The 72,089-nt window shown below is 40.2% G+C and overlaps 2 protein-coding genes and 1 long non-coding RNA gene across 15 annotated transcripts; 2 read left to right on the top strand and 1 right to left on the bottom strand.

The window, feature by feature from the left end:
• Positions 1 to 25,310: 25,310 nt before the first annotated feature.
• LOC126092409 (uncharacterized) lies at positions 25,311 to 28,901 on the top strand. Its single transcript, XR_007521331.1, has 2 exons — positions 25,311 to 25,601; positions 28,698 to 28,901. It is a non-coding gene; the product is annotated as an uncharacterized LOC126092409 (long non-coding RNA).
• Positions 28,902 to 40,417: 11,516 nt separating this feature from the next.
• Positions 40,418 to 42,403, bottom strand: LOC126092679 (antifreeze protein Maxi-like). The gene is made up of 2 exons (XM_049908401.1): positions 42,237 to 42,403; positions 40,418 to 41,069 (listed from the first exon to the last, which is right to left on the bottom strand). Exons 1-2 carry the CDS (start codon positions 42,401 to 42,403, stop codon positions 40,418 to 40,420), a joined length of 819 nt encoding a protein of 272 aa, XP_049764358.1.
• Positions 42,404 to 42,469: 66 nt separating this feature from the next.
• LOC126092408 (uncharacterized) lies at positions 42,470 to 51,008 on the top strand. 13 transcript variants are annotated; one of them, XM_049907994.1, is made up of 3 exons: positions 42,470 to 47,099; positions 47,168 to 47,391; positions 47,460 to 51,008. In XM_049907994.1, the coding sequence occupies exons 1-3, from the start codon at positions 46,528 to 46,530 to the stop codon at positions 47,582 to 47,584; spliced, it is 921 nt and encodes a 306-aa protein (XP_049763951.1). In that variant the 5' UTR covers positions 42,470 to 46,527; the 3' UTR covers positions 47,585 to 51,008. The 13 variants fall into 13 exon arrangements, with proteins under 13 accessions (XP_049763951.1, XP_049763950.1, XP_049763947.1 ...); XM_049907993.1 differs by having other exon boundaries at positions 42,480 to 47,099; positions 47,168 to 47,323; positions 47,392 to 51,008; XM_049907990.1 differs by having other exon boundaries at positions 42,480 to 47,133; positions 47,168 to 47,357; positions 47,392 to 51,008.
• Positions 51,009 to 72,089: the final 21,081 nt, after the last annotated feature.

Raw genomic sequence — 72,089 nt, 5'->3', positions numbered from 1 at the left:
CCACGAACTTGCATACCCATATCACTAAGGTCGATATGCAGCAGGATTTTTGAACATATATTGTGTTCGAACATTATGAATTACCTCGAAGAGAGTCAACACGGCTTTAGAAAACATCGTTCTCGTGGAACACAACTAGCTCTTTACACACACGAAGTATTGAGTGCTAATGACAAAGGAGTTGAAATTGATTCCGTATTTCTAGATTTCCAGAAGGCTTTCGACACTGTACCACACAAGCAGCTTGCAATGCAATTGTATGCTTATGGTGTATCGTTTCTGTTACGTGACTGGATTCGTGATTTCCTATCAGAAAGGCCACAGTTCGAAGTGACTGACGGAAAGTCATGGAGTAAAACAAAGTGATTTCTGACGTTCCCCGAGGAAGTGTTATAGACCCTCTGCTGTTCCTTATCTATATAGATGATTTAGGAGACAATCTGAGCAGCCGTCATAGGCTGTTTGCAGATGATGCTGTCGTTTGTCGTCTAGTAAAGCCATCAGAAGATCAAAACGAATTGCAAAACGATTTAGAAAGGATATTGTGCGGTGCGATGATTGGCAATTGACCCTAAATAATGAAAAGTGAGGTCATCCACATGAGTGCTAAATGGAATCCGTTTGGTTGCACGATAAATCAGACAAATCTAAAGGTCATAAATTCAACTAAAAACCTAGGAATTACGAGCAGCTTAAACTGGGAGAAACACATAGAAAATGTTGTGGGGAAGGCAAACCAAAGACTGCGTTATATTGGAAGAACACTTAGAAAACGCAACATATCTACTAAAGACTGCCTACACTACGTTTGTCCGTCCTCGTTTTGAGTACTGCTGCGCGGTGTGGTTCCTTACCAGATGGGATTAACGGAGTACGTCGAGAAAGTTCAAAGAAGAGCAGCATGTTTTGTATCATCGCGAAATAGGGGAAAGAATGTCACTGACATGATACAGGATTTGGGGCGGACATCATTAAAACAAAGACGCTTTCGTTGCGGCGGTATCTTCTCACGAAATTTCAGTCATTAACTTTCCCCTATGAATGCGAAAATAATTTCTGACGCTTACTTACATGGAAAGAAACGATCATCATAATAAAATAAGGGAAATCAGAGCTCGCACGGAAAGATCCAGGGTTCGTTTCCTCCGCGCACTGTTTGAGATTGAATTACTGTGAAGGTGGTTCGATGAAGCCTCTGCCAGACACTTAAGTGAGATTTGCGGAGTATCCATGTAGATGTAGATGTAGATGACTGTGCTGTATCTCTCCCTGCCATTCTAGTGCAGCCAGCCAGTACCCTCCAAGAGAAGCCCCATACTAGGTCTTTGTCCGACACAATCTCTTCAGGGATTAGTGATTCAAACATTTTGTGTCTTTTAGCCTCTAGTGGTTCGCTTTGGAATATTAAATAAGGTCCAGTTTCGTCACTCTCACCACATAGTCTACACGTAGGAGCTTCTTTCTTAATGTGCATTGTGTATAGATGTTTCCTAAAGTCCCCTTGGCCAGTAATTAATCATACCATAAGATTAATCTGTCTCCTGTTATGGCCAGGACTGTAGAACTGCTCTTTAAACATGGCTTCGGCATCTTTAGCTTGCCATATTTCTGTTTTTGGGTTTTAGTCCAAAGTCTACATACTATCTTCAAATCAAATCAAACGATTACTTAAAAATCAAAAAAGAAAAAGATGTAGACACCAAATCTACATCTTTAAATTTTTAACGCTTTTTATCTGTTAAGATGCTGTTTTTTCAGCATACGAATCAGGCCCTGCCTTTTCGCTCACATCCCTACTTTTGGAGAACCTACCTGGGAGATAATTTTCCAATAAGTAATGCGATGTACCAAGTTTGTTTCTGTGAAAGGGAATTTCCAGGAGGAATACACATCATAGTCATTATATCCTTAGGAGTGTTTTTTTTTAGAGGAAACAAAAAATATGTAAGAAGAACCCGTCATACAGTTTTTGTATGAAGAAATTAAACGGAAAATGTCTCTCCTGTTCCTACTAATTTTGTAGATATGCACATAGATGGGCGCGTACGGTGCCAGTATAGACACGATGTTGCAGCAGACTGTTGCGAACAAGTGTGTAGTTTACATGCCACTATGTCCGTGTGAAGCGAAATCATAGTATGGCATTTTTGGCCGGTAGATTCCATCTGCGGTTGTTCGGCCGCTTAGTGCAAGCCATTTTTTTTTATTTGACGCCACTTCGGCTTGGGTGTCAATGATTATGATGAAATGATGGTGAGGACAACACAATACCCAGTCCCCGAACGCGTAAAACCTCCTACCCGGCCCTGTGTTGAACCCGGCCCCCTTGCATGGCAGGCAGCCGATCTCACTATTCAGCGGACAAGAATTCGGGTTTGCGAGGTCAACAGTGTCGCAGAATCAATGTGTCCTCAAGCGTAAACAGCCGCGCAGGACGACCACGAAAGTGTTTAAGGAACGGACGTCACACCCACTCCGCAGCGCCAAATAGGGCGATCGACGATCTCTTGTGAGTCAGACCACCGCCTACTTGAGTGTGAGGCGTTTGGGACCCACATTTACCAGGACTGTAATGGAGACGAATGCATCGCGTAGGCTTGAGCAGTGGGCGCTCGACGTCACACCTAGTTCCCTTTCATGATTTTGGCCACTCAGTGTAAATCAACACAGCCGTAATTTCCTTTTACACAGTCGACTTACTTGTCTCAAATGACTGCTCGAGCCAAGTGAGTCTACTGCAGCGCCCCTGGTGCTTTATTTCTGTTCTGAGTCTAGTCTGTTTCGAGTGGTCATTTTCATTTACGCCTCAATGCTAAAACTGAGCGTGTTGTGGGAGCTGTATTTTGTGCAGTTTGCCGCCTGAATGCTGTTAGTGAGGTTAAGAGCCGGCCGGGGTGGACGAGCTGTTCTAGGCGCTACAGTCTGGAACCGCAGGACCGCTACAGTCGCAGGTTCGAATCCTGCCTCGGGCATGGATGTGTGTGGTGTCCTCAGGTTAGTTAGGTTTAAGTAGTTCTAAGTTCTAGGGGACTGATGACCTCAGAAGTTAAGTTGGTTCAAATGGCTCTGAGCACTATGCGACTTAACTTCTGAGGTCATCAGTCGCCTAGAACTTAGAACTAATTAAACCTAACTAACCTAAGGACATCACACACATCCATGCCCGAGGCAAGAAGTTAACTCCCATAGTGCTCAGGGCCATTTGAGGTTAAGATCGACAATACGTTTTTACGAAAATATCGAAAAGTAGTTTCAAAATGTAGGAAAAAGCAATGATAGTACACTTTGTTAATGAGCAGAGCAAAATTCGTAGTGGATGTTCCTGTCAGAGGCCGTGTGATAAATTCTTTAAATATCTATGAACCGGAAGAAGAGGGAAAGTGTCATCCAACCATTTCAGGATACAAACATTTATTTCATCGAGAAAATACATGCTTGCAAACACGTATAACAATGCGTATAACGCAGTAAATAGTGCATTTTTCTTTATTCTATCTTGTTTTCTTTGCTAAGTGCATCTAAAATTATTTTTGTCGTCAAATAGTTCTGACTTTTTCACTGTTAAAATAATTTACATTAAAACATGTTTATCTGTTTACGTTCTTATTTATGCATAGTATAGGTTTGCTCTCTGTAAAATGTAAATAATTTTTGGTTTCAGGTATTTCGTCTCTGTTGTAGGATAACATTAGCCAGAAAAAATACCAGGACCTTATGTAACTTTTCAGTGTTTCACAAACGACGGTATAAAAATTAAGAAGACACGAGAGCACAAATTTCGTTTTCATAATAGGACTGAGCTCGACCAGAATGGGTTAATTGCCGATGTTAGCAGACGCCGCCATAGTCTCTTGTTTCTGCACATGCGTAGTAGCCAGCATATTCGAGAATTTAGAACTCTGCGCTTGGCATAATCAGTAAGCCATTGACGTACCAGACACATTTGCGTCGTATTGGTTGCTAATTTGCAAATAGCCACGAAAGGCCCACGGATTTCCAGTAGCTAATTTTCACCAGAAATACTATGGCGTAAAAGGGTCTTAAAGCTGACAGGAAACTTGATCATTCCGAAAAAGTCTCTGTGTGTCCATCTTTTCAGAGATGAGTGTTGGACTCGGCCGTACAGTACAGAATGTCAAATCAAACACCTTTCAGCCGTCTAATTTCGTAACTCTTATTTTATTTCGCTACTAGTTTCGGCGATTTACTACGCCATCTTCAGTCCTCGATGGTTATGGTTGAAGTGATCGCTGTATCAAGCAGAAATCTACAGATACCAGTCTTTGAATGCTGGCCCCCATTTTGACCGGAACCGAAGTTGGAATCTTCCTAAACGTCGGTCAGGAGACCTGAAGATGACGTAGTAAATCGCCGAAAGTGGCAGCCAAATAAAATAACCGTATTGAAATCAGACAGCTAAAAGGTATTTGATCTGACATTGTCCCGGATATGGTTCCAGCGTCTCAGTCACTGCGCTATCTCGCTCACTTGAAATCACCATCAGTAAGAAGCCACTCAGACCATCAGAGTCTAAGTGGTGGGTTATCTGCATCTACGGCTGTTCCCTGTAATGATTGTACGGTGTGTGGTGGAGTGATACAGAAAGTACCGGAGTCATTCGCCCCCCCCCCCCCTCATCTTCATTTTCTGATAGTGGACGAGCCGGCCGCTGTGGTCGAGCGTTTTAGGTGCTTCAGTCCGGAACCACGCGGCTGCAACGGTCGCAGGTTCTAATCCTGGATGTGTGTGATGTCCTTAGGTTAATCAGAATTCCGTAGTTCTAAGTCTAGGGGACTGATGACCTCAGATGTTAAGTCCCATAGTGCTTAGAGCCATTTGACAGTGGACGAGGAATAAGATTTTGGGGTCCATTTGCAAAAGATCGACTTTCTCTACTTTACCATTGTAGCAGTTACACAAATATAAGTTTAGTCGTCTAAAAACGGTGAGAGTGTGGGGGGGGGGGGGGAGGGGGGGGGGGCACGCGGGGGTAGTTGCCCTCTTCTGGAATGCAGGATACAGACTTCTTATTCTTTATAGAATTCTTGCGCATTTTTAGAAATGGTTGTTGGTGTTGCTACTACACTTTAATGTACGAGGACGTGCTGAAAAGCAATGCATCCGATTTTTTTTGTGAGGACTCTATTACTTTTTAATAAAGAAAAGGTTATTTCTCAACATAGTCACCCCGGCGACGAATACATTTCTCCCTAAGAGAGAACAGTTTGTTGATAGAGTCACTGTAGAATGTTTGACTTGTTGATGGAGCGACAACCTCACATCTGCTTGCACCGCTTCGTCACAATCAAACAGAAGTCCTCTAAAGTGTTCTTTAAAGTTTGTGAACAGAGGAAAATCGTATGGGGCCAAGTCAGAACTGTTTGGAGGATGGTCTTTTACACGGCACACACTGAATAACATGGCCAAGATACACTGCTGACCTGTTCATCTATAGCCGGCCGAAGTGGCCGTGCGGTTAAAGGTGCTGCAGTCTGGAACCGCAAGGCCGCTACGGTCGCAGGTTCGAATCCTGCCTCGGGCATGGATGTTTGTGATGTCCTTAGGTTAGTTAGGTTTAACTAGTTGTAAGTTCTAGGGGACTAATGACCTCAGCAGTTGAGTCCCATAGTACTCAGAGCCATTTGTTCATCTATACTTCATCTATGGACCCATATGTGTGAGCCCCAAAGAAGGAACACCATTTTCTGCTCTAGAAGAGAGAGGAAAAGTGTATAATTTCAAGGTTGGTAATTTGTCATTTCTAAAACGAAGGACTTTTTCGCACTGTATGGGGTGCAACACACCGCAACATCCAGTCACAGAGTCACGCACTTAAAAATAGGCATGGTTGTACTGCAGCGTTTCAAACGGAGACTGTGAGGACCACCTTCGTCCTAGGTTTTAAGGAAGGTTCCTTATCTTCGTCTCGTCAAAGAGTAGCTCTGGGTTACACTTTACCCAAAGGACCACCCCCTCTGCTCCCCCCAAAGAAGGTGGCTCTCAAATTACATTTTGTTCAACTTTTATTATACCAGTCAAATTTAAAAAAAAACATAAAGTATAAGAAATGCATTAAATCTATTAATAATCCACTTTTATAAGCAAGAAAGTGTTATAGAAGGCGTGAAAATGAAATAACATTACTTTATAGTTCATTTCAAGTGTTTCCACTTTGAGGAGTATTAATCAATTGAAATTATCGCTAGTTATTTTTATTGACATCAAATAGAATTTCTTCATTGGATCTGATTCTTTTTTTTTTACTATTTCACATTTTTAATATTCTGTTTCAAACTAACATTATTGGACTATGAATAAAAATATCTTTTGTGAATATGTTTCCTAACTAGTTGCGTACGCTAGATTTTACTATACGAGGACGAAGTTTCAGATAGTTGAATAAAATGATGGCGTCTTTATTCATACTGATAACCCCCAAAAAAATATTTGCATATACTAATGGAATACCCTAAAATCATAACTATCAAACGTTTGAGGTACAATTCGTTCTAATGCCATATGTTCTGAAGCTCATCGAATCAGTTACATAAAAAATATCGGCTACAGAATCTTGCCCCTCTTGGATCAGTTATTGCGGACGTCCTTGAGAAGTAGGTCTTGTATGTTTCTGAACTTTAGCACTCGCAGAAATGATTTTGGCTAAGCACAAGATTTCTCCTTGTAACATCTGCCACTGTTGTTTGTTAAGCATTTACATTTCCCCCTCGACGAGGTAATCCATGACGAACAGCGCAGTTATTCTTTGAATTTTTAGATCTTTTCCATTAACCCATGATATGACCGACGAATAATGTTCAAAGACTGTTCGAACAACGGTTTTATAAGCAATCTCTTTCCTGAGTGAATTACATTGACATAGAATTCTTCCAATAAATGTAACATCTGCCTTCCTAACAGCTAGATTTAGGTAGGTTAATCGTTCCACTTTATAGCACCTGATATATGTTCCCCGATTCCTGACGTTGTAACTGAGTCCAATAACTGATCGGCGACACGAAAGGCGGACGGTACCAAGTCGTCTCCTCTATTTTCGTAAGTTTCAGTTCCTGTATGTTGAGGGTCCGCTGACAGCCTGTAGTCTAATCGTTCATCGTTTCCAAATATTTCTTCATTTAGCAACAACTCTGTAGCAACATGACCTCCCTGCAATCAAACTGCATTGTCTGTGAACAACGTAAGGAAACTATAAACGCTGTTTGCCAGGAAGGTTTCCGTTACTAATGAAGTTCTGCTGTGCCATGTGTATAACATGTTGCTTTCTAATTTATAAATTCATATACCGTACTGAAACTTCCTGGCAGATTAAAACTGTGTGCCCGACCGAGACTCGAACTCGGGACCTTTGCCTTTCGCGGGCAAGTGCTCTACCAACTGAGCTACCGAAGCACGACTCACGCCCGGTACTCACAGCTTCACTTCTGCCAGTACCTCGTCTCCTACCTTCCAAACTTTACAGAAGCTCTCCTGCGAACCTTGCAGAACTAGCACTCCTGAAAGAAAGGATATTGCGGAGACATGGCTTAGCCACAGCCTGAGGGATGTTTCCAGAATGAGATTTTCACTCTGCAGCGGAGTGTGCGCTGATATGAAACTTCCTGACAGATTAAAACTGTGTGCACTTGCCCGCGAAAGGCAAAGGTCCCGAGTTCGAGTCTCGGTCGGGCACACAGTTTTAATCTGCCAGGAAGTTTCATATCAGCGCACACTCCGCTGCAGAATGAAAATCTCATTCTGCATATACCGTACTACTTGCGTTCTTATCACCGAGGACAGATGGAATGCTTTCTTAGAAGTATAACATTTAAGATCTTGCGCCGTAACTGAACGCTGCTATTTTCACTATAAGAATAATCTGCACTGACTCTTATAGTGAAACACGTAGGCTTGCTTACTTTACTTACTTTTACTCTGTTGTCTCGTATGTCTTAAAGTTTTAGGGCGGTGAGACTGATCTGTGTCAGTTCGTCAACTTCGAGTAGAGCGTTGTTCAGATGGCTCGGAATTTCAACTGTTTCATAAGTATACTCCATTACGGCATTTGTAGCTGACAATATTGACACGTTCAGAAGGAACTGCAACATTCATTCAGTGAACACTAGACAGAAAAACAGTATGTGTTTTCGTAAACTTTCTTAACCATTGAAAAGGAAGTTCTGTTATTCATCAAGTTTCATTTCCAATAGACTTCCAGCAGAGCTGGAAAAAAAAAAGAGTGATGAACCCCAATATTCAAATCTGAGTTGAAAGGTTTAATTGAATCACACTGCTTCTGTTCTGTACAGGAGTTGAGTACTTTTCTCTGTAGTGAATTATTTCTTCTTTTTCTCTCATGGTCCCACGGAACTTCATAAATAAATAAAATACAGTATAAAAAGATACTACATGTCGGTCAGTGCGGCCTTCCACAATCCATCTGTTTGAAAACAGAATGACGTTTCCTGAAATATTTGAAGTGATGTCTTAGCTGGATCACACAGTATATATGTACATGTTGCTGATGCATGTTTGCTAATGTCAGCTTCCCATTTCCATTATGTCGTTGCCAAGATATTTTCTTATCTCCTGCATTGAGTCAGTCTAGCTGCACGTTCTACCGACTCCATTTCATTTTCATTATTGTCTCTTCACTCTAAAACCACATCTATACTATGCACCACACTGTGAAGTGCATGGCAAATGGTACCTCCCATTGTACCAGTTATTAGGGTTTCTCCGGTTCCATTAACGTATGGAATGCGGAAAGAATGATTAAACGCCAGTGTGCGTGCTGCAATTGACCTAATCTTGTCCTCACGATCCTTACGGAAGGTATACGTAGGAGATTCTGGGACATTTCTAGACTCATAATTTAAAGTCGGTTCTTGAACTCTGTGAGCAACCTTTTGTCGGAATCGCTTACGTCCGAACAAACCTGTAAACATTTGTGTTGGTCTTCTCTGTATACGTTCAATATTCCTTGTTAGTCGTGTTTGGCCCGGGTCCCACACACTTGAGCAAATTCTAGCATGGGTCGCGCGATTGACTGGTACCGAATGTGTAGACTGATTGCCTTCCTCAGTATTCTACTGATAAACCAAAGGCTACCACCTGCTTTACCCACGACTGAACCTATGTGATAAATCCATTTCATGTTTGGCATGTCTCTACAAAGCGTTGCACACAAGTATTTGTATGAGTTGGCCGATTACAACTGTGACTCATTGATGTTGTAATAATAGATTACTAAGTTTTTTTCATTTTGTGTAGTGCACAACTTTACGTTTCTGAACATTTAAAGCAAATTGCCAGTCTTTGCACCACTTTGAAATCTTATCAACTTCTGACTGCTTATTTATGCAGCTTCTTTCAGACAGTACTTCATTACAGGTAACTGTATCATCTGTGAAAAGTCCAAAATTACTATTCCTTTCGTCCGCAAGGCTATTAATATTCAATATCAACAGCAAGAGTCCCCACACATTTCTCTGAGGCACACCCGAAGTTGCTTCTACATGTATTGATGACTCCCCATCCAAAATAACTTTATTCTGTTCGCCTGATTCATTTGTTTATTATTCTGTCTTTCTTTGTAATTTCTGTCTTGACTTATCCTGTCATGTCTTGTTTTATGTTTATCGTATATATGAGTGTAAATATTATCCGTCTTTTTCAACTGAAAGTTACATCTCGTAACAGAATATTTATACTTAAAAAATTATTTTTTTATTAGGCTACCGATGACGTCTAATGCTTATCAGATTGGCAGTACTATTTTTTACCACTAGTCAAACATATATAAATGTAATTTTGTTAAATGAATGCATGGTTGGAGACTGTGGCTGTTATGCAAAATAGATTGTTGATGGTGTTCAGTATCCAGACAAAAATTGGTTTTAAGTTACTTTATTCAAAAAATGTCGTTTACTTTATTCAAAAAGTATCGTTACCGGTTTCAAATTTATACGATTCGTTATCAGACAACTTTTACGCTTTCGTCAAAGTATACGATGCATTGGTTTATTAGTGATTTGCCCTAGGACAAATAATTATTCACAGTTACAAGCGTATAATAAAGATAGCTGCACTACTAACTTGTGTTAGAATGCAACTTTCATGAAATGTCGCCTGGAACATTGTTGCCACAGTGTTCCTTCCCCGAATTATAATCGTAACGCTGGTCATAATAATGCAGACCGACGTGTGTGATTGTGCAAAAACAACCATCATTACGAATACGATTCGTTGGAGGTAAACTGTGACAGTAAATGTTCCAGACGGATATTTCGTGTGAGTTGCATTCTGACACACGTAGGTTGTGCAACTACCTTTACATGCTTGTAACTGTGAATAATTATTTGTCGTGATGCAAGCCACCAATAAACCTATGCATCATATCTTTTGACGAAAGCACGAAAGTTGCTTGATGATGAACTGTATAAATTCGAAACCGGTAACGGTACTTTTTGAACGAAGTAACCTAAAACCAGTTTGTGACTGGTTGCTGTCCACCATCAATAAAAAAATACATAAATATGCTGGAAGTGACTAGCGCCTCCCATAGCGATGTGAGTCTTAAAACACAGAAGTCTCCTGCATGTTTTCTTAGCTGTGGACGTGCTTCGCGAATTTCGTCGTGGCTATTCACGGCTGTTCCGCAACCCGTATTGACTCAGCGCCCGGCGAGTACTGCGCAGTTGCCGCCACGCGCACGACGCACTGCATTTTTCTGGTTTCTTCAAGAGCAGTACTTTGATCGTGCATCCGGAAAAGCGATAGAATATGCCCACGGCCTGTCACACCTGTAGATTATTCCCACAATATTCACAAACTTCTGTTTCGTCTGTGTCTTAGCGAGGTCGTGAATTCTCTGGAAAACGAGGGTGTGGAGAATTCTTTCTTGGTAGGCGCATTAGGCTGACCTTCGAGCAACCAAAGATTTCTTGTTGTTATTATGTTAGAGGATCTTACGAAGTGCACTATAAAGCTCTGCAACGTGAAGCTCCAAGTGCGTAAATCAAAAAAAGTTTTCGCTGGCTATGTTGAAATATGTTTGCGTTATTCTTTTAATTTTGATTTATCAGTACCCCCTAAAGGAACCGGCAGAGTTAGCTACGACAGGTGAGACAAATACTGAACAGATTCCCGCATGGAGCACATGGTAATAAGCACCCGTGGCGCAGAAAAACAACTGAAAGAGGTGAAAACAAGTAAGTTACCAGGTCCGGATGAAATCCCAATTCGCTTTTTCAAAGAGTATTCTACAGCGTTGGCCCCTTACCTAGCTCTCATTTATCGCGAATCTCTCGCCTAACGCAAAGGCCCTAACGACTGGAAAAAGGCGCAGGTGACTCCGGTTTAATAACAAGGGTAAACGAACGGACCCGCAAAATTACAGACCAATATCCCTAACTTCGGTTTGCTGCGGAATCCTTGAACACATTCCCAGCTCGAATAAAATAAGTTTTCTTGAGATCGACAATCTTATATCCACGAATCAGCATGTTTTTAGAAATAATCGCTCATCTCAAACTCGGCTTGCCTTTTTTCCACTCGATATACTGCGAACTGTGGATGAAGGGCAACAGGCAAATTCCATATTTCTAGATTTTCGGAAAGCGTTTGTCACTGTGTCCCACTGCAGGCCGTTGAGGAAGGTACGAGCATATGTTGTCCTCGACGGCGAGTGTTCATCAGAGACAAAGGTATCGTCACGAGTGCACCAGAGAAGTGTGATAGGACCGCTGTTATTCTCTGAATACGTAAATGATTTGACGGACACGATGGGCAGCAATATGCGGTTGTCTGCTAATGGTACTGTGGTGTGCGGTAAGGTGTCGAAGGTGAGTGACTTTAGGAGGATATAACATGACTTACACAAAATTGAAACTTCTTGGCAGGTTAAAACTGTGTGCAGGACCGAGACTCGAACTTGGGACCTTTGCCTTCCTCGGGCAAGTGCTCTACCAACTCAGCTACCCAAGCACGACTCACGCCCCCTCCTCACAGCTTTACTTCTGCCAGTATCTCGTCTCCTACCTTCCAAACTTTACAGAAGCTCTCCTGCGAACCTTGCAGAGCTAGCACTCCTGAAAGAAAGGATATTGCGGAGACATGGCTTAGCCACAGCCCCGAGTTCGAGTCTCGGTCCGGATCACAGTTTTAATCTGCAAGGGAGTTTCATATCAGCGCACACTCCGCTGCAGAGTGAAAATCTCATTCTGTTAAACAAAATTTCTAGATGGTGTGATGAATGGCAGCTAGCTCTAAATGTATAAAAACGTAAGTTTATTCGGATGAGTAGGAAAAACGAACCCGTAATGTTCAGATGCAACATTAATAGTGTCGTACTTGACACAGACATGTTGTTTAAATATCTGGGCGTAAAGTTGCAAAGCGATATGAAATGGAACGAACATGTGAGGTTTGTGGTGAGGAAGGCGAATGGTCGACTTCGGTTTATTGGTGAGTTTTGGAAAAGTGTGGTTCATCTGTAAAGGAGACTGCAAATAGGACTCTAGTGCGATCTATGTTTCATTATTGCTCCAGTGTTTGGGATCCGTACCAGGTTGGATTAAAGGAACACATCGAAGCAATTCAGACCTGGGCTTTTAGTTTTGTTACTAGAATCTCTTCACGATTTTATTACCGATATGGTTTTATTCCGTTCTTCTGACCGCCTCTTGACAGTTTTCTTTTTAATCTTCTCTCGTTACTAAAGTTCCAAAGGATAGACGATTTGTTATGAGTTCTGCCGTTATGTTCATGCCTTGCAAATTTTCCATAGTTTCTCCTAACCATCTAATTTTGGCCTTCTTTGAACCAATAATGTTGAGGTGCCTATTGGTGAGTCTGTTTTTGCCAATTCTTTGAATATGGCGATGAATTTCAAGCGTTTCTAGCGCAAGGTGTTACAAATGTTATCTATTTGCGTGTAGAAGGCAGATTCCTCATCTTCATCCAAATTTCATTTCCTTATGCGAAGCCACATATTTTTCTAACAATTTCTCGCTTCTGTCTGCTGCAAGAGAGTACTTTTCTTTTGCTAGAAAGCATTCGTTGTTAATTTATTAACTCCTCATCCAATCTTCGCAAGTGGTCGTGAATAAAGCACTTAGTAAAGCAAAGATTAAGAGAAAAAAAATCACAAGCTGTACCAATACACCTTGAACGCGCTATTAACCACTTTTTATCCAGTGGCTCTACAGTTGTGTGTAGACTAGTTGGCGTCAGAACATTCTCACAAAGAATTCTTGACGTGGCAGAAAGCTGACGTTCTCTACCATTTTGTTTACTTGATGTGAATTCATTTGAAATACATATGCTATATGGAATGTTTTGGCATGTCACCAAGCTACTCAAAGTCCGTTATGGAAGAACCTTACATAATTTTTTTTAAATTAAACGTTTAGAAATTAATGGAGGATTCTGGTGCGCACTTAGTGCCATTAGGAAACGCCAACTAAAATTTGTTCCACCAGCAACATTTCAGCCAGTAATTTCTGCTTCCTGTGCGATAGTCTTATCAGTGTTTCCAGTATTACAGAGAATTCGATTGATATGGATACCGTCCACCACATAAACATCGCAGTCTGCTTTGCAGAAATTGTGAATGAAATCATTGTTGCCGTCGCCGTGGTCTTCAGCTGGTGTGAAGCAGTTCTGGTTGATCCCGTCTATTTATTGCATCCCACATCCACTTGAACCTGCTTGCTGGAATCAAGTCTTGGTCTCCATCTACATTTTTCCCCGCTCTTCCCGCCTTTGCCACATTAACTGTTCTTTGATACTTCCGGATGACTCCATCTTTTAATAAAGCTGTGCCATAAATTTCGTTTCTTGTTATTTCGATGCAGAACTTCTATATTCGTTACCCGAGTTAAATCCTGACAGATCTGTAGAGTGACTGATTCAGTAGTCTGTCGTTTGTAATCACGTGCAACTACTGAAGAATTGTATTAGAATTCAACGTTTTACCACAGAGCTTTTTTGCTGAGTCAGACACTGGTGGCATAATAAATTCGTTTGCTTGTTGCAGCTCTCTTAAATGGAAATAGATATTGGGCTACGATTATTTCGAAATTGCTAAACGTAATTCATGCATTGGACCCAGCTGTTTCAAACGGTGTACACAATTAATTTACAGTAGCACCAGACTAGCACTCCCAGGAACAGTAAGCCATATGCCGCTGTGTGCATAATCCGCCGGTTCAAACAGGTATGATATTCATACGTAACCTTCAAGTAGACATTCCAATGAAGTCACGAGTGTCGTCGTTTAAGAAGTTCCTCAAGGCTGCACGGTGATCACATCTCTCTTTTATTTGCGCTCCGTCGTTGTGTAGTAGTCCTACGTACCCAAAACACCAAAAGTAGATTTGACATCCGCCCTAAGGACTGTAAAAAAATATCAAAATTAAACTTTCTTTGGACTCTTAAGAAATGTGCTGTGCTGCTTCCGGTAGAAATACTGTAAAAACATGCTTGAAATACATAAATCAATTTTACAATAAATTATATTCTTGTTCGACAGCTATTCGTAAGGACATCAATTCAAGTGAAGCTTTGTCAGAAGATTGTGTGTATAGCGGAACCTTATCGTACGTATATTTGATGGGCGGTGTAAACTACAAAACACAAAGGATGGGTTTCATGTATGTAGTTGAATACCTGCGTGAAATATATAAGGGGCGTTCGAAAGAAATGTGCCGGAGGCATAATTATAGAAACCAGTACCTGTATGTTAAAAGTAATGACGCTGGCTGTTGAGACACTTGTCCCACTGTGACACAAGGCGGCGAATGGCTGTCTCATAAAATTCCCGGGACTACGATGTTAACCAGTTCCGCACGTACAGCTGGACGTCGTCGTCCGAAGTGAATCGTTTGCCCCTCAGAGCCTTTTTAAGGGGACCAAAAATGGCGTAATCACAAAGAGAGAGGTCTGGGCTGTATGGAAGGTGGCCGAGAACCTCCAATTTGAATTTCTGAAGGAGTGCCGCGACTGTGTTGGGCGTAGGAGGCTTTGCATTGTCGTGGAGCAGAATGAACCGACGGGTGAGACTGCCTGGTCGTTTTGATTTGATCGCTTGGCGAAGGGTGGTCGAGGTTTGCGAATAACACTGGGCATTCACTGGTGTCCCGTGCTGCAGGAAATGAATCAGAAGGGGCCATCCTGGTCCTCTTAAAAAGGTTCTGAGGGGCAAACGATTCACCTCGGACGACAACGTCCAGCTGTACGTGCGGAACTGGTTAACATTGCAGCACTGGGAGTTTTATGAGACAGCCATTCACCGCCTTGTGTCACAGAGGGACAAGTGTTCTCAACAGCCAGGATCAATACATTTAACATACAGAAACTGATTTCCGTAATTATGCCTCCAGCTCGTTTCTTTTAGAACGCCCCTTATGACTACTGCGTGTTTTGTCCTCAACCGCGTTATGGTCAAAACACCCAGACTGATAAATAGTAGAACTGTAGCTTACTGTGTAACTATGTTTATTACATCGTGTCAACTTTAGCTTGCTGTGTAGCTATGTTCATTAAATCGTGTCTCAAGCGCCTAATATACTTTTACATACAACGAAGGTAACTTACGCCTACGTCTAGGCAAAATGCTCCAGTACTTCTGATTCACTCCTTGCTTCTTCGCCAAGCGATCAAATCAAAACGACTTTGGACTATTGTAAGAGATGGTATTTGAAGGTTTTAAAATGCATGACACGTACATCCTATATCGAACTGAGAACAGCAATATAATGTTGACAGCTAAATTGCAGCTTACTGCAGCGACAATGCAATGAAACACAGAACATAACTGTAATTAAGATTATCTCCCGTACCCACCTGTGCAGCTGTCGTCGTTTGAACAAAAGGTATATTGTTATTACGTTTCCGCAAAAGCCGTGTTTACGCAACTTACTGATATTTCTACAAACAAGTTTGCTGCTAGCAGTTTTTTTTTTTTTTTTTTTTCAAGTTGCTGTTGTTAAGAAAAATATAACATTTACGCTCCGATGTTCAGTGCTTCTGGTGTGATGTTCACACGGAATATGTGTTTTGATACTTACTGTCAGAGTCAGTGTTACAATAAGTTCTGTCTATGTGTTTAATACACGCTGGGCTGTATACCAGCGCTTAGTTAAGGCCAGGTCTCGCCGGAAAGACGTTCCGGCACCTCCCAGAGAATTAATTGGTTCTGAACTCACTGGAACAAGTCGGCACTGGAGATTTAAAATAGTACACGTGTATTAAATTGCAACCTTAACCGTAATTTGCCTTTGGGCCAACATCAGTGAACCTATGTGTGATCAACGTCATGCTTGATTAATACTGGACACACGTTCATCGAGCAGCTACTATGCAACTGTTTGGACATTGCGGCTGGCAGCAGTTAAAAACATGACGTCATAGTCACGAAGACTACCGACTTGTGCGATATGTATCAAGCAGAACTAGGGAGCAAAGTGTCACTGCTACGGGATAGGCAGTAGCACCTGTTGTCTGCATTAAAACTTGTGGTTTTACTGTGTTGATTGCGACAAATTATCTTTTAAAAACATAAATTACAGAACAGCAATTTATAAAAAAAATGATTTCGCATCGTAAGTTCTATCACAAGTTTTCAAATATTAAAATTTGTGATGTTTATGGTCGGGATGAGGGAGGGGGATTGTACGGTTGGAGGTGTGCGTTTCGGTACCTAAAATTTTAGAAATTGAACGCTGTTGTAAGCGCTGGGATAACTTCCTTCTTCCCACAACTGATTTTCATTAATTTTTACTGAACTGTTAGACAAGTCACACAACTATTGCTCAGATGGACGATTAAAACTGGAAAACTTTGAACTTACTTTCTTATCTTTCATGGTTCCATTCACTTTTTTCGTGACAATTTGAATTACGGATTTCATTTGAAGATTAAACAGATGAATATGTAACCGAAACTGTAAATTGTCTGCATTAGCAATTTAAAATGTATAATTTTGCGTCTGTACGCACCTTGCGATGTATTAAAAAAAAGGGGGGGGAGGATGTTATTTGCCATCCTACAAGGGAGTACCGCAACTTAATTTATCTATAAAACTCTGCATTTGTACACAATAGATGTTTGAAATTTAACAAATCTGCAGACTATATGGCAAGTTGCTGAAGAAACAGTACCGTATAGCGGACGTGGAGCCATACCCATACTCTCGGGGGCTGGCGATGACTTCAGTAGTGATTAGATTAAAGAAAATTAATAATTTTAGGCTAAAAATTAATTTAGAAACTTCGGTAAATGATAAATGGGAAAAATTGCATAAAATTTTATGTGTGATGCGAGTGTGCCAGAGAGATGATAAAATAACAAGTGGTGACAGGTATAGAGCTATTTTTCCCCGATTTTTGCACCTTGACACCTAATTGTTTTAACCCTCCGTTATTCACGCGAAAATTCGTGATAAGGTCACTCGCGCGGATGACAGGTGTCATCCACAAAGCAAGCGGTCTATATGTATACTTTCAACGGTCTTTATGACTGATTTTATGATTTTTTATTAAATATAATACAATACATTTAGTATTTCTACACAGTATAACATATTCTAACGTTTGAAACAGTTCGACCATTCGAAGAACAATATCTTCAGCTGAATTGCTGGCATTACATGGTCCCTCTGGTTGCTTACCGACGTAAGGTTCTAAATTCAAAGTGTAAGTTGTTTTTACATCAACCAAAGTAAACACTTTTAACCCATACTTTGCTGGTTTGCTAGGGATGTATTGCCTGTGTGGAATGGGCAGTTTCCTCTAAATGCCAAAAGCTGTTCGTCAACAGTAAGATATTCACTAGGTGAAAAATATTTTTGGCAATTGATCGTGAATAGTTCAAGTACCTCTATGATAGGAGCCAACTTGTCAGTCTTTCTGCGAACACCTCCATCACGGATGTTATCAAACCTAAGACATCTGAACAGAAACCTGAATTGGTTTTCGCTTATGCATAAATAACATGATTCAAGCCCGTTTCCCTTTGAGTTATCCCACAATTTCGATATACTCTTCCTAATACATCACAAAGATCCACACAGATATAAAAAAAACAATGAAAGCTCTGATATCTGTCGCATCTGTTTCTTTAGCATCCTAGAGAAGTTACCACGAACTTCACTGATCGATATATTAGTGCATGTTGCGATAATGATTATGTTTTCATCCAAGAACAAATTCAGAATTTCTATTTCCGTCTTTTTTATACGAGCTTTGGTCCATACAAATGTGTAATAATATTACATGATCTGCTTCTAACAATGGTAGGATATTTATTTTTCCTCCGTTTAGTTATTCCATCTTTCCCTAAAAGAAATGCATCCTCTTGAGTTACTTCTTCCTGTGACTCATGTTCATCAACCTCTGTCACTTCTTGTTCTGTTCCTGAATCATGACCGCTTTCATGAACACAGTCCCCAGGCTCTGAGTCAGCGCTATCACTGTGAGCATCTTCATCACTCAGCTCATTGAACCATTCCAACTATACATTAGGATCTCTACTAAACTCTGCCCGAGGTTTTTTTGCTTTTGACATTTCTTCCATAATCTAAAAATAAAGAGAATACTAGGTAACACGGAAGGTAACTGCAGTCAGTTTCTATAAGTCCAAATTTACGCACATGAAAGATCGATTGAATCTAGGAAAGCAATAAAGTAATACATACTTTCTTTGTTTCAGATTGTGGCAACAGAGCTCGCGCGGATGACTGATGTCCTCCAGACTATAATAATGTTTCATAAACAATGTATCTTTCGTAACTGAAAGCCAACAATGACTGGAGCTAACTGCTGGAGAGTTAAAAGAAAGGTACTGAAAATGGCGCGATCTCAATCCTGTCCTGTCAGACAAAATTGAGCAGGAAAGTCATGTGGATGACGAGTGTCATCCGCGCGAGCCACGGAGGGTTAAAAGGTCACTAGCAGTGCTCAAGATGGCGATTTCTTTTAATACGTTGTGAGAACTTGAAACGTTTTCACGTGAAGAAATGCATCTGTAAGACGAAGTTGACCCACAGAAGATGCCAGTGCATGGCAGCTTGATGTCCCAGAGTTGTCCTTCCAGAACTGCCGCAAGAGAGACAGCTAAGTTGTCCATAAAAGGAAGTGACACCGTTGTCTATCAGCACGGCTTTGACATTTGACCTGACCTAACAAGCTTTTTTGGTCTTGAGGAACCTTTCTCGATCTATTGTGAAGACTGAACATTGGTCTCAACATCATAACCGTAGACCCACGTCTCGTCGTCAGGTATGATTCTCTCGTGGAATATCTCGTTCTCATTTGTGCGATCCAAAAGTTCTAAACAGACTGCGAGTCGAAGGTGTTTGTGGTCTTGACTCATGAGCCGTGGGACGAACTTGGCGACAACACAATGCATTCCGAGATGCCGGTCAGGATTTCATGACATGATACAACTCAAATGTTACATTCTTCTGCAATCTCTCGGGCAGTCAGTCTTCAATTTTCACGCACAAGTTCGTTAACATTCCTGACGAGAACGTCGTCGGTAGACGTCGAAGGGCGCTTTGAACGAGGGTCATCTTTAACTTTCGTCCGGCCATCTTTAAACCGAGTGAACCATTCGTAACACCGAGTACGGCTTAAACACTCATCACTGTAGGCTTCATACATCATTTGATGTGTTTCTGTAAAGCTTTTCTTGAGTTTCCTGAAAAATGTTTCCTGCCATCTCGAAATTCGCAAACTGTGCGACACAACGTTATACTCAGTACATCATTGAACAATAACTTAACAGCCATACAACAACGAAATTTACAGAAGTTACACGTTGAACACGGGTGTGTGCAGGGATGCCAACCGCACTTCTCTCCAACGTACCATTGGCGTGAAATTACGAATGTTCCGGAAGGTTTTGAACAGACCTCGTTCCGCAAAATAACTATCTATGACATAAATCTGTTTTTTTAATTAACCACATCTGGAAGTCCTATGTGTGGACATGGTTGCGCCTGGTTTCAAGACAATACGGATTTTGTCTTCCAGTATATGATGAAACTGAATGAAACTGAAAACCACTGTAGGGATTTTGCTCACGATGAACCTGCATTATCTCGCTGTGAACCAGTCAGCAAAGATGACTATATGAAAGAAAGGAAAAGAAACCTCAAAATCAGGGGAAATGCTGAAAGGCATTCCAGAGGACAATCAACTCTGAACTGCTACTTTGGGCGTACACCAAATTAACTCCATGAACCACGCATGGAGGTTGCAATGAAGAAATGGTGCAGCCTCCTGCGTCCGTTTCGTATTGAACTTTCTTGTCAATTTCTCCTCGTCTGGGAATATGTTGCAACGAAAAATCGAAAGCTTCAAGAGCCAAAACAGTATTTTACAATTTTTTGCAGAGAAATACTATGAAAGCAGCATTGATGGAAGTGGGTACGAAATGAACGCTAAATAGAAGGAAGAATGAATAGTAAATCGAAAGAGTCTAAGCAACAGGAAAAGAGAGGAGGGTTTTCACAGAAGATTAAAAAGGAATATACACTTAAGACACAAAAAAGCAGACCCAGTAAGCCAAAGAAGGCAAGCAGAAGACTAATAATTTTTGAAGACAAGTTGTGAGTAGATACTGACGAAAGAAAAATCTGGAAAATTATCGAGAAATGTGACGCTTCTCATCAGTTTCCTAACGAAATATAAATATGTTTAACGTGTGAGTTTGGTGGGTCCGAACTACGGTATAGATGTGTCAGTTGTGGAAAATGACAACATGCTAAATGCTATGGACACCAATCAATTTTACGGTTCATTTGCAATTTTTGTCAGTAGACCAATCATTAATTTACAACCTATAAATTTTTAGTTTTATTAATTCAGATTACTCGTTGCACGTTACTGTTTTAAATTTTTAGTGACACGCACTATGTTCACAATACTGATTTGTAACTTTTTCTTCAGAAAGCAAATTAACAATTTTCTTTGTGTTTCACTCACAATTTGCACCTAATATTAGTGTTTGATTACACACAGTCTGATACTAACATACTGTGCACATATGTTGATGTAAGCGAAGATAGTAAAATGTGTTACTTTTATAGAGCAGGACTTGTATTCCGTCTGTATTACATACTATTGCTATATCCCTGTAGGTCTGTTTAACACGTATCCGTTCGGTTCGGTTCGTTTTCGGTTATTTTTCGGTCGGTGCCGACGACGACAAATGTGAAACGGTGCTTCGGTTTCTATTCGGTGCCTAATAGAAACAGCAGAACACTGATCACTCCTTCGACACGAAGAAGTTTCATCAGGTATCTGAGAGGTGCGAACTCCGTTCCACGGAACAGAGAAATATCAAGGCGTTTATGCGCGCACGGATCAGTTTTTGTTTTAACCCTGCAGAGAGTGAATCTCTTCAAAAACTGTCTCTTGTTACACTTTTTCGACAGTTGTTGTCGCAGTTTTCCTGATAAAATGAGCGGTTTCCCATGAGTTGACATGGACTGGCTGATTTCTGCAGTGCAATATAAAGAAGTGGTGCGGGACAAAACATGTGAAAAACATAAGGATAAATTTAAGACGCACGAAGCATAGAAAGACGTTTGTGTTGAAATTTTCAACTACTTTTACGAATTTTACGTCACTAAAAAAATGGAATTGGATAAGTATTGAGAAATTCATTTTTGTCGAATAAGACGTTAGGACAGTTGGTAAACTCACTGCGAATTTGAGGAAATTTAAAAGGAAATGATTTGAAAACTTCGAAAATCACCAATGACATTTTTAAAATACATATCAAATTATAATACAGTACTCCATTTTTGAGATAAGTATTAAGATAAATCAGATATTAGAAAACAGTCAATTCACTGAAACCATTTCAGTCATGAAGTAACTTTTCAACACATCTCTTACATTATTGACTAACGTAGTTGCCTGATTTCTCCTCATTTCACCTCAGGGGACATCTTCAAAACCCGAGATGAAAAACGTGTTTTCCATTTCAACGTCATATCGGTCTCGTACTAAATTGTGCAAAACTACACAACCTTTCACTATACCTGTAGGATAGTCACGCTCCAAGTTAATTAAGCGGTGGAAGATTCTCCATGTGTTGCTAAGTACTCCAGAAGTGCATTCGACGTACCTGCGAGCTCCACACACACGATAGTTGTAGATCCTTCTGTCCACTGTCGAAGTATGTCCACTGTAAGGTTTGAGGAGAGACTTGTGTCAGCCGAAAGCGTCGTCTCCTATGAGATACTAGGGCATTTTGGGATTCTGTGTGCCTGGAAGACAGTTGTCCTCTGTTAGATCCATGGTGCCGTTAATGATAGATCTCCAAATTAACAGTTTTGAAAAACATTAGAATCACAGTCGTTCCCATACGCTCCAACATTAGCGTGAACAAATCGGTATTCTGCATCGGTTACTGGCATCAGATCTATAGGCGAATATCCTTTATATCAGCGTACAGAAGAAAAAACAAAACCTAACATGAACCGTGTGAGAATCGTGTCGGAGGGGTTGGGTTGTTTTGGGGGAGCAGACCAGAAAGCAAGGTCATCGGTCTCATCGGATTACGGAAGGATGGGGAAGGAAGTCGGCCGTGCCCTTTCAAAGGATCCATCCCGGCATTTGCCTGGAGCGATTTAGGGAAATCACGGAAAACCTAAATCAGGATGGCCAGACGCGCGTGTCGGAGGCATACCGACGGATTGTCAACTTCACAAAATATTTATGTAGCTCCGATCGCATTAAACATTTTACGATTTTTCTTGTGCAGGTATGCATCTAATGTTCTGTGTCACATAGTGTGCAATGAATTTGTCAATTTCGTTAGTTATTTAGCTGCCGCCATCAGGCCCAGAGGATCACGAACTTCATTGCGAGATCGCCTCCAAGTCTATTAGTCCAATGCTCTTTGCTACCATCCATCCAGCAGTATTATTTGCTCTAGATCTTTCGAACTGTAGTTCACCCACCATGTTTGGGATTTTCCAAAGGGTCTGGTAACAGTCATTTCAGCATTTAATACTATATTTGCCCACCGGCCGACTGCAGACACTGTATTTTCAATACCGACCCTAGGTTCTTGGTGTAGACGGTAGACTCGCACGTTGTACGGACTCTTCATTCTCCGGTTTCTGCATAGAGAACAGACTCGTAGATTTTACGAAGGACCTTTCTTTCAAACACCGGCGACTTGTTCAAACTAGAGTAACTAGTCAGATGAGCGTTTTGTAGAAGTTTAGTTAGTACTTGTCATCTTGTGGAAAGGTTGATAGCAATAATTTGCAGAAGAAAACAGCAACGAAAATTCAGTTACCCCAGTCTCCCTAAATGTCCTATTTTGTGTTATGCAGATCCGTAAAGTGTGTTTATTAAATTGTGTGGCATTATCGGTACTTAAGTTAACACTTTGGTCCTCCAGGGTATGTTCCACTATCTGCGTCCAGTTCTAAAAATGTATTCACTTCCAACTACTATTTGTATCACATCAAGGAACATCAGTGACAAGCAGAGCGTAGAATTTTCCAAATTTGTTTGTACAGGACGGTCAGAAAGTCTGAAAACCTTGTAAATGTGTTGCAAAATAGGTTGTGCTGAGAAATAATTGTTAACACAAAATTGATACGTTGCGCAGTTACCGATTTAATTTGCGTTGATGTTAGCCAGTAGTTCAGTACGCAAATTAAAGCGGCCTGCCAGAGATAGTGTCGCCAAAAGCGTGCTTCGTTTGCTTTCCCAAAACCGAACAAGAGAGCGATACAAAAACATGGGACGGTAGTAAGAATCTAACCCGAGCCAAAGGCTAAGCAGTCTCGTGTGCTATCATTTAGGCTGTGAAAACAACCGACACTAATAAACTGCATCTGGCAAGCAGCTTGAATTTGAGCAGGCAATGAATGGTCTGGTTGACTATTTCAGTTCTAATTAACTCGGTGTGACGCATCGAATATTTTTCCTTGAGAACTATTTCACAGCAGAGCCTTCCCTGCAAAACCTTTACAATCTTTTCAGACACTTCTGACCCCCCTGTATTCTATGTGTTAGTTAGCTATAGATTTTAAGTGTGTTTTTTTTGTACGTATGTATGATGCTGAAACGTAGGGAATGAGGAAGAAAAACAGAGCAAGGGTAGAAGCATTTATGATGTGGATGAGGCAAAGTATCGAAAGAATAAGTTGGATCTGCAGGGTGAAACATGAGGAGATAGTAAGAAGTGTAGGAGAGTAGAGACAATTGCGGTGTCTAATAGCAAGAAGGAAGAGACACTCGATAGGACATTTATTAAGAAAGACTATGGTCTTATAGAAACAGAAAAGTATCGACCGCCTGAAATGAAAAGCTAGCAAAGCAAAAAACTGGCAATACTGATAACAATTCATATTCTGTTCTCTCGCGGACCAGAAAACGGACATCGTTTACGAAATGAAAATACATACACTATACTGATTAACTTGGTAAGATATTTACTTCTTGAAAACGAGTGAAATCTCACGCTTCTATAGCTCTTCGACTGAAACATTTTTAAATAAACCTCCTGCATAGCTAAACTGAACACTGAAAGAGGCAGACGACAGAAAGCGGACACAGTTGTGCTGAACTGGGTACCAAACTGTGACTGACGTAATTTTGTGGTATTTGTGGACAAAACGTCTCTGTTGTATTACAGCGTGGTCTAGCGGATTTCCAGAATTAACCTCGTTTACGTAGGTGCAGTTTAAATGACTGCAGATTGGATAGAAAACCGTTCTTATTTTTTCCAAGGGAAATCAAGAAATGCGGCAGTTTTCTTGATGCAATTAAATCCAAACACTTTCTTTGTGCACAGTTGACAGATACGAAAGGCGAAAGTGATACGATTTTCGAGAATATTCGTTTGTAGATTTTTGCTTTTTTACGGAGACGAATTTGTCTGGGATTGAAAAATTATTTCCTTCCATTTTGGTTTTGAGTTGAATTGTTTCAGTGAAGAAGGGCAGTACGGCACGCCCATCAAGAGGATTACTATGTCTTGCTGTAACAACGGTTCTTGACACTGTAAATGAGGTGTAGTTTGTAACAGGAGACTGCAGCAGCAATAGAATAATCTTATAAAAGTTGCGGACGGAAAGAAAATCTCGTGGTTAAATAATAAAATACTATAATCGCCAAATTTTGCAATATTTTTTTCGACAAATGATAACAAAAACTGGTATCACATACTCTCTCTCCCTGTGTGTGTGTGTGTGTCTGTGACTCTGTGCTACAGTATGACGTCAATAGCGCAACCGCTTGGCCCACGCACCCAGTGTGCCTGCGCCAGGGAATCTTCTAGCGAAAAGCGGAAATCCATTTTTCGGTTCAATAAAGTGCTATTGTTACAAATTATTGAGCAACATTTTGGTGGTGTCGGTTGGAAGACCGAAAGAAAGTTTCACTGTTTGCTGAAAGCAAGTGATTGTACGTTAAAATAGGGAACTACTTTGTATGCGGCACGCGGAGGAGTACAGTAGCGAACTACAGTAGCTCGAGATAAAAGACTCGAACAAGGGCGTAGGCAACGGGAGTTGCGAGAAGATGGAGGACTGCGGATGTGCGGTCGTGAATTGTGCGGCGATGAAGGTAAGTGGATTCTATGATTCTATCACCCAAATCTAGCCGTAGTCCGACCATCGCCAATGAGAAGTTTAAATCCGTTCTTAGGCGAATTCTTCATTTAACATTGCTTGTTGCCTTCCTTTGTTTTAGTGAGAGTTTTCACGGAAGGATAAATACTGAAGTGCATAAGAAGTCAGATAACAGTGCGTTATACATTTCAGAGTGCAGATTTTTACAATAAAAAGCATCAATTGCCTTGAAAGATTATCAACCTTTTTTGGGTATCGCGTAATTTTGTCAAGAGAAATTTTTAAGGAGAGAGAGACAATGAATAGCTCGTACTTTGCATGCAGAGATGTGTGTCGCACGATACGTACTTTCACTAAGAAAATAAAACAAGAAATTCATAATGACGAACTGGTGATTGGCCCTATTGAGTTTCTAATGCTACGTTTTGTACACTGTAATTTATTCTTTTCGATCTTTAATACTCGTATTGGGAATACATCGTGACTTCCACGCTATGTTTTATCATCTGGAGCCGCACTCACAGATGTGAAATCGGCGGATGAAAAGACAAAAATTACGACAAGCACTTAAAGGACTGGAGTGTATGCGGAACTCCCCCAAATGGGAGCTTCCCGGCCAACAATGCCATACGATTATTTCATTTCTTTATGTGTGTGTGTGTGTGTGTGTGTGCGCGCGCTTTTTATACAAATGTGAGCGCTATAACACTGGAGACTAACTTCCTCCGAAAGAGGGCGTAGTGGGTGGATATAAAATATAAAAAATACACTCATAGACTGATGCTGCCGTAAAAATAGCATGCATAAACCGTGCTGTACCTTCATTCACATTCGTTTTGGCTGTAGTAAATAGGAGATAATGCGTGGGGAGTGGAAGAAGCAAGCCTGCTTCCCGATATAAACTGTTGCAAGCAGAAGATCTACAGGCAGATACTGATGCCAAACCTGTTTTTGTGCTTTGTATCAAGCTCTTACGAATGGTCAGTAATGATATCAATATTTTGTCTTATCTCCATGCACGCTATGCAAACCGTGAAATATATGGCATTGGGTACTTCCCTATATACGATTTACTAGGGTTGCTTCCTGTCCCATTCGTATAGGGACTGTGGGAAGAATGATTACTGAAATACCCCTGTGGACGTTGCAATTAGTCTTAATTCTTGTGCTCTTGATTCCTATGGGAATGATATATAGGAGCTATAGTATATTCCTAGATTCCTCACTTGATGCACTTTGTGAAACTTTTTAAATGGGGTTTTATGAATAGTTCGTGAATATTTTCAAGCATCTGCGAATTCAGGTTTTTCAGCAATTTCATTGTACTCCTCCATGAATCAACCATACGTGTGACAATTTATGCTATCATTTGTTCAGTATCCATTGTTAGTCCTGGTTCTTGTGCCCCCGCCCCGTTACGAACCACACACCCAAACTCACTTGATAAATATTTTAAGGTGGGATACTAAATAGTTTTGTAAGGAGTCTCCTTTGTAGACGTATTTTCTCAGAATTCTGCCAGTGAACAGAAATCTGCCTCATGCTTTACGTTTTAGTGTGAGTGTGTTCTGTTTGAATGTCAGGAAAAGCTTCAGTTTAGTAAATATGTGCTGTTAAAGAGATACTTCACCATATACAATCTGCACCAAATGGCAGCTAATATCCCATGCATCCGCCATCTTACTTTTTTTTCCGGCCATCTTGTGTACTCTTGCTTTGACCATGTTGCGTGTTGTTCTTTCTGATTTTTTCCAGTATTTTCTTTCCATCCGCCATCTTACTTTTTTCCGGCCATCTTGTGTTCTCTTGCTTTGACCATGTTGCGTGTTCTTCTTTCTGATTTTTACCAGTATTTTCTTTCCAATTTTTCTATGGTTTATTATTTTGCTGCACTCAATCTTCATAGCTTTAGTGTTTGGCTTGTTTGTTCTCAATTCAACAATCTTGTTGTCGTCTCTTATTGAAAAGTTCTGTAATTTTTGGAGTTTGTCATGTCATTTATACTAGTTCTCTAAGAGTTTTTGATTGTATTATGATATTTTCTTCCCACTTTATAGACATTTCCAACAACTATAACTGTTCAAGTACATCTTTCTCTCTCACCTCCCCCCACCCAGTTCGCTGCCAACAAGCTTACTGCTCAGGGTTGTTGCAATACATATATGTGGTGTCCTTCAAACTGTTAGAATTGTGGTACCTCAATGATAATTATTTCCATAGTCCTGTGTGTTTTTCATATACTTTTCAATCCTATTGGGTTTAATAATTTTTTTGATTACTTAACAAGCTATAGTTGATTTTACTTTCTGTGGATTATTTGTTCACTGATACGAAATATAGTTTAGTACTTATGCTTGATACATAGTCTAAAATTTTTGGGGATGTAAAGTTGCCTCTGTCCATCATTAAACCTGATTTTGTTTGTCAACTTTGAGCTGATTGTCTTTGCAGTCTGCTGCACTCAGCCAAAATTTTCAACAGTGTTACAAGTTTCCAGAATGAGATTTTCACTCTGCAGCGGAGTGTGCGCTGATATGAAACTTCCTGGCAGATTAAAACTGTGTGCCCGACCGAGACTCGAACTCGGGACCTTCGCCTTTCGCGGCATTGCAAGCTTGCAAGCACTTGCCCGCGAAAGGCAAAGGTCCCGAGTTCGAGTCTCGGTCGGGCACACAGTTTTAATCTGCCAGGAAGTTTCAGTGTTACAAGTGTTTACTTGGTCGTATTCCATGTGTCCACGTGGAATGAGTTTTGGGGGTATTGTGAAATAGGCTAGCTCACATTTTTTTACTTTGGATAGATCTATGCTTTTTTCCCCTCTTCCGGTCATATTATCCAAATTATTGTGAGCCAGACAGACAGAAATAATGATCTCACATTAGTGCATTCTGAAATTATGGATGTTCTTGAAAACTTGAGAACGTAGGCTTCTTTATACTAAAGATATCTCCCCCTCCCTACAGTATACAGAACATTCCAGTATCACTGTGTTACGGCATTTCTGTTCTAAAAAAAAATAACTGGAAGTGTCTTATTTAGAAAGACTTGCCATATAAGAAATAGATACAATATTCTGTGTTGTATTTTACAGTGTGGAGTACTGAGATGGCAGAAGGATGGTGTTGGTTGAAGGTTCAGATGGTTTCCCAAGTCAGGTCTGTATTAATTAGAGTAATGTAACGTAACCTTAACTTGTGATGAAACTCACTTGTTTTGTAAAAGAAAACTGATTAAAACATAGTACTAGATCATATGTAAGACAACTGTATTTGGGAAATAAACAAGAAAAATTGGATCAATCTGTTTACTTTGATTTCAATGCTGTTCATTTACTTTCCTATCCTGATCCTCCACATTGAGGCCTAATTTGCAATGTTTATTATAATAATGTCTTGTCACTTCGTCACCAGGTTTCCCTTCTAACTACATCGTGTCAGCCCTGTTACCATGATAACTCTTCGAATTTTCTGATGGCGGTATCCAGGCTTCTCAAGACTTTTGAGCTAGAACATCAGCTTTTATTCTCATTTACTTGACATCTGAGTTAAAAGGTACATATGCGAAATAAGTATCGTACGCTTGCTCAAGCTAATTTTTAGTAAAAGCTATCCATTTGTAGTGCCAGTTTTAATATATTTGTTCTATTGGATGTTCTCATGTGCAGCTTGAGCAATACATAAATTTTGCTTGCATCAGATTGACATATGTTACAGAACTGAAATTGTGTGGTCTCATAATTTTATGTTGAAGGTTTGAAAAGTCAACCGTTATGATTTAATCACAATTATGGTGCCATATTGTACCATGAAGATGGTGGAAAATGAAGGGACTTTATTGAAATTAAAATTTGATATGGGCTAGGCCGTTATGCTGCTGTGATTTACTTATTAAATAATGTTCATAATGATTGTATTTTGTTCTGTTCCATTGGAATATTAACTCTTGTCGAGGAGACTATCAGTCAGCTTGTTAAGATTTTAGTTTGAATCTTGATTTATATTTCGAATCTAATAGGTTAGTTTCTGTGGATGAAAACTGTGAAGTTTAGAACTATTTCACTAAGGTACCTTTCTGTTGATATTAATGAGTGGGTGACTGTTGTGACAGCTATGTTTAGGATTTGATCAAGACTGGTATTCCAGCAACCAGTAGACTACATGTCCCCGACTGAGATGGGTCTTATTTTGTCACTGCATGTATAAAACAAAGTTAAATTCTTTTTGCATGTAATAGATGTATCATTCAAAGCAGTAGTTCAGTTTGAATAGAGATGTAGAACACATAAACTTTGAACCAATGTTAGACCATATTATGATGGTTGCCTTTAAAAATTGATTTCCATTTATATGACTGCTGCATATCACTTGCAAATTCACTTTAGCTCAAATAAAGAAAAAAAGCATTTTTTGAGAATCTTATTTGCAGTATTTTGGTTTTAAGGTTATCACTTGTAGACATTGGGTGAAAACTGCTTTCTTAGAGCATTGTCATTAGCAGTGTTCTCATAAAGTACTGGTAGCTGTGTTTCTTGGCATAGCTGATATTTGGGCATAATATCAGTACAAGTTGTGAAAGCTTTCTGTTTTCTACCAGATAATAATACCTATTTACCTACCCCAAGGGAGAGGCAGATAGAAGCAGCATAGTTGAGGCTTAGGCTTGATACCAACAGATGTGATGGAAGCTTTCTCTTTTTTGTGCATGTTAATAATCGCCAATTACATATACTGAAGCATAGGCAGATATAATGCCCGAATGCTGGCCCAGAGTTTTTGTAGCTTTGATGATGACAGTGCAGTTACTGTATTGCTCATAATTGAACTTCTGATGGTGGCTGGCAAAGAGTAGTCAGTTGTCTGCACACCATAGTAATTGCTGTTGTCATACTTTATCGGGTTGTGTACTGTTCCTTTACAGGACTACGTGGTGTGTGTAGAATTTGTACGTGAGATATTGTAGATCTATTAGTGAAGTTAGCAAAACTCTGGGTTTATGGCACACTGTTAGAGAAGCAAAGATATATTGGTTGCAGGAGACCATTGGTTGGCTTCAATATTAATTCGTAGCATGCAGTTACAAAAAGGTTCTGTATGTTAGCTGCTGCAGTTTGTCACTACTTGGTAGTATAGAATTGGAAGGCAAGCATGATATTGCATTTAAGTGCATTTATGGGTTAGTCCTCTATGTAATGTCTTTCCACTTATGACGATGTGTGCATTGGCAGGCTGCTAGTAGGTACTGGAAATTGCCTCTTGTTAAGTACAGCATGCATATCATTCATTACATCTCCTACACTTTTTGATTGGTTGATATACTTTTCCTTAATGGAACAATGTTGCTCCATACAATGAGCTACACATATGGTTCACTTGTCATACATCAGCTGTCATATTGGTTTTAGATTTCCGTGTTAACATTTTTTGGTTTATTAATAGTGGAGTTAACTGTTGTCAGTTAATGTGAATCTTGTGCGTCAACAACTGTTTGTTTGGTGCAGTGGACTGGTGGCATATCGAGTGCTGCTATTAGCCCGTGGCTGCTTATGGAGTGCAGTCTGCCTATTGGATGTCGAGTGATCAGAATGGATACGCCAGTACATCTCTTCTGGGGATGCAGTAGTGCCTGCAGCTACCTATGAGGCGCTGTCAGTGGACAGCAGACCAGTTCGAGGGACCCACCTGAACTGTCTGTCATTCCGATTTGGGGTACAGCAAGGACAACGGAAGCCCTGTGCCACACTTGGGGTTAAATCCATCCAGCAGCTGCTCTTCAAACAGAACTTGGTGACACTGCCAACTCCTTTGCAACCAGGGCCTTTAAAATATCCTGACAGCCTATTTGCGGGATGCCTTCGCACCCGCGATAATTTTTCTAAGGGTGCATTCAGTGTGCAGGTGCTCTGGCCTCAGTATATGTCCAGGTTGTAGATAGCCTGAGAGCCTTCTTAACAGGACATACAAGAGCCAATATGGGTGTTGTCAGATTAGCAACTATTCAGATCATGGGACTCTAATTATGCTAGAGTACCAGAGTAATTTACTTTTATGGAATGTAGTATACTGAGTACAGAGCATCAGTTCATTTGGTAATGAACCCAGCCATCATTCTGGGCAAATAACTTGTCAGAGTCACATTTTTTGTGAGAGAACTATTCTCATACTTAATACTCTTTACTAAGTAAATGTAAAGTGGGCCGTACTTGATTTAAAGAAACTTGACATCACTGCAGGGATAGTTTAGATATCTATTACTGTTCTGCAGTACAGAATGGTATATTTTATACCACTTATTCTCTACTCATACAGTTTTTACTATTTGCCTTTAAAATATGTTCCTGGCAAGTTGTAGACACATCCATTTTAAGTGTTATTAAAAGGGCTCTTTTATCATTGGGGTACAGTTAACCAATGACTGTTCAACTAGTAATGTGCTGTTGTGCAAGAAGTAGCTTTATAATGAAATCACAGGGCAAAGGCAGCTGCCCTGCATGTGGGTCACAGATGGATGGAGGCTCTTTATGTCCAGGTAGTACTGTTGACATGGCAGCGTGATGGCGATTCGTTAGCCCCAGCTGCTGTTCTACACGTGGTGCAAGATTTGCTGGGGGGGCTGATAGCTGTTATTCTTGTGGGTGGCAGCAACCTGGATCGTTCAGTGCTATCAGCCCATAGACAGCACATCTCGTGAGTGGTGACCATCCTGGTGGCTGTTCTGTACATCTGGCACCTTCGGTTTTCTGCCATGTCGGTCTGCTCGCAGGGTGTAAGCAATTGAACTGCATGATGTTAGAACACTGTCATACTATAACTATTCTACGTTCCAGTACAATATTTTTTTGTACCTTTCTTTTCTTCAACCTATCATTTTTAAAGCTCATGTTGAAAGATAAAATTTTGAAATTTTTTTTTAGGAAGTTGAATGTTATTAGAAAGTCACTGATCACTATGTTCTTGAATACACGCAAAATTAAAATTTACCCATTTTTCTATTATTGGGTACATTTAAGCTGACTACCACTTCAGTGGCAAGGCACTACTGTACCTAATATCTTTATTTACAATGCAATGTTGGGCTACCTGCAGTCCTGCTCACAGGGCACAGGCGTATCTAGTTTCTGGGACACTGAGAGGAAGAGCAACCCAACGGCAGCTGTGCTCGTGCTGCAGGATTGGGTTGGTGACCTCTTTACTAATATGGTGCTGGAGGCTGCTCAGCGTACAGCGCATTAGAGGGTAGGCACTTTTTGTGATGAGTGCTTGGTTTTTTGGGAGCCAGTAAGCTGCTAATAGAAAGCTGTATTTGATTAAAAGCTGTTTGAAAGCTGAGTGTAAGATATCAGTACTTTTGGCAGATAATCTAATTTCATTTTACGCATTTAACTAGTCAATGGATTCAGTAAGATAACGTATGGTATAACTAGTCTCTCTGTACTGACATATTTCATAACCTTTGAAAAAGTAATACATTCCACTGAGTTTTTAGATATCTTGAACTTTACATTGAGTATAATGTAGTTCTGTACCACTTTCTCTTCAATTCGTTATTTTTATTGCTTTCTCTAAGAGTTTTCCATTTTCACAACAGAGCCATAAAACATTCCTTTTATGTCCTGAGAAAGTATGACATTGAGGCAATTAAATTAGAACCATATTCATTTTTATATCATTGGGGCTGAGCTAAACATTTTGACTGTTTAAATACCGTGGCTCTGTTGCACAAGCGGTATCTTTATTTGCAATGCCATGTTTGGCTACCTGCAGTTCCGTCCTGCTGGTGGAACACAGATGGATGGAAGTTCATATGTCCAGGTTGACACAGTGGCAGATCTGCTCATCATGAAAGATTGGCCCCCAGCTGCCGATCTACTCACGGTGCAAGATCATCTAGGCGGCCTCTTTGCTAACAGGGTATCGTTAACCCTATGATGGCTCATGTCTTGCTCATCAACGTCTTGGTGGCATGTCTCTTTGGGCACAGACGCTCCAGAGGCTGCTCTTCTCGTGGTGTTTGAACTTTCTGCGCGTGGGTCAGAATGAGAATGGTGACTGCTGACCAGCCGGCGTCTGCACTCCGTTCTGGCACAGGCAGCCTTGCAACGACCATGTGCAGTGGTACATGCAGGAATATATATTGTAATAGCATTTATCTCTTAGTTTATCTTTTTTACTATTATCTATAAAGATATAAAATGTTTCAGTTTTAAAAAGATCAATTTTTAATATAATAATAATTCCTTAGATATCTATGTCTTTGAGTGCATTAAAATTGATAATGTATTTAGACTTCTAACACTGGGATTTAGTTAAACCAATAGATACTTCACTGCATGATGAATTATTAACCTCAGCGACCCACCTGTTCGTGATGAAGGTTGGCTAATCAGCTATCTTAATAGTTACGTGCCACTAGCTCAACGACAAGTGTGCTCCTGTGGCAGTGTCATCACAGTGACGTCTCTTCTTTTGGGGACCACTATTCCAGATTCTGCCCATCTTGTGTTGATTAAGAGGGCTTCTCAGCTCATGATCACAACAAGGGTAGCTTTGTTTTTGCTAGGGGAGCAGTTGGGTCGATTTCGGCTTTATTGACAGTGTACTGTCCATCCTTCATTTGTACAATGCATGGTAATGGCAGCCTGGCAGTAGTCCTGGTTGTAAGGTGCTGCCTGCTGCTTGCAGCTTGCCTCAGGGAGTGAGATTTACCTCATAGCTGCTCTTCACGCGAGGCATAGTGGATTTGACAGAAGCTTGTTGGCTCAACACCTGCACTGTTCAGAGGGTGGTGATTGCAGTTCAGCTCGTCGGGTACCACAAGCTTCTTCCTGGGATGTCGTTAGACTGGTAGTGTATTGGCATGGTTGTCTGCGTAGTTGCTACTCTGTGTTTTATGAAATGCTGTCTGTGTTCTGAATACAGGTTATTATAATATTAATGTTAGCAGCTATTTACATTCCATGATTGACCCAATGTTGGATTTAAACTCTTAGGAAAGCTAGCATAGTATTTTTGTAGGAAATTTAAGAGAAAAGCTACAATGTAGCATGAGCTGTTTACATATATTTTACTACATTCAAGTAAGGGTTTTTTTTTTGTACCACTAATTCTTCAGTCAGTTGCTATTGCTGTGGTTTTGATACATTAAGACTATAACCGATGTACTGTCACGAAAGTAGTATCATTATTTGCGTTGCAGCTTGGGCTGTTTGTAGTCCTACGTGCAGGGCTCATTTGGATGCCCTGCTCGTAGGACAAAGATGTTTAAAAATTCCTTTGTCTAGGTCATATAGTAGCAGATCTGCTCACGGTGATTGAGAAGCCCAGTGACCTCTATTTGTGGGAAAAGGTGGCCCAAGCAAGTGGAGTGCAATCAATGCATTGACAGTTCTGTGCAGAATTGTCATGTTGGTAGCATGTCTCATCTAGGGATGCAGCCATTCCAGAGGCTGCATTCCAGTGGCAGTGAATAGCAAGACGACAACTCTCTTCATGGGCCGCAGAAAGGGATATTGCAGCTTTCCGTCCAGCACCTGCTCTACATCTGAGAACAGGCAGCCAGGCTCCAACCCTGATCGTGTGGTACTGTTTGCTGTTAAATGCTGTTACCATCTTGGTTGCTGCTCTGAACCTGAGGCCTGTTGGGTTTAGTAGAAGTTCGTCGGGCCAACATCTGCTCTGCTCAGAGGGTGGCAGTGGCTACTCATTGGGCACAAGCAACTGATCTGCTCAATGTGGGATTGTGCTAATCCGGTATTGTAGCTGTATAACTGACTATTTATTGCTGTGGAAGTAGATACGACTATTCGAGACTTAGTTATTTTATTTTTATTCTGTTCTCAGCTCATAGGGGCCAGTTTTGTAGCATGCTGAAATCAGTAAGCAACATATAATGGAATGCAGTGCATGTCCTTGCTATAGAGCATCAGTCTGTTACACGTCTTCATTTTATGCAATGATCCCATCAGGTAAAAACTTGATTCACATGTTGTGAGGGACTTGTGTTGTGCACCTCTTAGTAACGTGTATGCAAGCCCTATTGCACAACTTTTAAAAAATTGTGGCTACAGTGCTTGGATAGCTTGGATACTTGTTAACTACATTATATCCCAGTACAGTGTATTTTGATAGCAAATACCCTTCAGTTGATTGTTTTTGCTATTTTCCTTTAGAACATTCTGATTTTAGACACAGCAATTTTCAATATTATAAAGTATTGTCATAATTTCTCAGATTATTATGCCACTGAGAGCATTACAATTAAAAATATGTGCATTCTTTTATTATTTGGTGTTCAGTTAAGCCAGTAGCAGTTACACTATTGAGGCTACAACCAGTATTGTTTGCAATGCAATATTGGGTTACCTGTAATCCTGCTTGTGGGAGACAGGTGGCTGCATACTGGATGAAATTCTTATGCTCGTGTCAATTAGATGACAGCTAAATTCTGGTTGTATGGTTCTGTCTGCTGCATGGTAGCTTGCCTCAGGGAATCGGATCATTGTAGCTTCTCTTAATCTGAGGCACAGTGGATTTGTCAGGAGCTCATTAGGATAACATCTGCCCTGCTCAGGGGGTAATTTTGCTGCTAAGGTTGTGGGATACCATAAGCTGATTGGCATACCCAAGAGATGCTGTGAGACTGGTAGTGCATTTACATGGCTGTTTCCCTAGTATCTGCTCAGGATTTAATGAAATTCTGTTTATTATAAATTTAGGTTATTAATCACCTTGTATGTTTAATTTTAAGGATTATTACCAATGATATTAGTGTTAGCAGTTATTCACAATTTTTGAGAGAACCGAAATTGCACCTAAACTATAAGGAAAAGCCAACATTTGTCTTTCGCAGCAGGGCAAAAAGAAATTGACAACATTGTGTAGACTATTCCGATATCTTTAACTATTCTACTTGCCGATGAGATTTATTTTTACATCTCTTTTCTTCAGCCTCATCATTTTTACTGACTTCTGTAGGAATATATTTTGTGGTTTTGCAGATATTTTACATCCAGTACAAGGTATTCATTCACCATATCGTTAGTGAATACAAATGAAAATCGATTCATCCATTTATCGTTGTAACTCATTCACTATGATGACCTGTTAATAAGGTAGTGTCTAGAAGCAGTATCATTATTTGCAGTGTGGTTTTGGGCTGCCTGTAATCCTACATGTAGGGCTTGTATCAGTGTCCTACTTGTAGGGCACACATGTTTGGAAGTTCCTATGTCCAGGTCGTATGGTGGCAGACCTATTTGTGGTGACATGCTGTACAAGGCCGTGTGGGTGACATCTTAGCTAAGGTGTGGTGCTGTGGTGTGTGGCAGCTCACTTCGGGGCCCGATCATCGATCTTGGATGTGAGGTGTGGTGGGTTTGGTAGCAGCTCAGTGGCCACCATCATCGGATCGGCTCATTCGTGGAATGGTGTTGTCTAAAATTGGATTTGTGTACACTATCATAATACCACAGTACTTTTGGAGCTTGGCAGGTAACCCCCATTATTTTAGGCAATTATCTTGTTAATGGTGAACATCTAAACATTTTATAAGGGATCCAGTGTTGTACCTTATTTCTTAGTAAGATGTATATATAGTAGGATTTTTCTAAATCATGGCTACATTGCATGAATTGTGTAGATATTTTTTAAGTGTACTACATTTCTTTATAGTTCATTTTAATGGCACTTATCCTCTGATCAATCTGAATTTTCTTAGTTTCCTAGACAGCCATTTCAAATTTTTGTTGTGATTTTGTGGATTGCTGTTTCGTTGAATGCATTAGAACTAAAAACTATCCCATCCTCTTGTCATTTGGGTTCTATTGAGCCATGCAATGGTCTGCCTGCAGTCATGCTTGAAGGGCCCATCTGGAAGCCCAGCTCCTGGGATAGAGATATATGGAGGTTCTTATGTCCAGGCCAACACAGCTACTCATGTTGAGTGATCACCCTCAGTGACCAGTCTGCCTGGTACGGAGTTTGGCTAAATAGCTACATAGCTGACTAGGTGCTGTTAGCACAGTGGCAGTTCTTCATGTGATGCAGTGTCATCACTGTGGCATCTCTCCTTGTGGCGGGCCATTCCAGAGGCTGTCCTTCCTGTTAAGTTTGAATTCCAACACAGCAGTTCTGCTTGGGGTCACAACAACCTCTGTGGAAATTCTGCTGCAGCAGCACTTGGCGAGTGACTGCTCCCCTTGTGACAGCTGCCGTGCTGGCGACTGCTCGACCCACGCATGTGCTGTTTGTTGGTTTGGTAGGAGCTCGTAAGGCCAATATCTGCACAGCTCAGAAGATTGTGGCTGCTCAGCTGATTCGCCACCATCCACTAATCTGCTCACTCTTGTGAGGGCGCCATCTGGTATTTTAGTTGTCCTGCATACAACTGTGGTTGATCCATGTACTTTTTGGTGGTGAGTTGTTAGTTTGTAGCATGTGGCAGGTAATAATGTACCTTCTGTTTTAAGCATTGACTTCCTTAATGGTAGATCCTATTTCCAATATATGAGAGTCCAAGTGTTGTACCTTATTTCAGAATTTTTATGAATTATGACTTCATTAAGGTTTTTTTAACTTATCCTTGAAACAGTCTGGTTTTTTGGATTTTCCTTAAAAATATTTTTTTTTGTTTTAGACAACTGTTTCAAAATGTATTGAAATATCTTGGAGTATGTCATTAAGTGTATAAAATTAAAAGTGTATCCATTTTGTTATTGGGATCAGTTAGGCAACGCAAAGTTAAGGTACCTTCAGTCATGTTTGAAGGGCCCAGCGCGAAGCCTAGGTCATGGGATGCAGATGTATGTAGGTTCCTATGTCCAGATCAACGTGGTGACAGCTACTTGAGGTGAATGATTGGCCTCAGTGATTGGTCTGCTGCTGGTAGAGGTTAGCTATGGAGCTGCATAGCTAGTGGGATGCTGTTATCATTGTGCCAGTGCTTCACCGGATGCACTGTCATCGCGGTGGCATCCCGTCTGATGGGATGGTGCATTCTGGAGGCTGCCCTTCTTGTGGTGTTCGAAATCCAAGATAGCATCACTGCTCGGGGTCCTGGCAACGACGGCGTGACGAGCTTGCTACAAAACCACTCACCTCAGTGACTGTTCCGCTCGTGGAGGCTGTTGTGCTGGTGGATGCTCCACTCACGGGCAGTGCTGTGTTGGCAGCTGCTCCGGTCACTGGCACTGGTGATTGACCAACTTGTGAGCAGTGCCATGCTAAGAACTATGGCTTGTGGGCCGCTGTGTTGGCCACTGTATGTCTCACAGGCACTGCTGTGCTGATTGCTCATTTCTTGGGTGACGGTGACTGCTCAGTTCGAGGGCTCTGCCGCGCTGGTGACTGCTCAGTTCGAGGGCTCTGCCACTCTGGTGACTGCTCGGTTCACGGGCTCTGCCGTGCTGGTGACTGCTCGGTTCACGGGCTCTGCCGTGCTGGTGACTGCTCGGTTCGTGGGCTCTGCCGTGCTGGCAACTGCTCCGCTCGCGAACCCTGCTGTGTTGGCGGCTGCTCGGCTCGCGGGTGCTGCCGTGCTGGCGACTGCTCGGCTCACGGGCGCTGCCATGCTGGCGACTGCTCGGCTCGCGGGTGCTGCCGTGCTGGCAACTGCTCGGCTCGCGGGCGCTGCCGTGCTGGCGACTGCTCGGCTCGCGGGCGCTGCCGTGCTGGCGACTGCTCGGCTCGCAGGCGCTGCCGTGCTGGCGACTGCTCGGCTCGCGGGTGCTGCCGTGCTGGCGACTGCTCAGCTCGCGGGCACTGCCGTGCTGGCGACTGCTTGGCTCGCAGTTTGTGAGTTTGGTGGGGGCTTGTGAGGCCAACATTTGTACCACTCAGAAGGTGGCAGCTGCCCTGCACTTTGGCCGTCATCAACTGATCCACTCAGTTGTGGGATGGAGCCATTAGGTATTTTAGCAGCCCTGAATACAACTATGCTAGTTATTGTGTTCTTTTTTTCTGTAAGTTGTTAGTTTGTAGAGCATGATGGCTTACACACCTTGATTGTAGGCAATGACTTCTTTAATGGTATACACCTATTAGCATTTTGTGAGACCATTTGTTATGCTTAATCTTTTAATGAGCTGTAAATATGGTAGTGTTGTTCTAAATTGTGGCTTCAGTAATGGTTTGTTACCATTAAGGACCCCTCAATCAATCCGAATTTTTTGAATTTCCTTAAAAAATAGTTCTTATTTGAAAGAACAGTTTGTAATTGTATTGAAACATATAGGAATATTATGCCATTAAGGGCATTAAGTTAAAATCATGCGTATTATTCTATCATTGGGCGGAGGGGTTCAGTTGAGCAATGCGATGTTGGGGAACAGGCAGTCATTCATGAGGGGCACAGCATGAAGCCCAGGTTGTGGGATGCAGATGTATGTAGGTTCCTGTGTTTAGGTCGACAAGGTGACAGCATCACCGAGCAGTCTGCTTCTATTGGATGCTGACTAAGCAGCTGCATAGCCAGTTCGCTGCTGTTACCCCAGTGGCGATTCTTCACCTGACACTGTCTCTGCAGCACCATACATGATAGCTGGAGGCTACTCTTCTTATGATGTTTGATTTCGAAGATAGTGTCTCTGCTTGAGGATCTTGATGACTATGGGGCAGCAATTTTGCTGCAACAGCCCTCGGGACACTGCAACGCTGGCGATTGTGCAGCTCGTGGGCGCTGCCGTGCTGACAACTGCGCAGATTGTGATGCGCTGCCATCCTGGACACTGCTCCATTTGTGGGTGCTGCCGTTCTGGCCACTGCTTCATTTATGCGCCCTGCCGTGCTGGCGACTGCTCCACTCGTGGGCCCTGCCGTGCTAGCGACTGCTCGGCTCGCGGTCCCTGCCGTGCTGGCGACTGCTCGGCTCGCGGTCCCTGCCGTGCTGGCGACTGCTCGGCTCGCGGTCCCTGCCGTGCTGGCGACTGCTCGGCTCGCGGTCCCTGCCGTGCTGGCGACTGCTCGGCTCGCGGTCCCTGCCATGCTGGCGACTGCTCGGCTCGCGGTCCCTGCCGTGCTGGCGACTGCTCGGCTCGCGGTCCCTGCCGTGCTGGCGACTGCTCGGCTCGCGAGTGCTGGCGAATGCTCGGCTCGCGCGCACTGCCGTGTTGGCGACTGCTCGGCTCGCAGCCGCTGCCGTGTTGGCGACTGCTCGGCTCGCAGCCGCTGCCGTGTTGGCGACTGCTCGGCTCGCAGCCGCTGCCGTGTTGGCGACTGCTCGGCTCGCAGCCGCTGCCGTGTTGGCGACTGCTCGGCTCGCAGCCGCTGCCGTGTTGGCGACTGCTCGGCTCGCAGCCGCTGCCGTGTTGGCGACTGCTCGGCTCGCAGCCGCTGCCGTGTTGGCGACTGCTCGGCTCGCAGCCGCTGCCGTGTTGGCGACTGCTCGGCTCGCAGCCGCTGCCGTGTTGGCGACTGCTCGGCTCGCAGCCGCTGCCGTGTTGGCGACTGCTCCACTCGCGGGCGCTGTCGTGCTGCCACATTTATTTTAGGTAGCAGTCTTGTTAATGGTCGACACCTATTCACATTGAGTAAGTGACCCAGTGTTGTTTCTTACCTGATAGAAATGCACAAGTTTTTCTTTAAAAGTAGTTTTTTTGTTTTTGGGAGGGCAGTTTATATAATTTTATTGGAACTTAATTTTAAAATTGTTCCCGTTCTTCTGTCATTCTATTAAGTTATGTGATGTTGGAATACATGAAGTTGCTCTTGAGAGCCTAAGTTGGAAACCCAACTCGTAGGTTTCAGACATATGGAGCGATAATGTGAATGTTACACTCCAGTTATTTAAAATGAGTGGTAATATTTACTCACAACATATGGGCTGTTGGCTGCTGTACCCAGTGCAGGGTGTCATATTGGCATCTGCTCTGCTCCTTGGCAGCTGTATGCTCCTTGGCCCTGTTTACGGTTCAGCTGTCCCACTTGGGTGTAAAGGGGGGAGGGTTGTGCTGTCTTGCAGGTTACTTCCCTACACACCAACACTGTCATCCAGGCAACTGCTCCTCTCCACGGGTGCACTCGTGCTGTCATCGACTCCACTCATGGTTCTCGAGTTTGGTAGGTGCTCGTCAGATGAACATCAGCTGTGTTGAGAGGCTGGACAGCTGCCCAACTTGGTGGCCATATCAACTGATCTGCTCACCCTTGGGAGCCATCTGGTATTGTAGCTATCCTGCAAGCAAGTTAATGTCCTGCCTTTCTTACCTCGTAGAGTGTAATTTGTAACCCACTTTTATTTTAGACAATAATCTTTTTAATCAGTAACCCACATTGTTATTTAATAATAGGTCCCAGTATTGTTGAAAATTTTTTCTATATGTATTGTAGGATTGCGTGGTTTGTTGATTTTAACAGTACAAGTTATTCAGAGTTTTTAAAATGTACCTTAAGAAATACAATTCCTCTCTTTTAGGCAGCCAAAACATCTCTCATAAGCATTCGTTTGAAATTTTATTGTAATGTTTTGGACTACTGTGATAGAGTATATTACAATGAAAAATGTGTCCGTTCTTATATCATTGGCGTTCAGTTAAGTCATTCAATATTGACTACCCAATATTGAGTCAGTCAATATTGACTACTCAATATTGAGTGAGTCAATATTGAGTGGAGCAGTCAATATTGCCTGCTTCGCTCACGGGCACTGGCAACTGCTCCGCTCGTGGGTGCTGCCATGCTGGACTGCTCCGCTTGCGGGCGCTGCCGTGCTGGCGACTGCTCCGCTTGCGGGCGCTGCCGTGCTGGCGACTGCTCCGCTCGCGGGCACTGCCGTGCTGGCGACTGCTCCGCCTGTGGGCACCACCATGCTGCTAGCTGCTCTGCCTGCGTATACCATCGCGCTGCCGGCTTCTCCGCTTTTGGAGGATGCCGTGCTGCCGACTGCTCCGCCCGTGGCCACCGCTGTGCTACCGACTGCTCCGGTCGTGGCCTCTGCCGCGCATCCAACTGATCCACTCGCGTTCACCGCCTCAGTGCCGACTGATCAGCTCGCGGACACCGCTGCGCTGCCGACTGATCAGCTCGGGAACACCGCCGCGCTGCCGACTGATCCTCTCGTAGACACCGCCGCGCTGCTGACAGATCCTCTCGTTGACACCGCCGCGCTGCTGACATATCCGCTTGCGGACACTGCCGAACTTGCATCTACTCCCGTCACATGGCCTGTCAACAGCTCCACTCGCGGGGAGCTGTCATGCTTCTGTCTGCTCAACTTCGTGTGGTCTACTGTGCGTCTGGTCAGCTCCTTGGGGGGCCATTGTCGTCGTGTCTGATTATCTCCACAGGAGGCTGTCTTGCTGGCATCGGCTCAGTACGCGGTATTTTGGGTTCGGTAGATGCTTGTCAGGCCAACAACTGCTCTGCTCAGAGAGTGATGGCTGGACAACTCTGTCGCCATATCAACTCATCAGCTTGCTCTTGGAATGTTGCCGTCAGATATTGTATCTGCCCTGCAAGCAGGTTAATGACCTGGTAAGTCACTTTATTTCGGGCAATGATCAGTTAAATGGTTAATCTCTATTCACATTTAATTAGAGACCCATTAGTGACATTATCTTTTAGTATTGTGTGATTTTTCTAGGACTTTGCTTCATTGCGTAGTTTGTTGATTTTAATGGCACCAGTCAATTAGTCCAACAGTTTTTTAAATTTTCCTTAAAAAATAATTTTTTCAGCTGTGGGCAGTAGTTAGAAATTTTATTGTCATGATGTAGATTATTATAAAGAGCATTGAAATTAAAGAAATTAAAGATTCTTCTATCACTGGGATTCATTTAAGCCATGCAGTGTTGGGCTACCTAATGTCATGCTTGAGGGCCCCAGATGGGATCCAAACTCAGGGATTCAGACATATGGAGCAGTTGCTCAAGTTGTCAAAAATGAATGATATATTTACCACAACATGTTTTGGGACTGCATTATCAGATAATCAAATGGTTAAAGCTATGTCATTAGGAACTATCAAAACTAAAAATCCAGTAACAAACATGCCTTTTCAAACATTTAAATCTCTTCTGTGAATGTTTCTTTTTTTTGCATAGCCTTCTCATGAAGGTCAGTTACAAGCAGAGCTTTGTGAGATGGTTAAGTGAGAAAATGAGATATTCAAAGAAGAGCTTTATTTGTTTAATATGGCATGTTTGCTTGTAGTGTGTTAGTTTGATGGTGTCTATGGGATAGCAATGTTAAACTCTTGATAACAGGATATATAAGCTTGAAACATATTGTGGTAAATATAACTTGTAAGATGTATGGAAGTTTCTATGTCCAGGTCAGCACGGTGACACCTACTTGTGGAGAACGATTGCCCTTAGCGACCAGTCTCCTGACAGTGGTGGTTGTCTAAGTTGCTGCATTGCTGGTTGGGTGCTGTTAGCACAATGGCAGTTCTTCACCTGATCGGCTATTGTCGCTGTGGCATCCCCATTATGGGAAAGAGTGTTCCTAAAGCTGTGCTTCTTGTGGTTTTCCAACTCCAAGCCAGCAGCTCCGCTCATATGATACAGCTGTGATGGGTGGCAATCCTGCTAGGAGAGCACTCATGAATCAGTGCTCCACTCCCGGTATCCACGGTGCTACTGACTGCTCTGCTCTGGGGAGCCATGGTGCTGTCGACCGCTCCGCTCATGGCAGCCATGGTGCTGTCGACGGCTCTGCTCGTGGGAGCTGTGTTACTGTCGGCCGCTCCGCTCGTGGGAGCCGTAGAGCTGTCGACTGCTCCGATCGTGGGAGCAGTGTTGCTGTCGGCCGCTCCGCTCGTGGGAGCCGTGGTGCTGTCGGCTGCTCCGCTCGTGGGAGCCGTGGTGCTGTCGGCTGCTCCGCTCGTGGGAGCCGTGGTGCTGTCGGCTGCTCCGCTCGTGGGAGCCGTGGTGCTGTCAGCTGCTCCGCTCGTGGGAGCCGTGGTGCTGTCGACTGCTCCGCTCGTGGGAGCCGTGGTGCTGTCGACTGCTCCGCCCGTGGGAGCCGTAGTGCTGTCGACCACTCCGATCGTGGGAGTCGTGGTGCTGTCAACCGCTCTGCTCGTGGGAGCCGTGGTGCTGTCGGCCGCTCCGTTCATGGGAGCCGTGGTGCTAGCAACTGCTCTGCTCGTGGGAGCTGTGACGCTATCAACTGCTCTGCCCAGGGAATCCATCGTCCTGGTTGATGCTCCACTCGTGGGGGCTATTGACTGCTTCATTTGTGAGGGCTATCTTACAGGTGACTTTGCTACACACCAGTACTGTTGTCCAAGCCATGACCTTGTGGTAGTTGTCATTCTGGTTACAGTTCTACTTGTGGTGGCAGTTTGCTGGCGACTATTCTACTCATAGGCCCATTTCTGATGGTGATTGCTGCTCAAGGATACTGACAACATTGCAATGATTAACAACTTCCTTTCAGATATGGGGACCAATATTGAACTGTAGATCTTGTTGACTGCATTTTCCATAGTTGCACTACTTGATCTTTCCAAAACATAAAATGCTTCTGAGTGTTAAGATTCAACTTGATTGATGTGATCCAGAATGCTGTGTCTGACACCGAATAGTGTTTTAAAAGCATAGAATATTTTTAAAGCATACTTGTTTGAGGCCATAAGAGGTTGAAAACATTAAATTTGTTGTTATCTTAGTTGTGGAACTTTGGACATCATTATGTGTTAAGGAGTTTGAGTGTGAGGCCAGTATTGCATTCCACTCCCTGGAAGTATGGTGCAGTTTGCAGTTCACTGTGGATTTAGGATGTGAATTTCTTGTTGTGCAATGCACTGAAGAACTTGATTGTAGGAGATTTACTCTGTTGTGTACTGCGTGGTACAGTTCAGACCTTAATTGTAATGTCTGGCAGACCATGGGCATTTTGTGCCTTGTACACAGTGTTTCAGTATGTTATGATGTCCTTTGCAACTTTGCCTATCAACTTGGGTGCTGACATTGTGCAAAGTGGAATGCAGCTGATTCTCCACTAGTCTCCAATCATTGGTCAGTTGGACCACTGCTAATTCAGTATTTGGTTGTAGCAGCTGTAGCCACTCGCAACCACATGCCTCAGTCTCTCTGCTCTGCAGGTGTTTTTTTATACAAAAGAGTGTATTGAAGTTTAGGCCCCTTGCTGCAGTTTAATATGCTTTTCAGTTTTGGCTGCTGTGGATCTCTTATCAGATGCTGTGCGTTGTCTCTTAATCTATGTGCTAGGCTGGGGCTGTTATCACCACTGTCTGATTGATGCAACAACTGCTCGTACCATCCCATGTCCCAGTGTTATATTTGTTAGTAAATTGTCAAAGTCATTGTTTTTTAAGTGTTTGTGTAGTGTTGTGGTGTTTCCTACAGTTACAGGTGCTTCAGTTTCCTGTGGTGAAATTTGCATTGGTTGTCAAACGTACTCGTGTTTTTTTTTAGATATCAATTTCTTTTGTGCATTTATCCAAGAGGTCATAGGTTTGCATGTGCAGTAATTCAGCAACTGTGGGACGAGGAGAGTGACCAGTTAATACAAATTTAGTTCCAGGAAACAAAAACAGCCATAATTGGTTCTTTGGATAATCATATAGAACTGTTAAACAGGGGATGTCAAACCATTTATCAAAAATTCACCAGATACAGACAGTTGAGTCTGACTGACCACTCAGCCAGCCCAATCCGTTCGATTGGTCCATCTCTGAATGGATTCCTTATATGGTCATACCTATATGCTGTGTTCAAGTTTCAGTTTACCGGGACCACAACCAAGACCACAGACAAGTATGTTTTGTAAGCTATGTGCATGCGCTCTAGAATGTTTACCTTGTTAATATTTTGGTTGTACCGTGATTAGCTGCTCTATCTCCATGTCGTTCAACGCAGAAGTGCCCAGCTTATTTTTTTTTTTTTTTTTTTTCCTGGAGGTATCCAGGATTTGTCAAATTGGTCATGGAGATGTCCAAGGTACATCCAGGGATCATCGCACTATATGTCGCCGAGGTGGCTGGATTTCACTGCCACATTCATAACAGAGGTGTCAGGATTTGTCACAGAGGTATCTGTTGTTTGTCGTGGAAGTGTCCATGATTCATTGCACCATTCATCACAGAGGGGTCCTGTTCATTGTGGAGATGTCCAGGATTTGTCCCGGAGCTGTCCGGGTTTTGTCGCAGACGTGTCCCGGATTCATCGTGGGGGTGTCTGGGATTCGTTGCATTGTTTATTGTGGAGGCAGCCGAGATTCATTGCATTGCTCATTGTGGAGGTGTCTGGTATTTGTCGTGGAAGTGTTCTCCAGGACTCGATGCGGAGATGTCTGGGATTCGTCGCGGGACTCGATGCGGAGGTGTCCGGCATTTGTTGCGGAGACATCCAGCATTCGTCACGGAGATGTCTGGGATTCATCGTGGAGGTATCCAGGAGTCGTGGAGATGTCCATGACTCGTCGTGGAAATGTCCGATCTGCGATTCATCGTGGAGTGTCCAGCAGAATTCATCACAGAGGTGTCACGGATTTACTGGCAGAGGTATCTCGGTTCCGTCTCATCGTTCGTTGTGGAGGTGTCCGGGTTTCGTCTCATCGTTCTTCGCGGAGGTGTCCGGGTTTCGTCTCATCGTTCTTCGCGGAGGTGTCCGGGTTTCGTCTCATCGTTCTACGCGGAGGTGTCCGGGTTTTGTTTCATCGTTCGTCGCGGAGGTGTGGGGGTTTCGTCGCGGAGGTGTGGGGGTTTCGTCGCGGAGGTGTCCGGGTTTCATCGCGGAGGTGTCCGGGTTTCATCGCGGAGGTGTCGGGGTTTCGTCTCATCGTTCGTCGCGGAGGTATCCGGGTTTCGTCTCATCGTTCGTCGCGGAGGTGTCCGGGTTTCGTCTCATCGTTCGTCGCGGAGCTGTCCGGGTTTCGTCTCATCGTTCGTCGCGGAGCTGCCGGGTTTCGTCTCATCGTTCGTCGCGGAGGGGGGGGTCTTGCTTTCGTCATTGGTTTTTCTAATTACATATCATTGTGGTGTCCTAAGATTTTCTTAACATGCATGATAGAGGTGTTGTAAGATTTTTTGGCATCCATCAGATGTGTCACAAGTCATAGCATATCCCTGGTGCACAATGAGCTGAAAGGACACCACATGGAAATTCCTATAGTATTATTTGTGCATCATGGAGGAGATAGCGATTTGGTGCATATGGTACCAAATAGATGCCTGTCAGTTGACACATTACAGAGTGTCCAGTTCAGATTGTACAATAAATTTATCCATAGTTCACAGCTTGTACAATAAATTTGTCCATAGTTCATATTACCATGCACCATGTTCACTTTTATGGCTGGCTGCCTAAGTTACAGACCAGTATGGTTTATTGTCTTATTCCTTATGGAGATGTTCATTGACTGTCTCTATATTAATTGGGAATTTTTTGTGATTCTAGTCTGTCATATGCTTATATGTAACTGGTGTCTCCTGCTTTAGACACACAATTGAGACCTTGTCTTTCAAAAATTAGAACTTGATCCATGTGAAGGTACAACATTGACATACAAAGGTTAGCTTGTGTGCCACAGTGATGTCTCAGTTCTTTTTACCATTTTCTGTAGTGCATAATGTGAATAGTGAAATATTTGGTTTTGTGTAATTGGCTCAAAGCAGGTAAGACTACATATGGTATTTAATGATGTATACTTAACATTTGGTGTTGCCTTTTTTTGTGCTGGTTGATTTAGTCACCTGTTGTATAAAAATTACATTTACTGGCAGAAATATCCCAGTAAAGCTGTGGATTTAACTCTTGATATTGGACTGCTCTTAAGAGGTTGTATGGAACAAAATTGCAGTATATATCTGTTATTATTTCTTTTCATTATGGCCTAACTACTTCTTCATTAGAGCAGATGTATCCTAAGAAATTCAGAAGCTGTATCACTGAAATCAAAGAGATGTGAGAGTTCATTCTGACACACAAGTGCAGTTGGATTTTTTTTTAAATTTATTTATTGATGTTAGCAGATTCATCACAGATAATCAGCGCATTTTTTACGCCAAAGACATAAACTTCCTTTTCAAATGTTTTTATGTACACACACTGTATTACTTTGAAGCAGGTCTCAATTCTGCATCACATACTTACTTGTCAACATGACTGCAGGAACAAGGTGTGTGTGACATGCCCCCCCCCCCCCCCCCCCCAACACTAAAACAATTCCACTCATGCATTCCTTTCTGGGTCTTCCAATTTGCATGCAGTCTTTTATTGTGATCGTCAGTCTAAAATTTTCACTGAGTACTGCATTAGTTTGATTATTTATCACTTCTTTGGATTGATGCAGTTCTCTCACCAGATTCTCATAAAGAAAACTGCACTTAAGTGAGATATGGGGGCAGTCACCCACTTGTAATGAAATGACCTAATTAAATTCCACAATTGACTGTGCAACTAGTACTGGACTTCCATCATTTCATTAAATTTCACAGTTCATGAGAAAGGTCTTCCTGGATAACAAGTCATCTCTCAATAACAGTTGAATTCTAGAAATGTTTTACAAAGAATGCAGTTGTGAATGATTAATCAAAACCTAACATACTGAAACATAGTTGATACCAAAATATTAATTTGCTGTCACATTGTTTTTAGGCAGCAATTGGCAAGTATATATAGAGCATTACTTGCTATGGTCCTATATGTAGTCTTACAGTCATGTGTGTTTATACCGATATTGTAATACATACTTATTTCACAGTTAATGTAATCTTTATTAGTGATATTATTTCCTTGTTCATCTCTGTAATTCATATAGATTTGGAAATGGTGATAAGTCAGGTCCTTATTTTTTGAAGAATAATTTAAGCATTGCTCTATAATCAGGAAACTTACTACTTTAAATCAGTATAGATCAATGTTCTAGCAAGATTTTTTAAAGTAGGATCAACATTTTAGAGCACCTAATACTATGAAGTTTCATGTACCAAATTCTTTTGTAAAATAAATGTTCCTCAACAAAACTATGCTACATCTGTCAGTACATTATAGAAAAATTGCCTGAATAATAATACTCAGGTAAACTGAAATAATTGTAATATTTACTAGGTAATTGATATCCAAAAGTAAACTAAAAAATTGAAAACAAAGCATTTATTTACTTTAGGAATGATACCAGAGCAAATGGAGGTCCTACACTTTTCATACATTCTTTGTTCTTATGATTGGTGACAAAGCTATTATCAGTGATGTTATTGCTCTAATGTGGTTGAAAAGTTGCATTGCTCCATGCCATAAACTTATTAGTGTTGCTTGTGAACCTTTCATTGCAGTTCCTAGTGTGAGTGTCCCATTAAAAATTCCTTCTGTCACTTCCACCTTCAAAATAGAGAAACACTTCCATCAGTTCTCATTTCAGCTTATATAAGTTACTTAAACTGTGTGTGAGAGACTTATGGGCACTCAACACTGAGGTTATCAGCGCACCAAAGTGGAAATTTGTATCCATGTCTTATCTTTTGATTCACATGTAATGAAAATTAACTTTAACTCTCAACTACTAAATTCTTTTTATTTTATTTATTTATTTTGAGAGAGTGTGTCTTTCTCGAGTATCTGAAGTTAAACACCAGGATGGATTCATAATATGCCTCGCTCAAACATGAATTTGGTTTAGTTTATGAAATTCTTCTCATTGAACATTTGATGAGTTGTGTAAATAAATCACATATTAAGTACATAACTAATTGCTTTGGTGTCTTTACCATTTGTTAATATTCAGTGCAGAGTATGAACACCATTATAGCATAGAATCATAGTTTTTTTTATAACATTGGTTGGTTGCATGAGAGTTGGTAATGATAGTTCTGTTTCTATACTACTTTGTGAGACAGCGCACCATCTTGAATTTCTGTATGGATAATACATTAAACTGAACGTCTTCAATGGAATTTGTGCTTACATATTAATAAAACTATTGTAATCAAAGTCAGTCTTTGCATAAGCGAAATAAAGATTATATACCAGTGCTCTGGTTGAAATCCAGTCAGCAGTTTCTTCCTCATTTTAGATACTTCTTGCTTAAATTAGAACATCTTGTGGAACCTTTTGTGATCAGTTCTTATCAGCCCTTCAGTACTATAACCACAACTCTATTTCATGTTTGCGATTATTTTATGTTTCAATTGAAGATCACACTGCACAACAGTAATTTGTTGTGTATCGGCACTGTGGGAAACATATTTCTCCATTATGGGAAACCCATTGCTCCATAAATCTAATAAATTGTCAATAACTGGCAAGTGTCAGCAGTGTCATGGCAATATTTTTAATCCTTTATTACTTGATGTTTAGTATATGATGGTTGTTAGTATATAGATTATTTCCTTTGCCGAGAAAACAAGATAATGAGGGTTGAAGTATTTCCAGTGTTTTCTATTTATCAAAAAAATAAGTAATGTATGAATAAAAATAAATGCTAATAAAGGAATAACATTTTCTAAATCTGTCTACTGTTGTATTCCATGCATTCTTTATCTAGTTCCTATGTTTCCTGTCCACCTGGAAATGTTTACACAGCTTTATAGGAACTGAAATGTAGTGAGGACTTCTAGAAAATTGGAACATACCAAAGAAATTGAATTTACTGGAATAGTTGAGGGATTCTGAGACTGGGGAAAATTGAACTGTCTCGTAATGGAAAGATGTGTACTGAGTAATTTAGTTGCAACTTTCTCTTGGGATACTGCTTTGGAAACGATTGTGGAGATGCATGAGGAAAGGTGAGGAAGTGTATCAAATTGTTGCATTGTTTGGTGTTTGATCGTGGGTCATTTGCAGAGCTCAGGAGTGTTTGTTATTGTACATGGGTTCTCCTAATGCAGGTCCATTTCCTATTGTGTAATTATGTCATGTGTGCATAAGAATTTGTCAGGTAGCAGTGAATTTGCCATTCACACGAGAGCAAAGTTTGATTTTTTAATTTAAAAAATATGTAAAAGTACTGATATCTATTTGAACATCGTGTTTTGCAGATCAGTGTTGAATATTGAGGCGTGGTTCAGGAAAAAAATCAGTCTTCCGTATCAAAGGGTAAAAAAGCAATGATTAGTTTATTACATTGTGAAGAATAAATAAATAAAAAATAATCTTCAGTGATGTTGAGTTTACGCTGTGATGAAATTTTAAATTGAAAGGAAACACATTCTCTAGCATTTCAAAAAAAAAATTGGTTCAGGTAGTTCGGAAGCATGTGTCATTTCAAGTCTTGCACAAAAACAAAATCGTAAGTTTATATACTACACTCCTTTTCAGTCAATAATAGTCTGTGGAACTATATTCTGGAGTAATTCAATATATGGGAAGAAAGTTTCATTTGTACAAAAGTGTGCAATTAGAATAATACGGTGTGTTCATTCACAATCGTATTTTAGGTAATTTAAGAGGCAATGGGTTTTCAAAGGAAAGCATACAATTCCTTATGGAATTTGCTCTAAACAATCCAGTATATTTATGCACATATAACTGTGTCCACAATGAAAAGTTGATAACGATGGTACCCATGGGGTTGTTGGAAGCAAGTGCTTACCCACAAGAGCATTTTTTAGATATTGTGTGTTATATGTTTACTTAAATTCAAGTACAAGACCATATATTATAAACAAAGACAGAACAGTTTACATAGTAGACAGTGCATTCAACAGTTTACATAGTAGGCAGTGCATTCAAATGTTACATATGAAACATCTTTACTAACATTTGGTGTGTTTGAAAACACAACGGATAAAATGAAGTGTAATCTTTAGTCTTAAAAAGGTTAACACTTATGGACACGATTATATCTCCATAACTGTATTGGACTGTTTAGACCAAATTTTGTAAGGAATTTGCTTTATTTTCAGTATCTATTTCCTCTTACATTACCTAAAATACGACCATGGATAAACATTCCATATCCCTTCGATTATAAAACCAGAAGAAAGGCACTTTCATATAATGAAACCTACCTGTTGTGGAAGAAATCTTGGTAGCTATGCAGTTTTGCTGGATCACCACCTGAAACTTTCTGCTGTAGGACTTACCCTTAAAATGAATAGCCAGAAGCTTCTTTTCAAGTTCACAATTGGAAGTTTATGAATCTTTAACTGTGTCTTCAAGATGCTACCAATGATGACCAGGTCTTTTTGCAGTCTCTATAATGTTTACACACAGGTACTTCATACAGATGTAAGTGGAATGTAATAATTCTTATTTCTTCAAAAAGTAAAATTTCATACAGTGTAGATGAAGTGATCCTCATTGCTTCACACGCAATTAAATAGAATGGTTACTGTAGCTGCAAATACTACTCCGTGAACCAAAACGCAATTTGATGTCCATTGTTCATTGCTATAAAACATGTTCACTCATCCTGAATTAAACGAATGGAGAGTCAACACAAGTGATTCCTGAGGGTGGGTTAATAATAGTAATAAATCAGATGAAGACTTAAGAGCAGACGGAACAGAATGAGCAAGAGTGCAGTCTGACTGAAAATGGCACAAGCCTTATAAACAACACTCACTCCAGGATATAACTGAACTTTGTTGATTTATAATAATTTGCAAATTCTGTAGGTCTGAAGATCAATCTTTTATTGGCCGTTATTTTGTCGTCCTATTTCGTTTGTATATTATTGCTCATGAGCAACATATATAAAGTATGCAGTACTAATTTATGCCTATGCAATGGGAATCACAGGTTTATGACCATGACATCCATCAGGTATACTAAAATTTAGTAATTCTCAATTAAGGACCCTTGCACTAATTGATATAGATGTCATTGTAATAATAAAAATCAGGTGATTAAAAGCATGTCGAGCGATCATGGAAATTTAAAGTAGTTTAGCTATAATTGGCACTGACACTTTGGTTGAGCTTACTGAAAAGACAAAAAATAGCTGTTTAATTTGGATGTGGTCTTTCATTCCAAAATTACCTATTAACTTAGAAGATTTTCCATATTGCTAGATAACTGCAATAACTTTTGATTTCCATCATTTCTGCTTTGTCACAACTCTTCATTAAAATTGAGTCTGCAAAGACTAAATAATACTGCTACCAAAAGCTTTGATCAGTTACCATATAAAAAATGCCCAATGATTTTTTATTGACAAGGTAAAGGTAAAGGTAAGTGATCAATTAAATATGCCAAAGTCTAACAATATGCCAAAGCCTAACAAATCCTTTAATTTCATGCTGATTCATCAAAATGTCCAATCATTGCTAAACAAATTAAGTGGAGTTGAAATTTTATGCACTGATGAGCTAAAAAAACGCTTCTGTAATGTGTATAACTGAACACTGGCTGCCTAAAGAAGCAATGTCAGTCACAAAACTTGCAGACTTCAATCTTTCATCATCATTTTCTAGAATTACATCCAGTCATGGAGGGTCATGTACATTTGTTAAAAGTGGCATTGATTATTATAACATAAAACCCATTGAACTGTTAGCTCAAGAGGAAGTTTTTGAAGTATCCGCAGTTGAACTCTCTGCATTAAAATTAATAATCATCTGTGTATATAGGAGCCCTGATGGGAACTTCAATGATTTCTGTCATCAACTAGAAGCAGCTTTAAATACTATAAAAAACTCCAACAAAACAGTGATCATATGTGGAGATTTTAATATTGATTTTCAAGAAATGACCAACAAAGCTTGATGACCCTACTGGAAACATGTAACATAAAAGTCACCATAGGCTCTCCTACAAGAGTTACAGCAACAACTGGCTCAACAATTGATCAGATATTAATAAACACAAATGTAAATCACAATTTCTGTGCCGGAAATCTTACTGGCTTCAGTGATCCCTATGCACAGTTTATTGCTTTGCACACCCCAAGTGAAACAACAGAGAAAGAGGAACTTGTAAAAGAAGCAAGGAAATTCACTAACATACAAATAAACCTTTTTGTACAGAGACTAAGTGAAGAAACTTGATATGAAGTGCATACTTGTGAAAATACTAACAAAAAGTTTGAAAAATTCATGGAAATATTCATGTCATACTTTGAAACTGCATTTCCATTAAAAAACAAAAATGTCAACCTAACTTCAAAAAGAACAAATGGATTACAACAGGTATTAGAATCTCTTGTGCAGAGAAAAGAAGATTACACAATATAGCAAAGACACAGAACATGCCTCCTGAATTTCATTTGTACCTGAAGAATTACAAGAGGATCCTCAAAAATGTTGTAAGGAAAGCTAAAACAATGGCAAATGACAAATACATTGAAAATTCAAAAAACAAATCTAAAGCTATATGGGAAGTTATAAAAAATCAAACAACAAGTGAAACTAAACAATATAAAAATATGAACTTATGAAGGACAAATGATTTCTTGCCCAACAGAAATTGCAGGGACCTTCAACAAATATTTTGCAAACATAAGTGAACAGTTGGTGAGTGGACTGGAAGAACACAACAAAATATCACCTCCATCATGCAATAGAGTGAGAAATGTGTCTACATCTTTGTTGCTTTCACCCACAAATACTGAAGAAATTTCATCAGTTATAAAAACCTTGAGAACAGGGTACTCATGTGGAATTGATGGAATACCAGATGCAATTATTAAAAAATGCTGTCTTGCCTTAGCTGAACCCTTGACACACTTGTGCAGCAGCTCACTGGCATCAGGAAACTTCCCTTCATGCTTAAAAACAACAAAACTGAAACCACTGTTCAAAAAAGGAAATCCAGAATGTGTTTCAAATTATAGACCAATAGCCCTACTGCCTATATTTTCAAAAATTTTAGAAGTTTTTTTTTATAAGAGATTGTCTGATTTCCCAAATAAAAATAAAATTCTCTCTTCTTCACAACATGGCTTCAGGAAAGGCTATTCAATTGAAAGTGCAATATTTGAATTTCTTTATGAAATCTATACTAAACTGGATGCAAGTGAGTTTGTGACAGGCATATGTCTTGATTTATCTAAAGCTTTTGACGTCATTGACCATAATGCCCTACTACAGAAGCTTGACCAATTAGGAATTAGAGGTATATCCAATGAGTGGCTCAAGACATACGTATGTGGTCACAAACAGGTGGTTGAAGTGCAATATACTGGCCATAACAAAATCAGCTACTACTATTCAGGATATGAAAATTTGAAATATGGCGTCCCCCAAGGATCAGTATTAGGACCCATTCTGTTTCTCATCTATGTCAATGATCTTATGTACAACAAGTATTGCCAAACTACCCTCCAATTTGCAGACGATACAAGCTTCCTTAGTGATAAAACAGAAGAAAAACTTAAAGACTCCACTATCCAAACAATGAACAGTGTAGAACAGTGGTTCAGCTACAACAAGCTAATTATAAACAAAGAAAAGACAGTAGCACTGAACTTCTATAATGTAAAAGGAAGATGGCACCCAAACATAGAAATAGAACTTAGGGACAGAGTTCTTGAAAGTGTTGACAGCACTAAATTTCTGGAACTCTGGCTCCAGAACAACACAAAATAGGAGGTACACATTGAATATTTGCAAAGAAAACTAAGCAAAACCTGTTACACGATACGGATCTTAAAAACTAGTTGCAGCAAAGCCAGCCTGTTAAATGTATACTACTCCTATGTGCATTCCGTAATTAAATATGGCATAATCTTCTGGGGCAATACAACAACAAATATTAAACTTTTCAAAATGAAAAGAGAATGCTAAGAATTATTGAAGGGGTAAACAATACCAAATCATGCAGACCCATATTAAAAAAACTCAGTTCTTCCTCTTCCTTGCATTTTTATCTACGAAACATCAGCTTTCATCAAACAATATATCGATAGACACCCGGATATCTTATTAAAAAATCAGGATATAAATGCACACAATACAAAGCAAAAATCTGACCTTCATATGAAACAGTTGAGAACATCATTGTGCCAAAAAGGCACACTACATACTGGGATAAAGATTTTCAACAATCTACCTAACCATATTAAATCAATAGGTAAACTGTGTAGTTTTAAGGCTGAAGTAAAGGCATATTTAAGTGATAATTGCTTTTACAGTCTGATAGAATATATAAAAGCCAAACAACAAAAATAAAGATGCATTATTAGTATTCTACTTTATATGTTGCCTGTAATGTTTGTTGTATGCATGAATCTTTGCTAAATTACTTCAATATCTAGTCCTTAGGATTGCAATACAAACTGTGTTCTATATTGTAAATACCTAACCATGTCCAATATCCTTGTATATATTCTATACATATAGGATTTGAAGGACTAAATAAATAAATACGAGATTCCATGTTTTAATACAATGCTGTATAGGATATTAAAGTTACAATTGGATGTTAAAAAAAGTATAGAAAGACAATGCCATAAATTACTTGGATATAGTCCTAAAAAGCAAAATAGTGAGCATGCTTTTAGTGTTTTTAGGGCTCCCACAAATAGTAACATGATTATTTAAGCATCATCTTGTCATCCAGTGTGCTGCAAGAGTTCATATTTTAATACAATGCTGTATAGAATATTTTAGTTACAGCTGTATGTTAAAAGTACGGTATATAGCAGGAATTGACTACATAGAATGCTGTTGTAAATGGCTGTTCCCAGGAGTTAGGAGAAGACGCATGTAAAACTGAAAATAAAGCTAAATAAAAATTTCTTCAAATCAGAATAAAAACCTGAAACCAAAATTAAAACACATATCCGTGACTTACAGAGGGAAAGCGTCTGAAAAGAGTGAACGACGTTTTCAGAAATCAGACGTAATTCTTGCTTTTAATACCTCTAATATGCTAAAGTCTAAACCTAAAGCGGAATGACAACAAATGTAGTAAAACAGGTGTTTACAAATTAAAATGTGGTGAGTGCAGTGGTTTTTATGTGGTACAGATGGGTTATTTGTTTTTTACAAGATTCAAGGAGCACACAAGAATGAATATACAACCATTTACAGCAGGCTCCTCTGAGCCAGGAAACATAGAATTACTGATATTCACTGTAACACAAAAGTTTTACCTAATGTTACTAAAGGTAAAAAATTAGAGTCTAGAAAATCTACGAATTTATAGCTACAACAAAATAACTTATTTATGTACACTACTTATTACTTATTGTCTGTTCTCGTACTACAAGCTTATTGTATTAAAACCTAGACCACAAACACCATGTTATGTTGGCAGCTAGACCTTGTGTTGTATGATGGATCACCTGTTATGAGGCTGCATGTTTCTTTTTTTTAATTTTAAGTCAATTGAACACTGTAATATTGTACATGTTATCAGTATACTTCACATTATTGATATTCTTCCTTGTTGTTAATATAAATAACGTATGCTTATTACAGCAAACATAGACTTAGAGCTCCATGTTACACTAGCAGTGACACCTTCTGCCGCATTACATATATTTGAAATTCTATTAAGTATCCCCCTTTTCAAGTATTACATCAACTGAACACGGTAATGCTGTGGATGTTAGTATATTCAACATTACTGATGTCCTTCCTTGTGATAATTGATATCTACACTTCGAACTGTGATGATATTTTATGATTGTGTTGTAATATATTTATATAATATAATAAAAGTTACTTTGGTATCCTGCATATATCACTATACTGCAAATTATTTGTATACACTAACTCATTAAGTCAAAAAGGAAAACAAATCTCTCAAAAATGATATCGACATACAGTGTAAAATGGCTAATGCAGGGATGGCTAGAGGACAAATGTAAGGATGTAGAGGCTTATCTCACTGGGGGTAAGATAGCTACTGCCTACAGGAAAATTAAAGAGACCTTTGGAGAAAGGAGAACCACTTGCATGAATATCAAGAGCTTTGGTGGAAACCCAATTCTAAGCAAAGAAGGGAAAACAGAAAGGTGGAAGGAGTATATAGAGGGTTTATACAAGGGCGATGTACTTGAGGACAATGTTATGGAAATGGAAGAGGATGTAGATGAAGATGAAATGGGAGATATGATACTGAGTGAAGAGTTTGACAGAGCACAGAAAGACCTGAGTCGAAACAAGGCCCCCGGAGCAGACAACATTCCATTAGAACTACTGACAGCCTTGGGAGAGCCAGTCCTGACAAACCTCTACCATCTTGTGAGCAAGATGTATGAGACAGGTGAAATACCCTCAGACTTCAAGAATATAATGATTCCAATCCCAAAGAAAGCAGGTGTTGACAGATGTGAAAATTACCGAACTATCAGTTTAATAAGTCACAGCTGGAAAATACTAACGCGAATTCTTTACAGACGAATGGAAAAACTGATAGAAGCTGACCTCGGGGAAGATCAGTTTGGATTCCGTAGAAATACTGGAACACGTGAGGCAATACTGACCCTACGACTTATCTTAGAAGAAAGATTAAGGAAAGGCAAACCTACGTTTCTAGCATTTGTAGACTTGGAGAAGGCTTTCGACAATGTTGATTGGAATACTCTCTTTCAAATTCTGAAGGTGGCAGGGGTAAAATACAGGGAGCGTAAGGCTATTTACAATTTGTACAGAAACCAGATGGCAGTTATAAGAGTCGAGGGGCATGAAAGGGAAGTAGTGGTCGGGAAGGGAGTTAGACAGGGTTTTGGCTTATCCCCAATGTTATTCAATCTGTATATTGAGCAGGCAATAAAGGAAACAAAAGAAAACTTTGGAGTAGGTATTAAAATCCATGGAGAGGAAATAAAAACTTTGAGGTTCACCGATGACGTTGTAAGTCTGTCAGAGACGGCAAAGGACTTGGAAGAGCAGTTGAATGGAATGGACAGTGTCTTGAAAGGAGGGTATAAGATGAACATCAACATAAGCAAAATGAGGATAATGGAATGTAGTCGAATTATGTCGGGTGATGCTGAGGGAATTAGATTAGGAAATGAGACACTTAAAGTAGTAAAGGAGTTTTGCTATTTGGGGAGCAAAATAACTGATGATGGTCGAAGTAGAGTGGATATAAAATGTAGACTGGCATTGGCAAGGAAAGCGTTTCTGAAGAAGAAAAATTTGTTAACTTTGAGTATAGATTTAAATGCCAGGAAGTTGTTTCTGAAAGTATTTGTATGGAGTGTAGCCATGTATGGAAGTGAAACATGGACGATAAATAGTTTAGACAAGAAGAGAATAGAAGCTTTCGAAATGTGGTGCTATAGAAGAATGCTGAAGATTAGGTGGATAGATCACATAACTAATGAGAAGGTATTGAATAGAATTGGGGAGAAGAGGCACAACTTGACTAGAAGAAGGGATCGGTTGGTAGGACATGTTGTGAGACATCAAGGGATCACCAATGTAGTATTGGAGGGCAGCGTGGAGGGTAAAAATCATAGAGGGAGACCAAGCGATGAATACACTAAGCAGATTCAGAAGGATGTAGGCTGCAGTAGGTACTGGGAGATGAAAAAGCTTGCACAGGGTAGAGTAGCATGGAGAGCTGCATCAAACCAGTCTCAGGACTGAAGACCACAACAACAACAACTCATTGAGTAATTGCTGGTATGATACTATATGCTTGTTACACCAAACTTCGAACTCTAGCACCATGTTACATGTGTTGTACTACATACTTCTGTTACAGTATTATATGTTCCCTTCATTTGATATTATATCAATTGAACACTATAATCCTGTACCAGTTGTTGTATATTTCGCATTACTGATATCCTTCCTTGTGCTAGTGAGCACATATATTTTATACCTATACCCTGAGCTACTTTTTTGCTTGTTTTATCATATCTATATAATGTGATAGGCACTTTGATATTCCACTTATATCATTATACAGGGTGTATCAAAAAGAATCATCTGATTTAAAAAATCATAAATATTATGTTTTTTGAGATATGTGCATGAACAACATACTGTTGGAAAGGGCAAACTCCCAAGTTTTACATGGTTCCTGCTAGGCAGCAGCAGTGTGTGCCCACTTCAGTTTTAGTAAGAATGGTATTGGGACAACAGAAAGTGTTTCGTGTTCAATGTTTTGCGTAGTGCCTGTCAGTATGCATGAGAGCTTTCCTTTCCCACAGTTGGAGACTGATTGAAACAACTTCAATTATCAACAGGATGGGGCACTGGCTTCTGGAAGTGCAGGAATTTTTAAATTAAAGGATTACTGAACAATGAATTGGTTGCACTGGACCAAATTATTCAGCCTTACGTTACTGGCCTTCAACATCATCGGACCTGATTGCATCTGATTTTTTCTTGTGGGGGTTTAGGATAGGCTCTGTTTATGTGCCCCCATCACCAACAACAATGAATGAACTGAGACATTGCATAACAGAAGCTGTGAAAGCTGTACATCTACATCTATATCTACATGATTACTTTGCTATTCACAATAAAGTGCCTGGCAGAGGGTTCAATGAACCACCTTCAAGCTCTCTCTCTACCGTTCCACTCTCGAACGGCACACGGGAAAAACGAGCACTTAAATTTTTCTGTATGAGCCCTGATTTCTCTTATTTTATTGTGATGATCATTTATCCCTATGTAGGTGGGTGGCAACACAAAGTTTTCACAATCAGAGAAGAAAACTGGTGATTGAAATATCATGAGGAGATCCCGTCGCAACGAAAAATGCCTTTGTTTTAATGATTGCCACTCCAATTCACGTGTTATGTCTGTGACACTATCTCCCCTATTTCGCAATAATACGAAACGAGCTGCCCTTCTTTGTACTTTTTCGATGTCATCCGTTAGTACCACCTGATGTGGATCCCACACTGCACAGCAATACTCCAGAATAGGGCGGACAAGCGTGGTGTAAGCAGTCTCCTTAGTAGACCTGTTGCACCTTGTAAGTGTTCTGCCAATGAATCGCAGTCTTTGGTTTGCTCTACCCACAATATTATCTATGTGATCGTTCCAATTTAGGTTATTTGTAATTGTAGTCCCTAAGTATTTAGTTGAATTTACAGCCCTCAGATTTGTGTGACTTGTCGCATAATGGAAATTTAGCTGATTTCTTTTAGTACTCATGTGAATAACTTCGCGCTTTTCTTTATTCAGGGTCAACTGCCACTTTTCGCGCCATGCAGATATCTTATCTAAATCATTTTGCAAGTTGTTTTGATCATCTGGTGACTTTGCAACACGGTAAATGACATCATCATCTGCAAACAATCTAGGATGGCTACTCAGATTGTTTCCTAAGTCGTTAATATAGATCAGGAACAATAGAGGGCCTGTCACACTTCCTTGGGGAACGCCGGATATTACTTCTGTTTTACTCGACAACTTTCTGTCTATTACTATGAACTGTGACCTTTCTGACAGGAAATCATGAATCCAGTCGGACTACTCAGGCGAAACTCCGTAGGCATACAGTTTAGTTAGAAGACGCTTGTGAGGAACGGTGTTGAAAGCCTTCTGGAAATATATAATATGGAATCAATTTGACATCCCCTGTCGATAGCATTTATTACTTCGTGAGTATAAAGAGCTACTTGTGTTTCACAAGAACGATATTTTCTAAATCTGTGCTGACTATATGTCAATAAATCGTTTTCTTCGAGGTACTTCGTAATGTTAGAATACAGTATACGCTCTAAAACCCTACTGTGAATCGACGTTAGTGAAATAGGCCTGTAATTCAGCGGATTACTCCTACTTCCCTTTTTGGGTATTGGTGTGGCTTGAGCAATTTTCCAGTCTTTAGGTACGGATCTTTAGGTGAGTGAGTGGTTGTATATAATTTCTAAATATGGAGCTATTTTATCAGCATACTCTTGAGAGGAATCTGACTGGTATCCAATCTGGACCAGAGGCCTTTCCTTTATTAAGTGATTTAAGCTGCTTTGTTACACCGAGGATATCTACTTCTATGTTTCTCATCTTGGCAGTTGTTCTTGATTGGAATTCAGGAATATTTACTTTGTCTTCTTTGGTGAAGGAGTTTCGGAAAACTGTGTTTAATAACTCTGCTTTAGTGGCACTGTCATCAGTGACTCCACGGTTGTTATCGTGCAGTGAAGGTATTGATTGCATCTTGCCACTGGTGTGCTTTATGTATGACAAGAATCTCTTTGGGTTTTCTGCCAGATTTTGAGACAGAATTTCATTGTGGAAATTATTGAAAGCATCTTGCATTGAAGTACGCGCTATATTTTGTACTTCTGTAAAACTTTGCCAATCTTGGGGATTTTGTGTTCTTTTAAATTTGGCATGCTTTTTTCGTTGCTTCTGCAACAATCTGACCCATTTTGTGTATCATGGGGGATCAGTACCATCACTTATTAATTTATGTGGTATATATCTCTCAATTGTTGTTGATACTATCTCTTTGAAAACATTCCATAACTCTTCTACACTTACATGATCAGATAGGAAGGGGTGAAGACTGTCTCTTAAAAAGGCGTTAAGAGCATTTTTATCAGCTTTTTTAAAATAGGTATACTTTGCGTTTCTGTTTGCTGGTTGTAGGTGTTACAGTATTCAGCCTAGCAGCAACTGCCTTGTGGTTGCTAATCCCTGTATTCGTCACAATACTCACTATTTGTCCAGGATTATTTGTTGCTAAAAGGTCAAGTATGCTTTTGCAACTATTTACACATCGAGTGGGCTCATGAACTAATTGTTCAAAATAATTTTCTGAGAAAGCATTCAGTACAATTTCGGATGATGTTTTATGCCTGCAGCCGGCTTTAAACGTATAATTTTTTCAGCATATCAAGGGTAGATTGAAGTCACCACCGACTATAATTGTATGAGCGGGGTACTTATTTGAAATGAGACTCAAGTTTTCTTTGACTGTTCAGCAACTATATCTTCTGAGTCTGGGGGTTGGTAAAATGATCCAATTAATAGTTTAGTCTGATTATGAGGTATAATCTCTACCCATACTATTTCACATGAACTATCCACTTCAGTTTCGCTACAAGGCAAACTACCTCTGACTGCAAGAAATACTCCACCACCAACTGTATTTAATCTATCCTTTTTGAACACTGTTAGATCGTTTGAATAAATTTTGGCTGAACTTATTTCCGGCTTTAGCCAGCTCTCTGTACCTACAACTATTTGAGCTTCAGTGCTTTCTATTGGGGCTTGGAGCTCTGGTTCTTTCCCAATACAGCTATGACAATTTACAACTACCATACCAATTGTTTCTACAACTACCTTACTGTGTTTTACCTGCCCACTTCTGTGGTTCCCTGACACCCTCTAACCTAAAAAACCGCCCAGTCCCTTCCACACAGACCTTACTGTGTTTTACCTGCTCACTTTTGGATGGACGCCCCTTGTGTGGTTCCCTGACCCCCTCTAACCTAAAAAACTGCCCAGTCCCTCCCACACAGCCCCTGCTACACGTGCAGCCACCTCCTGTGTCTAGTGGACTCCTGACCTATTAAGCGGAACCCAGAAACCCACCACCCAATGGCGAAAGTCAAGAAATCTGCAGCCTATATGGTCACAGAACTGCCTGAGCCTCTCATTCAGACCCTCCACTCGGCTCTGCACCAAAGGACCAGTCGGAGGTCACTGCAGTGTGGGAACAATTTGAATACCATATTGACATATGCCATGAAAATCAAGAGGGGTATAGTAACACCTATGAAAAGGTACTGTCCACCGGGGCTACTTTGGTTCTTGGGGAGCTACTTTGGTCCAACACCAAAAAGAAGTTTTAAACTTTTGTGCTGAACAAACAAAACGAGATATATTGGTATTTTTTGGTTTAAAATCTATTTTATAACCTACTTGAGGGTATTTGTATAGTTTTGGGTAATTTAAAATTTTCGCCATTGGCAACACTGGAATTTTTGTAAGCCTTTGTTTTGATATGTGATTTGTTTACCTCCAAACTTTTCATTGTGGACAAATTCGGTAACAAGATAAAAATAAGGTAAGTGTCTAAATATCATCTTCTGTAATCTGTTAGGTATGTGTGATAATTGTTTTTCCTTATTCTTTTTTTTTTAATCAGTACATGTTTAACTTGTTGTAAATGTCACCTAAAAACTTTGTATCAGGCCTAATTTGGACTAAAGTAGCCCCATCAATTCACAAATACATTTTTTGTTTCGAAATTGAAACAAAAATATTTTTACTAACATTGTTGTATACCTTACTGTTGTGCAATATTATTTTCGTTGTTTTTGTTCCAGTTGCTGATCGCAGAATTACAAGAACCTGCAAGAGAAAGCCAGGTTCAAGGAAGTACATTGATTATAATGCTGACACCTTGGAAGCTTGTTTGAGGGATATACGAAGTGGAGTAAGAACACAATGAACTGCAAGACAGTATCACAATGCACCTACAAGCACAATAATAAATAAGCTTAAAACCTATGGGTTACTGGTAGCGGTAGGCCTACGTGCAAAGAAACATGGCCATCCTACAGTTGTCAATCAAGAAGAAGATCAAGCCTTTGAGGTTCATATTGACAAGTAAGCTACATTTGGATTTCCTACCACTGATCTTTATTTAAGATGCTCCATAAAATACTATCTTGACAAACAGGGGCATACTTTAAAGAGTTTTAAAAACAACTTTCCATGTTCCGATTGGGCAGCGCCATTTAGAAAACATCACCCTAAGTTAACGATGCGTACAGCAAGCAACATTAAATGAGTAAGGGCAGTTATTGAAGAAACAGTAGTCCATGATTATTTTGGCAACATACAAACTGTTCTCAATAATGTTCCAGATGAGAACGTATGGAATTATAATGAGACAAACCTGCGACATAACCCTGGAGCAAGTGAGACCATTTGTAAAAGGGGGCAGGAGTATGTTGAATGCATAATGTAGTCAACAAAGTCTTGTACTTCTTTAGACAGACTGAAGGTGATCCTGTGGGATGCAGGTACAACAGAACAGAAAGTGAGTGGTTTGATTTGGGGACATTCGAAGATTGGTTTATGACCACCTTAATTCTTCAGTTGAAAAAGCTGCTTGGTGTCAAGGTTATGAGTGGGGACATCTTAAGTGCCCATATCAACCTAGAAATTGCAAAAGCTTATGAGGATAATGATGTAAAGTTAGTGTGTCTATCACCCAATTCAACACATGTCACCCAACCATTGAACATTGCTGACTATGGCCTTATGAAAAGGGAGTGGCGTAAGATATTGACTTTCAATGAAAGCCTTGCCCAAGGATCAATTTCCTAAACTGCTCAAACAGCTGTTTCATTATATGTAGGGAAGAAGGAATCAAATTTGTTCGATGAGTCAAGCGAAAATGAAATGTACTTTGAAGGCGCATCAACTTCACACCTAAACCAAAAAAAGGAGCCCGGCATAGAAAGCAAGAACTAGCAAGCAACAGTCTTCATGATGACAGTGCTTCTGATTATGGCTAACACCTTTAACTGGAAGTGAATCTGAAGATTTCAATGAAGAAGTTGATACCATCAAGTCCGTCAAGGAAACATCACTGGCACTGGACCTAGAATCATTAAAACGTAACTTGAAAGAAGGTGACTTTGTTATTGTCAAATACATACATGAAAAAAAGTTTTGCATCATCCTGGTTCCCAGATCTCCTGAAGATAGATGTTGACTGTGGATATTACATCACAGACACAGTCCCTCTGACTGTTGAGAGATGTCACTAAAACCACCCAATGAGTAAACAACTATGCATGAGCAGTGCCTATTAGACGGAGGGGGTCCGACAGCTGATCAGTTCAAGTCATTCCACCAGTAAGGAGGTACAAGGCTCTTGTTGTCTGTAGTTCAACAATGCCTAGGCAGTCAATACCACAGTTTGATCATGTCTGCATTGTTACTTTGTGCCAGGAAGGGCTCTCAACAAAGGAAGTGTCCAGGCTTCTCGGAGTGATGTTTACTACTGCAGTGGATGACCGCTACCTACAGCTTATGGCTCAGAGGAACCCTGACAGCAACATCACCATGTTGAATAATCCTTTTTGTGCAGCCACAGGACGTTGTGTTATGACTCAAACTGTGTGCAATAGGCTGCATGCAGCGCATCTTCACTCCCGATGTCAATGACAAGGTCCATCTTTGCAACCACTACACCAGGCAGTGTGGTGCAGATGGGCCCAACAACATGCTGAATGGACCTTTCAGGATTGGCATCACATTCTCTTCAACCAGACAATTGTCAAAGACATGTTTGTAGTCACCTGGTCAGGCTGAACGCCTTAGACACACTGTCCTGCAAGTGCAGCAAGGTGGAGGTTCCCTGCTGTTTTGGAGTGGCATAATTTGGGGCCGATGTGCACTGCTGGTAGTCATGAAAGGCGTGATAACAGCTGTACAGTACATGAATGCCATCATCTGACTGATAGTGCAACCATATCGACTGCATATTGGTGATGCATTCATCTTCACGGACGACAATTTGTGCCCCCGTGCACATCTTGTGAATGACTTCCTTCAGGATAACGACATCGCTCGAGTAGAGTGGCCAGCATGTTCTCCAGACATGAACCCTATCAAACATGCCTGGGATAGATTGAAAAGGTCTGTATATGGACGATGTGACCCACCAGCCTCTCTGAAGGATCTACACTGAATCACTGTTGAAGAGTGGAACAATCTAGACCAACAGTGCCTTGATGAACTTATGGATAGTATGCCACGACGAATACAGGCGTGCGTCAATGCAAGAGGACTTGCTGCTCGGTTGTTAGAGGTACCAGTGTGTACAGCAATTTGGTCTCACTGTATGGCGGTACAACATGGTTTTCATGAGCAATAAGTTTATGTTGATCTCTATTCCAATTTTATGTACAGGTTCCAGAACTCTCGGAACCAAGGTGATGTAAAACTTATTTTGATGTGTGTGTGGAGGAAAGCACTATGTAGGTTTGATAACAAAACTGCCTAATGGGGGAGAGTTAGGCCCTACAGTAGACTGTATGAGCAAGACCAAAAAGCCCTGGAAGCGGCCGAAAAGCGAGTGGACTGGCATGAATAAAAAATTCAACCCTCCCAAGGACACTTTAATGTTCCTGAGATGGCTGATATTGAATTCATATAAGAAATTAGCATTAAAAAAATGTGTAGAACAAAAATAAAGGTTTTTCATGTTTTAGAAATCAAATCTAAAATTTTGTTTTCTTCATAGGTATTTAAATAAGTAATTTTTTTTGATACTTTGTATTGTCATTTCATTACCTGATTGTTGTGCAAGGTGTTACAATAGTCTAACATATGATTTGTATTCAGTTTGCATTAAAGTAAGTGAGTGGTCGAAAGTGGGCCTGAGCAGGAGTTATTTTGTTCCAACATTTAAAAAAATAGTGAAAAATAAACAAAGAATTTCTTTAAAAAATTTGATACAGTTTACTTCTTTATACTTTGTTAATTAGGTAAAATGCAATTTTGATGCTGAAAATACATTTATTATATTTTTTATTAATTGCAAGTGAAAACATGAAAAACTGGCCCAAAGTAACCCCAGTTGATGGTATGAAAAAAAAAAACTTTTTGAGTATCTTGTTCATCAAAAAACAAAATTCTATTTATATGTTTATTAGTTTCAGAAATGCAGACGTGCCAAATCAGATGATTCTTTTTGGTACACCCTGTATTTCAAATTATATGTATACATGTTACATTAACACCTAGAGTTTGTGTGGACCAAGTTGTTAGCACCTAGTGTGAACCTTGTGTCATACTGATATAGGTCTCTAGTACTGTGGTTAATATGTAGTATTTTAAGACTGCAGTATTTTAATTGTTCTCCTTTGTTACCTACATACATTATGACTTGTACTTCACTCAGTGTTTCTGTATTATTATCTACTAGACACTGAGTGATCTTCTGTATGCTTGTTCACTGGCGGTCTATTTTCCACACATTACTTGCCTTACAACTATTTTTACTCTTTAGGCAATAGAAATACAATCGTTCTCTTAATATGTTATAAGCATTTTAATTTTAACAAATTTTTAAAAAAGTAACCTTGTTATTCCGCTATATGTTAGGTTGGATTCCATGTGTTGTGTAATTACATACTAAAATTTATATATTACATTGTTTATTGGCTCCTTTGATGTAACTTCGTTCTTATGCTTTGTATTTTAGAATCGTATATCTGTATATTCACTACTACAGTACCACCTGCTGACAATTCGTAACATCTTTGGTTTGGCATGTCCTCAGTCTCCTTTCATCTGTTGGGTGAACATGAGCTTGTGCAGTCAGTGCAATGCGCATGATATTTTATGTAAAACTTGTTTTGTTATTGACATCCTGATGTAACACTTTCTTTGTGTTCCTGGAACTACATGTTACAATTTGATAAATGTATTGTACAAGTGATCGTGATGTACTGAGGTGTCTTCGCATGAGGTATGTTGTATATATCCATTTTGTGAAAATATTTACCCCACATTATTATATCCGATCTGATTATGCTTGTAATTTACAGTCTATATTCTTTACGCCTCTGATGATGGCAACTTACGTTTGCAGAAATCAGTCATCAAAAATAAAATTATAATAAGCAATCTTGGCTGCTGAAGTTTTTACTTATATATTTCACATAACTGTAGATTGCCTCCGGTGATTTCTAGAATACATGTATAATATTTTGCCTTACCAGGCTGTTAATGAGTTTAGTCCTTTGTTGAAAATTAAAAATAGGATAAGTCAATAACAACTACATTTTCTCTTCAATAAAGAATGCATAAAGCATAAGATGGTTCCTAAATATGCTAGGATTAAAATTACAAATTCTTCAAAACTTGCTAAAATAGTGAGATCCAAATCAGAAGTCATATGGATCAAATTACAAGTTAAGACAATTTTACAAGGTCATCAAGTCTTTATCTAATGGTGCTAAAAACAATGTGGTATCTTTAAAGATTAATTTGGCAAATGAAGAATTTTTAGAGATGATATTTATGTGAAATCCTGTCAGTAAAATTCCAAAACAAACTCAGTTTAGATGAATTACTCATGGCTAAATGCTATAGATATTAAGAATACAATTTTTTCTCAAAAACCATTGGAAACCTCTCTGATATAGCTATTTCTGCTTCAGAACAGGAATTACTACAGAAAGGCTTACAGGACAATATCAATGATAAATTTAAGCAACTTGACATTAAAGAAATAATGACAGATATAAAAATAGCAACAGGCTTGTCAGGAATGAGTAAGTTTCAAGCCATTGCAACCCCTGTTAATAATGCTAAAATTAAAAGTTGAGCTATATAGTAACAACGAAGCTGATACTTTAAAATCCATTAAATGTAAAGCTGCATGATGATAAAGCAGATGCTACAAAAGCAGATAAAAAGAATTCTATTGTTATTATTCATGATCGGGATTATGTAGCTAAAACTGAACCATTATTGAATGAGAATAACATTGTACAAATTACCAAAGATTCTACTAAGAAATTCAACCTTGCCCTTAGAAGTAAACTGATAAACTTAGTTTTATACTAAACGAAAAAGAAAAACATCATGTTAAAATGACAAATTTTAGTATGCCCAGGTTATGTTCATTGATCAAAACACATAAGCTTAATTAAACGGTAAAGCCAATTGCCAATAATAGATCAGCATCAAATTAGAAATTAAATAGACTGTTAAATAAGAAATTAAAAGAGGCATTTGTTTTTGACAACCCCGCAAATATAAAAAATAGTTACGAACTCGCAAATTTCCTGAAATATCTTGATATACCAAATGATACAGTGCAAGCTGCTTTTGACATTATGAACCTCTATATGGACATACCAATAGATGAATGTCTTGAAATTATTAAGAACAATTTGTTAACTCATCAAAAAATATGTCAGGGAGAAATAGTGGAATTGATTGAGCCTCTTGAGTGGTCTCTTTCCTACAGTTATTTTCAATTCAATAATTGATTTAAACTGAAAAGTGTAGGGTTAGCCATGAGTAATAGCTTGACTGAGACCTTGGTTGATATCTTTGTCAACAAGTTTGAAAATAGTTTTGTTCAAGTGACTAATGACCTCAAAGAAAAAACTATACGAACAATAGGTAGATGGTGTCACTGTCTTCAGAAAGTGAAATGAAAGTGATGTTCAGATTATGTAACAACTCTGAATAAAATGCATAGCAAGTTACAATTTACATTAGAAATGGGGCAAGATAATGCCATAAATTACCTGGAAATAATCATTAAGAAGCAAAATGTTGAGCATGTTTTTATGTTGTACAGAAAAGTAAAGATACCATAGGTTGTTAAATGTATAGAACAGAAACTGACAACATTAAAACATATTGCTGTTGTAAATGGCTGTTCCTGGGATTTACTTGAAGACCTGTATGTAAAACTAAAGAAGAAGCTCAACAAAAATTGCTTCGAAGCAAATCAGATATTACTTCAAATCAAAATGAAAAGTCAGGATCAAAATTAAAATACATTCCCAAAAGTTACAGAAGGAAAGACTAAACAGCATTTTCGAAAATCAAATGTAGTTCTTGTTTTTACAACCTCTTATATGCTAAACTCTAAGATGCACAAAACTGATGACAGTGACAACAAATATTGTAAACCAGGCATTTACAAATTTAATTGTGGTGTGTGCAGTGGTTTTTATTTGGAACAGAAACAGGCAAGTATTTTTTTGCTAGATTAAGTAGCGTGTAAGTACACATAATAAAACCTCTTTTAGGATGAAAGTTTTATGTAATGTGCTTAAAAGTAAAAAATTATAACTTCTAGAAAAACAAATTTATAGTTACAAGAAAATTTTCGAAATTGCTTGCCAATGAATAATTAGAATTTAAGCAGAAAAATTTCTTAATTACTCTGCGCAACAAAATTAGAGGATAATTTTTTTGAAAACTCATAATTGTCTCCCAATACAACACACAAGTTTGAAATTTGGCTCAAATGTGCCTTAACTCTTCCTCTGTTATAGTGCAAAAGCGTGGTGCTCTGTGATGTCAGCCTTGGGTTTGGCGATGCTTCAAACAATAAGCTGTCGACACTTGCAAACTAAAGGCTACGCATCAGAAGTTCAAGTGTGTTGTAATGTGGATAATGCTGTCACAGTGGCATGAAATTTCATCACAATTCTGCCCAAAACTACCGTTGACATGTCACACGACAACAAGGGCGTAACAGATCCTGTTGGCCACATTTCAAACCTTCTGTTGATGTCTTTGCAAAGGAGATCAGGGAGGCAAACCACACTTAAGGGGTGTCAAATGGGTTGCATAGTCCCTCAGGCGCTAACCACAGGGCTGTCGATGCTTTGCTGTTTGAAGCATCACCGATTCCAAGGATGATGTTGCAGGGAGCCACGTTTTGCACCTTAACAGTGGAATGTTTCAGGCACCTTTGACCCAAAAATCAACCTTTAGTGCCACAATTGGAGGCAGTCACTGGTTTCAAAAACAGTTGCACAGTGGATTTTCAATGATATTTTGAGACTTGTATATATGACCGTATTTAGGCAGGTGTAACATGTGCAGCTACACAGGGTGGCAAAATTTTGAAAACGGTAAAATGGTGCCATCGAAAATTTTTTTAAAGTCTAAATTAATGTTCATTGCATCAGCATCAGGCATTTGAAAATTTATTGGCAAAATATTGCAAAAAATTGCACCTTTCATCAAACTCATATTTTATTACAAGTCCACTTGTATG

This window comes from Schistocerca cancellata, chromosome 7 (genome assembly GCF_023864275.1).
Source record: "Schistocerca cancellata isolate TAMUIC-IGC-003103 chromosome 7, iqSchCanc2.1, whole genome shotgun sequence".
Lineage (NCBI taxonomy): Eukaryota > Metazoa > Arthropoda > Insecta > Orthoptera > Acrididae > Schistocerca > Schistocerca cancellata.
This window is presented reverse-complemented; position numbering and strand designations above follow the sequence as displayed.

Coding starts and splice junctions, on each gene's coding strand:
- LOC126092408 (XM_049907985.1), top strand. CDS start 46,528: ATGTCGCCGAGGTGGCTGGATTTCACTGCCACATTCATAACAGAGGTG. Junction 47,358..47,391: donor TCTCATCGTTCGTCGCGGAG/GTATCCGGGTTT, acceptor TTCGTCGCGGAG/GTGTCCGGGTTTCGTCTCAT.
- LOC126092679 (XM_049908401.1), bottom strand. CDS start 42,403: ATGGTGGTGCCCACAGGCGGAGCAGTCGCCAGCACGGCAGTGCCCGCG. Junction 41,070..42,236: donor CGGAGCAGTTGCCAGTGCCC/GTGAGCGAAGCA, acceptor TAAATGTGGCAG/CACGACAGCGCCCGCGAGTG.